General features: G+C 39.7%; 1 protein-coding gene across 1 annotated transcript; it reads right to left on the bottom strand.

Moving 5' to 3' along the window:
• Positions 1-5,113: 5,113 nt before the first annotated feature.
• Positions 5,114-55,363, bottom strand: ZMPSTE24 (zinc metallopeptidase STE24). The gene is made up of 10 exons (XM_059919778.1): positions 55,129-55,363; positions 52,992-53,138; positions 45,082-45,168; positions 33,877-33,993; positions 33,336-33,488; positions 31,840-31,981; positions 26,779-26,963; positions 12,490-12,594; positions 10,835-10,978; positions 5,114-8,070 (listed from the first exon to the last, which is right to left on the bottom strand). Exons 1-10 carry the CDS (start codon positions 55,249-55,251, stop codon positions 7,846-7,848), a joined length of 1,428 nt encoding a protein of 475 aa, XP_059775761.1. The 5' UTR covers positions 55,252-55,363; the 3' UTR covers positions 5,114-7,845.
• Between the last annotated feature and the right edge of the window lie 8,377 nt (positions 55,364-63,740).

Here is a 63,740-nt window from a genome sequence, read left to right as displayed (position 1 = left end):
CCAAGGCCATGTCACTTTACTTGTCCCGGTGCCTGAAACTTTGGGCTTAGAGAGCCAGTCTATTCCTTGAGCTTTCCTCATGCGCTGGCCCTGGCCTCTTTCCTTCTCCCTCTCTGACTTTCCCTGAGAGTAGTTCCACTGGAGGATTTGAATTACACGATTCACAGATCTTATGCAGAGTTACACCTCATTCCTTACGACTCAGGCATTTGAAGGAGCCAAAAGGGGGCTGATTCCTAGGAACTAGTGGCTGGTAGCCTTTCTGATACTTTCTGGAGGGTGATTCACTCAGGAAAAACACACGTCCTTACTTTGATCTTACAATTCTCCCAGAAGCCTCTCTGACCTCATGTCCACGCTTGGACCCTGGTACATTTCATTCCAGCCACTCCAGCCCCTATGCTGCTCCTCAAACATGCTGCGCCAACACACATGCTATTTATGCTCTCTACCTGGAATGTTCTTTTTCAAAGTGTCACGGTCAGCAACCTCACGTCAGGTCTTTACTCAAAAGTGACCTTCTCATCCCTACCCCAATATTGATACCCACCTTGGGTTTTACTATTTCTCCTTAGCACTTATCGCTATTCAACATACAACATATAACATACAACATATAAGCTCCATAACGGCAGAAACTTTGGTCTTGTTTGCCACTCCGTTCCCCAGCACGTAAAACAGTGCCTGGTAAAACATAAGTGACTCTGGTTGATAAGACTATATAACTGAAATTTGCTAAGAGGGTAGAACTTAAATGTTTCACCAGAGATATATACATACATACCTCTGTTCATATGAAAAAAATCATTTGAAAAGAGAAAAGTAAACAAAAGAAAGTTTCAAAAACAAAACCTCAAAACGGTGCCTGGCACATAGCAGGTGCTCAATAAAATAGTTGTTAAGTGAATGAATAATATGTTCAGGGTGCTCAAAGAAGACCCCACCAATCGTCAAACCAGGAAGGAAGGGATTTGGTCTCAGCGTGTGTGTGGCTGAGGCATTTTCCAAGATGACCCAGAGCATCCAGGTTATTCCCTCCACCGCCAGGAATGGGTATCATATGATGGCACCAGGTGGGCTTAGAAGCTGACAAACCCTCTGCCAGGTAAGCACTGGCAAGAGCAGTGAAGCAGCAGCAGACAGCCTAATCCAAAAGATCCTGGTGGGGGCAGACATTTCCCCAGGATAAATGGTGGGCTTGTATCTTACCTGTAAAGGAAGGCTTCCATTGGTGACAGGACCCATAGCCAGTTGTCCTGGTTAACAGACCTCTGTCATGCTGTTCATGAGGTTACAACCAACTAAAGTCAAGTGGATGAGAATGTGTCCTTTGCCCCTTTGCACACCCTCTCTGATAAGCACCTCAAACTCAGCTCATCCCAAACTGGTCACCCCCTGCCCCTAACCTGTTCCTTCAGGGTCCCTTATCTCAGTAACTAGTTCTACCATCTAGCCAGTACCCAGGCCTGAAACCTGCATCATCTTTAACTCCTTCTGCCTTCACCCCTTCTTGCTAATTCATCTCCAACCCTGTCAACCACCTTTTCACTCATTTGTTTAGCAAATATTCATTCATTCTGTGAGCGCTGTTGTCTCAAATAGAATGTAAACTCTGTGAAGCAGGGGATTTTGTCCTATTCCCTGCTGTACCCTCAGAGCCTACAACAATGTATGGTATTTAGCAGGGACTTAATACATATTAGCAAAATGCATGATTATATTATTCAGGATAATATCCATTTGCTTTATTATGGCACACGGGCCTTTACACCTGGCCCGTCTTCCTCTCTAGCCACATTTCTCACTCTGACTTCTCATAATCCCCCAAATGCCCCATGTTCTCATGGTTTTGTACCTCTGTCCCTGGAATACCACCCCCTTGTCCTTCCTTGTCTAGCCAATTCCTACTCCTCTTTCAAAACTTGATCATGTCTTCCAGTAATCCTCTCCTCACCCCAACTGCCAGCTGGGTTAGGCATTTCTGGTTTTGTGCTTATTTACATCATAGCAATTATGGTGAATTATTCATATCATTATTAACAATTATCATTATTAACCAGTTATTGAGCTCTTATTATTATCAGCTATTGTGCTAAACACCCTGCAAACATGATCTCATTCTACCCTTAAGACAGCCCTGCAAAGCAGGTATTATCCCCATTTGTCATGTTAAAAAATGAAATCTCTCTCAACCCCACTTCTCCCTATGGCTACCATCCCATACTTTTTGCTCCCTTTTATGGGAATAAAAGGTTGTATAATCTGGCTTCTAGCTAGACATCTAGTAGACATCTCAATTTTAACATGAGGGAAATGTTAAAATGCTCTGCCCCTCCAAAATTCCTCCCTTGTCCCCCTTTCCCCATCTCAGTTACTGGCAACACCATCCCTTCTGTTACTTAAGCTAAATATGCTGGAGGCATTCTCTACTCCACTTTCTTTCTTGCACCTCACCTCTGATCCATCAGCAAATCCTGTTGGCTCAACCTTCAAAATATTTCCAGAATCCAACCACTTCCCATCACTTCCCTGACTACCACCCCAGGTTCCATTTTTACTTCTTGCTGGAAGTATTTTTTTTTAATATTTATTTATTTATTTATTTGGTTGCATGGGGTCTTAGTTGCAGCAGACGGGCTCCTTAGTTGCAGCACGTGGGCTCCTTAGTTGTGGCACGTGAACTCTTAGTTGTGGGATGCACGTGGGATCTAGTTCCCTGACCAGGGATCGAACTTGGGCCTCCTGCCCTTGGGAGCGCAGAGTCTTATCCAGTGTGCCACCAGGGAAGTCCCTTGTGGAAGTATTGCAAGAGCCTCCCAACTAGTCCCCTGCTTGTACCCTTGCTCCTCAACATAGCAGCCAGTGATCCTGTTAAAACTTAGACCATGTCACTCCCTGGCCCAAAACCCTCCAATGACTTCCACTGTAGTCTAATAAAAGCCTGAGTCCCTCCAATGGCCTACAAGACCCTGTAAATCTGCTGCATCCCTACCCCTCAGACTTTATCTCCCACCATTTCTTCCTAGAACACCCCACCCCAGCCCCTCTGGCCTTCTGGTGTTTCTCAAACAGCAGGCCTGCTCCCACATCAAGACCTTTACACTTGCTGTTCGCTCTTCCTGGAATGCTCTTTCCCCAAACACCTGCAGAGATCACCCACTCACTTTCTCCAGGTCTTTGTTCAAACATTACCTTCAGTGACACCTTTTATCAACTTCCCTCCTCCCCCAACCCCACAAACACCTCAGGCCCTCCTTTTTCTCTAAGACATATATCACCATTTGATACCTGTTTTGTGTATTCTGACTATTTCCCACACTAGAATGTAAACTCCACGAGGTGGGGATTTTCTATCGTTTACTTACTAACGTGTTCCCCAGCACCTGGAGCAGAGCTTGGTACAGCATGTGGGCAGAGTATTTGCTGACTAAATGACAGATGGAGAAATAAAGGCTCAGTCAAGTTCCTTACCCGAGGTCTTCATAGTAAGTGGTGTGTTGCATTCTAGAGCCCTGCCCCGGATCTTAACCCTAAGTTATGCTTCCCTGTTTGTTAATCATCAGGCAGAGAGCCAGAGAGGGGCTCTGACCTGAAGGCACAGGTTATTTGTTAACTGAGATGCCAGCTTCATCCTGCTCGCTGGGTAAGAACAGTCCTGGTTTCACAGGTTTTTAGAACACATGGAGGTATCTTCCTATCTGTCTCTGGTCATATTGTTTGGGAAACCCTCCTCCCTGGAAACTACCCTGGATAATAAGAGAAGAGCCAGAGGTTTCCCTATCCATATTGTCTGAATAGGGCTATACCATCCCACTATGGATTATTCCTGCTTTTCCACCAAACTGTACATAGCCTGACACAAGAGTTACTTGCTCACATCATCATGATCTTGAATCAGGAGTTTCTGGAAAGAAGTTCTCTGTACTTTTCTTTGTATAGCATCTATGACAGAACTGAAGGCCCTCAAGGTAAGCTTTCTGCTAAGGTAAAGCTTTTCTGCAAATGACAATAGAAAACTCAAAACAGTCAAAGCTACATAAAGTATATATGTACAAACGAATCCAAAAGATTGATGACAAAGACCAAGTGGAAGAAGGAGTCCTCAGGGAGGGGAAACACCACATAAAGGATTAGGGGTGAGCATGAGAATATACAGGTAAAGGGCAAGCTGGAACCATCATTGATACTAAAGTCGTTGATTTAATCCCAGCTCCTATCCTAAACAAAGGTAGCATTTACTAGTAGCTCTCAGACTTCAGCAAAGAGCCAAGTCAGATAAAGGCAGTATGTACACACAACAAGGACTCCGCCTTAGATTCAGAGATAAACCCTGCTGAGGTCATGCCATTTTATCTGAGGCCTTGATCTACTTCATTCTGCCCCGTGCACATCCACCAAATATTAGGGTGCAGAGTGCCACCTCTTTCCCTCCTTGGCTGACCTCTTTACTCCTTCCCCTGATTGGTCAATACCTCAGGAACCTACCAGTATCCTCTGGCCATCCCTACGCCTCCCATAAACTGTAGGTGACCAGGTCAAAACAATCACATATTAAAAAGCTAGTTACTGGGACTTCCCTGGTGATCCAGTGGTTAAAACTCTGCGCTTCCACTGCAAGGGGCATGGGTTCGATTCCTGGTCAGGGAACTAAGATTCTGCATGGCACGGGGTATGGCACCCCCCCCCCAAAAAAAAAGCTAGTTACTGCTGCCACACGAAAGGAAGACCAAAGAGGCAGCTGGAGCAGACCAAACAGGCCCAAGACAATGAGAGGTTATGGGAATGGGGAAGGAATGATTCTGAATGACACTTCTGAGGAAACATCAGCAAGAACCAGTGACACTCTGGGGTGGAGCAGGAGAAAGGCACTGAAGAGGACTCCGAGTGAGGTGCAGTGATGGTCCTGCTGCCACTCGGCACTCAGGCCGTTCCTTCACACTACTCTTGACGTAGTGGGTTGGCCAAAAGGTTCATTCTGTTTTTTCCGTAAGATGGCTCTAGTAGCACTTAGTTGTCTTTAACTTCATTCAAAACAATTTTGTTAGATTGTATGTGACAGAGCTGCAGCCCTGTCATATCAGCGTGCATTTAAAAAAAGACTTATCAAAGTTGGTGAATTTTTATGTAGCCATTTTAATATTGAAGATGGAAGAAAAAAAGCAACATTTTCAGCATATTATGCTTTATTATTTCAAGAAAGGTAAAAACGCAACCGAAATGCAAAAAAAAAAGATTTGTGCAGTGTATGGAGAAGGTGCTGTGACTGATCGAACGTGTCAAAAGTGGTTTGCGAGGTTTCGTGCTGGAGATTTCTCGGTGGACGATGCTCCACAGCCGGGTAGACCAGTTGAAGTTGACAGCGATCAAATCAAGACATTAATTGAGAACAATCAACGTTATACCACGCGGGAGATAGCCGACATACTCAAAATACCCAAATCAAGCACTGAAAATCATTTGCTCCAGCTTGGTTATGTTAATCGCTTTGATATTTGGGCTCCAAGTAAGTTAAGCGAAATAAAACTTCTTGACCATATTTCCACATGCGATTCTCTACTTAAATGTAATGAAAAGTTCCATTTTTAAAACAAATTGTGACGGGCGATGAAAAGTGGATACTGTACAACAGTGTGGAATGGAAGAGATCGCGGGGCAAGCGAAATGAACCACCACCAACCACACCAAAGGCCGGTCTTCAGCCAAAGAAGGTGATGTTGTGTATATGGTGGGATTGGAAGGGAGTCCTCTATTATGAGCTCCTTTCAGAAAACCAAACGATTAATTCCAACAAGTACTGCTCCCAATTAGCCCAACTGAAAGCAGCACTCAATGAGAAAAGTGTCCAGAATTAGTCAACAGAAAACGCATCATCTTCCATCAGGATAATGCAAGGCCGCGTGTTTCCTTGATGACCAGGCAAAACTGTTATAGCTTGGATGGGAAGTTCTGATTCATCCACCGTATTCACCAGACATTGCACCTTCAGATTTCCATTTATTTTGGTCTTTACAAAATTCTCTTAATGGAAAAAATTTCAATTCCCTGGAAGACTGTAAAAGGCACCTGGAACAGTTCTTTGCTCAAAAAGATAAAACGTTTTGGGAAGACGGAATTATGAAGTTGCCTGAAAAATGGCAGAAGGTAGTGGAACAAAAGGGCGAATACAGTGTTCAATAAAGTTCTTGGTGAAAGTGAAAAATGTGTCTTTTATTTTTACTTAAAAACCAAAGGCACTTTTTGGCCAACCCAGTACTAGCACTTGGTTCCTCTAGGGTAATAAACATATATCTACTAGGTAACAAATGACAGACAAATTTTGTCAAATTAAAGACAAAGAACATCAATATGCATTGGCAATTTTTAATGTTTCACTTGTGCAGAGCTGAACTTTGTATTTAAAGGCACGGAAGGAAGGAAAGGCAGTTATCACAGCATGAGTTCACAGATGAAAGATGCTGGATCAAACCATAGCACTGTTCCTCTTTAGCCTTAGGAAAATAAATAATGCGTTACTAAACTAGATGTTTATTTTTATTGTATTTCCATGTAAAGACATCACCCAAATATCAGCTGAGCAAAAGACTTTCTGGCCAGATACCAAGCATGCACAGTTGATCCCACTTTGGAATAAATGCCCAGAAGATACACATCACCAGCGGGTGGGAGCTCTAGGCACAAAGTTGGGTCTCATTCAGAAAGTGGACAGAGATTTGAATCAGTCAAACATGCAGCTTCAAAAACTGGAAATCTTTCATGACATTTATTTTGAAAATAAAAATTGTCTGCATATCAAGAACTATAATTTTCTAAAATGGAATCAGGCCTGATTAAATAGCACTTATGACCTACTGATAAAAATTAGAAAAATAAAAACAGAAACTCTTCTGTCCTTGAAAGAGATAGAAAATTATATTTTTTCCTGTAACATCATAGAAGAATCATCAGTATTTCAATCTTATATCTCTTAAAATGTCATTTCTTCTTCTTTCCACATTCTCCCACTTTTAAAATAGCAAACCCTGTTCAACATGGCAATTTCTGCTAAGTAAAAGGATGCACTGTTTATTGAATACAAGAGTATGAATGAGAAAAAGCTGAATGTTTAGAAAAATACTCGTTTACCCCTAATGGGATCATACCCACCAGGTGGAAAGAAAGAGAAAGACTTTCTTAAAAACAAAACCAAAACCCAGTGATTTAAAACATTCTCCACATAATTTCTGATTTCAAAGCATTATTAGAAATTCCTGATCAGTGTATAGCAAGAGAGGGAACAGAGAAATTTGATAGAACAGGAGAGGGCATATTTCTAACTACTTTCATTTACAAAACATCAGCCTTACCAATTATTATCTTTCTTCCTTATTTAAAACACTGATTAGCCAGCTTAAATCATAACAGCATGAAAGTAAAAATAAGTCTCAACTTAGGTATGAGCACAGTGATTCAGGACCACTGTTTCTGTCTTACAGAGAGGATTCAGAGGTGGTGTTCCCTTTTAAACATATGCCCCCAAACCCCTTATATGCAGGTTCCATATAAGCATGTAAATAAAACAAGTTCTGTATTTTCTCAAGTAATTTTACAAGTTGATGGTAAACTAGATTTTAAAGATAAAACTATGCCTTTAAAAACATGAAGCCTCAAAATTTCATCCAGTGTTTTCTTTAAGAAATGGATTATTAAAATCATTTTTGAAATGAGATATTAAATGTATTTAAATCTTGGCTTTTCCATACTTAATAATTTTTCTTAAAAAAAAAACGTTTAAAAACATCAAGAGCCAGAACATGCTGCCAGGACAGAAATAATCAGAAATGTCTTCAGTTGCAGACCTTGGGCAACTCAGTCCTGTTTTGAATTTTTCAAAGCCTGAAGTCTCTCTAGTAGTGGAGGATGAGAATAATGCCACATAGAAAACAACCAGTCAGAAACAGGGAAACCCAAGTTATCTTTGTTTAGTTTGATTAAAGCAGAATATAAGTCTTTAGCCTTCCCAAGTTTCTTGGCAAATGCATCAGCTTGAAATTCAAATCTGCGGCTTAGGACTGTTAGGCAAAAAGAAAGTACCTGAAAAAGTAAATAAAAGTGTTTTAACCACTGCTCCCCTCTTTGTTGTCACTAAAGGTTTCATGAGCCAAAACTGTAGAGGAAGTTTGGCTCAGGATAAGAGAAACAGCAGGCCAAAAGAAAGATCACTCATATTTAGGGGACCCAGGGTGGGGGAATTATTAAAAATTGAGCCTTTTCCCCCCAAGCCAACAGACCAGAAACAGATATATATCCAAAGGAATGTCAGTCTTAACAAAGAAATACTAATATTTGAGAACCTGCCATGTGCTGGGCACTGAATTGACACTTTACATATTCTCCAACAATCCTACAAGGTAATTACTCTTACTCCTGTTTTACGGATGTGGAAGGTGTATCTCAGAGAGATGAGATAACTTGCTAGTAGTCACACTGCTAGAAGGTGGCAGTGCTGAAATTCTTGATGATTCCAAAGCCCATGGACACTACCTTCCTCAGATACAGGTTAAGATGTGGTGATTTATATTCAGACTCTTTTTTTTCTTTTTTAAAAAAATTCTTGCTCACTTATCCACCTTTAAATGATAACTGAGAACATTCTAATATATATATGTGTGTGTACACGCACACACACATATATATATACTATAGTCACTAATGACAATCTCAAAATAGAATTTTCTAAAGGTTCTGAGCTATGGTAGCTTCATCAGAATAAATGTTCAGTCCCTGAAGGTGACAACTATGAAGAGGACAAATTTCATCCGAAAATATAAATTTTGAGGGAAAAGTAATTTATTTGCATATTGAAGTATTACAGGTTGAATGACATGATGTCTATTTCTTACCTTAAAATATGTCAGCAATAAAAAAAAAAAAGTTTAAAAAGTCTCTCCTCTGTACCTCTTATTGCCCCTAGCAGATACAGAGTTTCAACATAAAGTCTGGGAGTTCCTGATACCTTCTTAGATATGTTCAAAGCTAATATCTGAATTCTACCTGAAATTTCTTTCCAAATCTTGAATGTACTTTTTGGGACAGAATCATTAACTAGTATCTATCTATCTATCTATCTATCTATCTATCTATCTATCTCCTAATTTCAAGTGTCCCAGGCTAACTGTTCCCTGAATCTCACTATAAGACATAAATAGAAACATAAGCAGATACTAACCTATACCTACCTAACCTATACATACCTAGGTTTCCAAGCTCTTCTTGATGGGGCAATTTCCCCATTTTCCAGGAAAATATGTCTTTCCTATCATGACCTCTTAAATGCTGACATTAAACGTAAGATTTTCTGTTTAAATATTTAGTCTTTTTGAAATGAATCTCCGGGGCTCACCAAGGTTTTTAAAACAGTTGCTAATATCTCACATTTCAAATTACTCTAATACCCCACATTTACTTAGATATTTTTGAAGTGAACTCAACTACTCAATATAAGGAGACAAAGACAAAAACTGAGAGGCCAAATTAGATGCCCAAAGGAGAACCACTAACGTTACTGGTGCCTTACTTATAAGAGGACGCTTATACTCAGTCAGAATCTAGTAACTTTTACTTAATGAGTTTGATTATCTGATTTCCCAGTCTATGATTGGTTGAAGAAGAAAATTATAAACAGATAATGACCATAACAGAAAGTTACACTGATATTAGCAGGGATTATCAGCCTGACAGTGAGTGAAGAGATAAGAAAATTAAACAAATAAATAAACAAACAAACAGCATAACTGCTTAAAGAGCAAAGCAGTCTGGGGCATTTCATACATATAGCTCAGTGTCCTTAAGGCATTCCTGAATTGTGACTGAAGACAGACATGACAATTACCACTATAAGGTGTTCTATAACCTCTTTAAGAAGTAACAGTCTGTATACAGCATTTTATAAATATTCTCAACAAAAGGTAAAATAAAAAATTAAAACATTTAGAATTTAAAGATAATAAATCTCAGTTCTCTGGAAAATGAATGTAGATTCTGTGGACAGGGCTATACAAACATGATCTATTCCTCTCCATTTTTCTTTGCTGGTGCCTTACACCCCAGCCCACCCCCACCTTTTACGGAGAAAGTTAAAACCTTAACTCTACAACCTGTCCCAAGAAAGAATTCTTCTGAATGGAGACATCTCAAGATCCCCAATACTATTTCTTGGCTTAATGTGGAAGCCTAATCAATTAGTATCAGGACATGTTGCCATCACTGGATTTATTCATATACAGTCTCATTAATCTATGTCTTATCACATATACGGAGTCCCGCTACTGAGTGGTTCTTAAACTACACTTATCATAAAACACCCAATTCTGATTCAGAGGGTCTGGGGTGGGATGCTAAGGCTATTATGAATCAGGTGGTCAGGGAATGCAATCAGAGGAACACTGTCATACAGCCTCCCTTATCCAGTCATACTTACACTCAATTATTATTTGCTTTGTCCCCTCACACACAGAAGATTTTCACCCAAGCACTGGTGAATATGTGGTCTAGGACATAGCATTCCAATAGTTAATCTCCATCTACCAAGTCTCTAGGTACCTGTTATATCAAGGTTTTCACCACTAAAGTCTAATTCTCCACTTTTTTTTTTCCCCTAACAGTATGCAAGCACTTATTATTTGGGATTGGGTTTTTCTGCTACTTTCTTATACTAGCTAGTATATCAAGGGACTAAAACTTTGTTTCATCTGCTTGTTAAAACTATAGTTTTGTTTTGTTTTTTCACTACCCTAAAGGTTCTAGATTTGAAATAGACAAGGGCATATGTGAGATAATTTTAAAGAGTATACATTACCTCATTATAAGGTGAAAAAATAAACTGGAAGATGATCAATAGTCCAATTAGAGTGGGTTGGCTGTCATAAAAACCAAATGCAACAAAAAGTTCCTTTCGACCAATTAATACAGCAAACAAGAAAAAACACAGGAAAGAATTCATCTAGAAAGAAGGATACAAAATTTCTAAGTTATTTCTAAGCTGATTTCACTGTGGGATCAGTAGAACAAGACATCATGATGTGACTTTAAGAATGATGTTAGTGTAACCACAGAAAAAGTTATTTAGGTAGTTTTATAGTTTTACTTTTATTCTAGAAGGAGAGAGGGCCTGAGTTGAGGATATATATACTAATTCATTGTTAGTGGACAAATAATGGTTTAGCTGGATGATTAGGGCCTTGGAGCAAACTAGTGGATGGCTAACAAGAAGATCTGGAAAGAGGTATGTGGTAAAACTTCCAAAATTAGCCCAGAGTATGATAATACTCGGATCTAACGTGAATGTTCACCAAAAGCGTTCCACGGTAGAGGAGGCCCTCTCAGTGATCAGGTGGAGAAGATACCTGCTCTGTGGATGTTAGCCAGCTTCTTTCCCTAGCCACTCTAGGACTTGGTCAAGGGCTCATGAACAGAGTGGCTATGGTGATAGGGATGGAGTCAATGCATTAATCAACAACACAGACATCCCCCCACTGGCTCTTGCTGAGTGTCCAATTTTTCAGAAGAGGCAATCAACCCCAGCCCTGATGAGGTACCTCAGGGACCAGCCCACCACCCTCATGGTAGGCTGATTCTATTGGACCCCTTCCTTCATGAAAGGAGCAGTGATTTTCCTTATTAAACTGAATAACTTACATTAAACTTGGATTTGGACTTATTTAATGTCTTACTCACTGCCATGTATCCGTACAACATAGCTTCCAGCCAAGGAATTCATTTTTATACCTATAGATGTAAGGCAACAGGAAGGTACGTACAGGAGTACACAAGTCTTCCCATATAATCCATCACCCAGAACCAGCTGGCCTTTTAGAAAGGTACAAGGACCCATTTAAGACTCAGTTGAGGCCATAGATGCTCAGAACCAGTCAACAAAACACAGTGCTACTTCACTTAGAGCCTTAAAACTGTGGTCACTCTGTTGGTTTAGTGGTATTAATACCCAGGAGTATTACAGAAATTATTATCTTCTTTATATTTACTACCTTTTCCAATTTTTTTTCGATGGGTATCTAATGACTTTTTTAAAAGAGAAAAAATGTTCTTTAAAAAGTATTTTAATGTCCAAGTTATCTGGGCTCACTCCTTTTGATCTTCACAGCTCCTTAGCTGAGCGACTCAGGAGGTGGCGATGATGATGATGATGATAGCAACAATAAATACTTATATAGTACTTACCATATTCCAGGTACTACTCCAAACTCTTTACATGTATTAACTCATTTAATTCTTACATCAGTCCTATGAGATATCATCACTCAATAAGGGAATGGAGGCAGAGAGAGGCTCAGGAACTTGCCTGAGGTCACACAGGTAGTAAGTCAGGGAGCCGTGATGTGAAGCCTGGCTACAGAGTCTGTCTTAACCTCTCTACCATATGAACTCTCATGCCTGCTATATTTATAATTTGACTATCCTGCCATAAAAAGAGAATTGTCACTCCAAACTTACCTGGCTAATAATGATATTTTTGACTGTGTGTCCCAACTTCCAGTGCCCCAGTTCATGGCCTAGCACAGCAAGCACTTCCTCATTTTTACATCCTTGTTTCTTATTCTGAATTGAAGAACAAATTGAAAATAAATTATCAACAAACGTCAAAAAGTTTATACCTTTTAACCCAGAAAGAGCCCTTCTTAGATTCTAACTTAAGAAAACAATCGGACTTTTGTGCAGAACTGTTCATTCACTTAACAAAACATTCCCTGAACCACTCCACATTAAACACCAGGTTAAGCTAGAACACAGAATCATGAACAAGACAGACATATTCTGACTTCATGAGTCTACTTTAGATTAGAAAAAGTATAAATCTTTATCAATAGGACAAGAGTTAAATAAATCATGACACAGTCATGTGACAGCCGTATTATAAACCCATTAGAAATTTTGCTTTCAAAGATTATGTTGCACTATGGGAAACTGCTCATGATAGTGCCAAATAACATTTATGTTATACATCCACTAGATGTATATACACTAGATGTTTTCAAAGATTACGTTCTGACATGGGAAAATGGTTCATTAGGTGAAGAAAGCAGGAAACAAAACCAAAAATATATAGTATGATTCCAATTATGAAAAAATGCAAATGTGTATGTAAAAATACACAAATATAGAAAACAGACTGAAAGTATATCAAAATGTCAACAATAGTTTTTCTATATGGTAGAATTACAGTGATGTTTATTTCATATTTTTCCTATTTTCCAAATTATCTACTAATAAGCACGTATCACTTATGACCTCCAAAAACACCAGGAAATGCTATTTAAAAAACTGAGACTTCCAAGCTAAGATGGCAGAGGGAACATTCACAACTAATTTTATTCCCTCTAAAAACTCCAGTAAAACTACAATCAAGAGTTGTTTTTTTTTAAGATATAAACCCACAAGGATAGGGAAAACAGGTGAGGTGGCAATAGCAACAACATTTTGGAAGCAGGAAAGCAGACAAATGATAATGGACTAGGCAGGCCAAAGAAAATTACATCATAAGCTAGCAGTGGAGAAAAGAGAACCAGCCTGATTTACACTGGCTGAGAACACTGATTAACACTGAGAGTCTTTAAAGGGCTCGAGAACAAACAGTACCAGGTAATTCTGGAACTGGGGAACAGGAGGTGGTGGCTGAAATAAGAATTGAGAGCTGTTTGAGAAATGGTTAAAGCTCCAGATTCCTTCTCCAACTCCACACCAAAAGGCAATTGCTCCTCCCTCGTTCTGGCAAAAGCCTGAAAGCTCATTCTCCCTGGATAGGGCAAAAGAAAAGGACACTTCAACTGGGAGTTCGACATAGTTGAGGGCCTGGGTACACTAGCAACAGGCCATGTATTTGCTTACCTAATGGTATGGTACACTGAACACTGAGAACTCCCTCTCCCAAACTAGTCCTCTCCCCATACCTGGCTCCCAGATAACTACCCACCAGGCAAAAGATTAGAAGAGTACTCCCTGGGAACTGACCATTCTACCAGGAAAGACCTGAAGATACTAACAGCAGGTATTCCTCAACTACAAGCACACCCAAGCCAAGCTACAGTGAAGCTCAAAGTTGATAAGCCTTATCTATAGGCTCAGAGATTCCAATCAGGTTTTCAGTTCCATTCCTTTACTAAGGAGTACAGGAACAAGGATTATCAGGTATACAAGGTAAGCTGTTAAGATGGAAGACCAGATACAGAAAAAATGCAGTATGGAAGAAACAGAAATTATAGAAGGAGAAAATTCAGAGATAAGATATTACATTCGTGGAAAAACAGAGGATACTGTAAAAATGGGAAATTCAGAGAAAAATAAATCTTGAAAATTAAAGCTTAATAGAATGATTGGAAGGACTTCCTTGGTGGCACAGTGGTTAAGAATCCGCCTGCCAATGCAGGGGACACGGATTCGAGCGCTAGTCTGGGAAGATCCCACATGCTGTGGAGCAACTAAGCCTGTGCACCACAACTAATGAGCCTGCACTCTAGAGCCCGCGAGCCACAACTACTGAAGCCCATGCGCCTAGAGCCTGTGCTCCGCAACAAGAGAAGCCACCACAATAAGAAGCCCGCACACAGCAAGGAAGACCCAATGCAACCAAAAATAAATAAATAAATTTATAAAAAAAAAAAAAAGATTGGGAGATGATGGAATCTCCCAGAAAATAGAAGAAATAAAGAAATGGAAAAGCAGGGGAGAAAAGCTAAGAAAGTTCAATATAAGGAAGCCAACATTCAAATAATAGGAACTCTGAAAAGAGAGAATAAAAAAATGGAGAGGAGAAAATCATCAACAAAACAATTCCAGAAAGTTTCCTAGAACCAAAGAACCTCAATTTCCAAATTAAAAGGGCCCAGTGCATACCCAGCACAATGGGAAAAAACAGACCCACTATGTTGTACATTTGAAACTAATATAATATTGCAAATCAACTATACTTCAATTTAAAAAAAAGGCTCACAACAAGGCATGTGAAATTTCAGAACACAGAGAAAGGATCCAACAATTTTCTAGAAGCGTAAAAATTAAGGTAACATACTAAGGATAAGTAAACTGAATGGTTTCAGACACCTCACCAGCAACATTGAAATCAAGAAGACAATGGAGAGAGTTCCCTGGTGGCCTAGTGGTTAGGATTCCGGGCTTTCATTGTTGCAGCCCAAGTTCAATCCCTGGTAGGGGAACTGAGATCCCACAAGCTGTGTGGCACGTCCAAAAAAATTAATTAATTAATTTTTAAAAATAAAAATAAAGCAATTAAAAAAAAAAGATGATGGAACAATGCCTTCACGATCTTGAAGAAAAAGTATTTCCAATCTAGAAATCTAAACCCCAGTCAAAGTGACAGAATAAAATGTGACAGAAAAGTGAAGGCATTTTGATGCAAGAACTCAAAAACTTTACTATGCAGTCTTTCTCAGGAAGGTACTGGATTGAGGATGTTCTTTACCAAAATGAAGGAGTAAATTAAGGAACAAAAAGTCATGGAGGGCTTCCCTGGTGGCACAGTGGTTGAGAATCTGCCTGCTAATGCAGGGGACACGGGTTCCAGCCCTGGTCTGGGAAGATCCCACATGCTGTGGAGCAGCTGGGCCCGTGAGCCACAACTACTGAGCCTGCGCGTCTGGAGCCTGTGCTCCGCAACAAGAGAGGCCACAACAGTGAGAGGCCCGCGCACCATGATGAAGAGTGGCCCCCGCTTGTCGCAACTAGAGAAAGCCCTCGCACAGAAATGAAGACCCAACATAGCAATCAATCAATCAATAAAATCTTTAAAAAAAAAAAAAAAAGGATACAAATTAAAAAAAAAAAAAAAGTCATGGAATACAGAACACAGGAGACCCAATGCAGGAGAGAAGTGAAGGAAATCTCTAATGGTAAAGGGCAACCTCAGAATGACATCTATACACCAGCTAGAGAGGGTAACCCATCCAGATTTGAACAGTGTGGCTCGAAAGAAAATCTGTTGAGGGCTGCCATGATCACACTCTCAGTCACCACACCATCTTTTTAACTTGAAGAAACTAGCAGAAGACGTACACTATCAAGAGAACACAGCAAATCAACATGGAATCAAGGATGAGCACAAGGGAAGTCCAGTATGAGAGCTGAAGAGCAGGGCTTCAGAGAAACCACCCCAAAGAAAGAAAACAGAGATCTCTCTCGGGGTGTGGCAGGGGTGAGGGGGACTAAAACTAATAAGGTAAATGACGCAATTAAACTTGAGGAAATTATACTGAAAGACAGCAGAAGTCATGAGAAGAATTAGCAAAAAGATAAAAGGAAAACTAAGCACACTTTAAAAAAAAAGCAATTATTAAGCAAGAGGGAAAAAAGGTAAGGCATGCTCAGCAGTGAGTAGGTACAATGCTGTTTTACAATAATGTTTACAAAAATGTTTTGCTTCTGATTAAACCAAGAACTGTAACAGGGACTATATTGCAAGAATTGAGGGAAAGGAGGAGCAGAGCGGATGTTAGGACAAGAGCTAAATCCTCATCTACCGTAAGTGAAAGTCAAGAGATACAGTGTCAGGGACTTCGCTGGCGGTCCAGTGGTTAAGACTCTGCACTTCCACTGCAGGGGGCGCAGGGTGGATCCCTGGTTGGGGAAACTAAGATGTCACATGCCGTGCGGTACAGAAAAAAAAAAAAAAAGAGAGAGATAGTGTCAATAAATAATAGTACACATACAATATAGAAAAATGATATGTGTAAATGTCAGAAGAAGCTAAAAGAGTTGCAGTCTGTGGGGAAAGGGACCTGGCAGGACGTGAGCAGCACAGAGAAGCGAGAAACATGAAACTGCTATATTTTATTATATGCTTTTTTTGTACTCTGAACTTTTAAACAATATGTTTGTGTTACTTTAATAAAGTAAAATTTAATGTTAAAATTTATTGGAGCTCTGCTTCCCTAACTTTATTATAGCCTCTCAAACCAACATTACAAATATATATGTAAATACATACATACACACACACACATACACACACAAATGCATACATATTTTTTCTTCCTTCAACACATATAAAGAATAGTCCAGGAAAGATTAAAAAAGTAACAACAAAGTTGCTAACATTTATTAAACAGTGACTATGTACCAGGTCCTCTGTGCTAAATACTGTATTATAACTCATTTATACATCATAATCACAATATGAGATAAGTACACTTATTACTGCCCTTTAAAGATGAGAAAATCTAGACAACTGATGGGAACATACTGTATAGCACAGGGAACTCTACCTAATGCACTGTGGTAACCTAAATGTTAGGTCCAAAAGGGAGGGGATATCTGTATGTGTATGGCTGATTCATTTTCTTATGCAGTGGTGGCTAACACAACATTGTAAAGCAATTAATTAATAAAAATTAATTTAAAAAATTAAAAAACTTAAAAAATAAAGAGAAAATCTAGGTACAGAGAAATTAACTAATTTTCCTATGGCCATACAGCCAATAAATAGAAAACCTGGGATGTGAAGCCAAGTAGTCTGATGCCAGAGACCTGTGCTTTCAACTTTCACACAACTATAGATATAAAAGTAAATTATTCAACATTTATCAAATAAACAATTTTTTAGTTAACAGATATGTAATCATTTGCATATTATTATAGTACTGCTTTAAAAATAACTAAACATAGGGAATTCCCTGGTGGTCCAGTGGTTAGGACTCCATGCTTCCACTGCAGGGGGCACAGGTTCGATCCCTGGTCTGGGAACTAAGATCCCGCATGCTGCATAAAAATAAATAAATTAAATAAATAAATAAAATAAAATAAATAACCTAAATGGTAGGTGGTCATATGAATGATAAAATATAATGTTTACAAAGCCAAATAAAATTCTCACTGTTTATAAACTTTCCAGATTCAATTTAAATAGTGCCAAGACACAATGAACAATTTAATCTTATACACACACTCTCACATGTGCATACCCACATTCACTCACCAACACACACATACTCTGAAAAACATCTAAAAATGCTTAATAAGGTAAAACAAATATCCTTTAAACATACAGTTTAGTTTATTTTAAAGTAAGAAAAAGCCAAAGGTGAGGAGTTGAAATTAACATCCCTTGCATAATCCCATGAAGGGGTATACTCTGAGTCAAAGAGTGAACCAGAAAAAAAAAAAAAAAAATGCTGGCAAAGTAACCCAACTGTGTCAAGTTCATCTAAAGTGGAAAAAAAAGAAAAGTCTCCATTAAAATTCAAAAACATTATCTGCATGGTCCAGAAAACCCCAAGATGAGATATTAAAGTGCTTCTGGCTTGGTAGCACTGGGGCCAACTGATAGAAGCAAATACAAATCCTCTGTTGAGGAATGTACCCTAAACCCAGGCCCTTCAAGATTCCCGAAGATTAAGATCATTGACCTATTATGAGCTCACAATAAAAATTACCAAATACTTCAGAAAACAAGCCACAATGAGTAAGAGTTAGCAGAAACAATATGGAGCTGCATTAGCTCCTTAAGACTTCAGATACTGGAATTATCAGATACAGAATAAAAAATAAGCATGTTTTATACAAACAAGGGAACTAAAAACATGAGGAAGGAATAAGAGACTACCAGAAACGACTGATTTGAAAAAGAACCAATTAGAACTTTAAAACACAATGGACTGGTTAAAGAACAGATTAAATATAGCTAAAGAAAGAATCCATGAACTGGAGTGTAGAGCTGAAAAATTACAGAATGCAGCTCCAAGAGACAAATATAGAAGAGTGGTTAGCACCCATGGGAGACAGAATGAGATGGTATAACATTCATCTAACTGGAACTCCAGAAAGATAGACTAGGGAGAACGGGAAACAAGGAAAACTTTAGATAATGGCAAAGAATTTTTAAAACTTCAGGAAAGATATGAGTCCTTAGATTTAGGAACCACAGTATATCCCAAGCAGGACTGGGATAAAGAAGTCCGTACTTTCACAACACGAAAATCAAAGAAAAATCTTAAGAATAACCAGAGAAAACTAAAAAAAAAAAAAAAAGACAATAAGCTCAGAGCAGACTTTTTTTTTCTTTTTGTTTGGCCATGTGGCAGGCAGGATCTTAGTTCCCCAACCAGGGATCGAACCCATGGCCCCTGCAGTGGAAGCGTGGAGTCCTAAGCACTGGACTGCCAGGGAATTCTCACAGAGCAGACTTTTTCAACAGGAACAAAGGAAATCAGAACAGAATAGGAAAAAATAAATAAACAAATATTAGGATGCTAGGATAAATAGCTGTCAATCTTGAATTGATATCTAGAATGAGAGTGATATACAAACAAAAACAGGGACTCACCTGGTGGCACAGTGGTTAAGAATCCGCCTGCCAATGCAGGGGACATAGGTTCAAGCCCTGGTCGGGGAAGATCCCACATGCCGCGGAGCAACTAAGCCAGTGTGTCACAACTACTGAGCCCGCGCTCTATGACCTGCGAGCCACAACTACTGAAGCCCGCGCACCTAGAGCCTGTGCTTCACAACAAGAGAAGCCACTGCAATGAGAAGGCCGCATACCACAACGAAGAGTAGCCCCCGCTTGCCGCAGCTAGAGAAAGCCCGCGCGTAGCAACAAAGACCTAATGCAGCCAATAAATAAATAAATAAATAAAACAAAAACAACTTTCCAAAGAAATTTCTAAAGCGTATACTCTGGAAGAAGCAAAGTAATTTCTAAAAGGAATATGGAATGGTAAGCAAAGACACAGGTAAGCACATAGGTAAACTTAAATAATGATTGTATAAAATAATAATAATGCTAATTTTAGGGGTAAAAAATAAACAAGATAAAACTAAAACATAATATGAAGGGGGTATAACTAGATCAAAGTGTTTATTTAAGTTTCCTGGATTGTTCAGGAAGCAGTGAAGATACTGTATATTTTAAGATTTTAGGTTATATGGGCATGATTTATTTTTAACAGCAACCATTAAAAGAATAGTCATATATGAACCTTCAAACCTTAATGACAACCCAAATATCATTTTTTAAAAACCTTCAATAAGTTCTAAAAATAAAGCAACAGGAGGATGTGTGTGTATATGTTTGGGGTGGAGGTGGGGAGGATATGAAAAGGATAGAGGGGAAAAAAGGCATAAAATAATATGGTAAAAATAATTCCAAATATATCAGTAATCACAATATACATGAATGAATAAAGCTTGTCAAAAAAAAAGACAGTGAGTGTTAGATTGGATTTAAAAGCAACCATAACAACAAAGTCTATGTATGAGACATCTAAAATATAAAAACAGTAAGGTTAAAAGTAAAAGGATGAATGTGATATGGTGATGGTTGCACATTATATACTAAAAACCACTGAACTGTACACTTAACCAAAACATAAAACAGAAGCAATATTGTAACAAATTCAATAAAGACTTTAAAAAAATGGCCCACATCAGGAACTTCCCTGGTAGTGCAGTGGATAAGACTCCAGGCTCCCAATGCAGGGGGCCTGGGTTCAATCCTTGGTCAGGGAACTAGATGCCACACGCATGCCACAACTAAGAGTTTGCCTGCCGCAACTAAGAAGCCCGCATGACGCAACTAAGACCTGGCGCAGCCAAAATAAAAAAAATTTATTAAAAAGTAAATATTTTTCGGGACTTCCCTGGTGGCTCAGTGGTTAAGAATCTGCCTGCCAATGCAGGGGACATGGGTTCGAGCCCTGGTCCGGGAAGATCCCACATGCCGCAGAGCAACTAAGCCCGTGCGCCACGACTGCTGAGCCTATGCCCTAGAGCCCGCGAGCCACAACTACTGAAGCCCATGCACCTAGAGCCCGTGCTCTGCAACAAGAGAAGCCACCGCAATGAGAAGCCCGCACACTGCAACAAAGAGTAGCCACTGCTGACTGCAACTAGAGAAAGCCCGTGCGCAGCAACTAAGACCCAACGCAGCCAAAAATTAATTAGTTAATTACTTTAAAAAATAAAGTACGTTGCTATTTAAAAATAAATATTTAGGGCTTCCCTGGTGGCGCAATGGTTGAGAATCTGCCTGCCAATGCAGGGGACACGGGTTCGAGCCCTGGTCTGGGAAAATCCCACATGCCGCGGAGCAACTAAGCCCGTGAGCCACAACTACTGAGCCTGCACGTCTGGAGCCTGTGCTCCGCAACAAGAGAGGCCGCGATAGTGAGAGGCCCGCGCACCGCGATGAAGAGTGGCGCCCGCTTGCCGCAACTAGAGAAAGCCCTCGCACAGAAACGAAGACCCAACACAGCCAAAAATAAATAAATAAATTAATTAATTAAAATAAATAAATAAATAAAAAATAAATAAATATTTAAAAAATATTCTTGTTTTAAAAAAAATAAACAAAATAATAAAAAAGCTTCATCTATGGGACACATATCTATCCCGCAACAATTACACAATATATACCCTAGAAAGTGAAGGCTAACAGTTTTGAAATAAACTCCAGCTACTTAAAAGAGTGAAGTACAAAAAAAAAAAGAGACAAAAAGGGAATTTATCTTGTTTTATACACCTTAGAAAAATGCAACCTAATGGAAACACAGGCAGCAAGATACTGGAATCTAGATATTCTACCACTTTTCCACTCCTTCACCAATTCCTCATTTTTAAGGAAAATGACCACTTAAAAATGAGGCTGGGTAGATGCATGAAAAAGAGGGATAGATTAAAATGACTGGCAAGATAGCATTTACATTTATTATCTCTTTTCCTTTTAAACATCAGTATTTAGGTCAGAATACATTTGGTAGAGAAAGTAAAGAATGAGATAACTAGCCTAGTTTCTTAAATGGCTAAGAGACACGTGTACCTGTACCTTCAGGGAATGGCCATCAAGACGGAATAACGAACAAAGCACCAATTAATAGACATGTATTCTAAGGGGGAAATTAAGAGGTGCAGCTGAAGATTTATATACAAAAATATTCATTGCAAGAATATTTTTAACAGCAAAACACTGGAAACAACCCATATACCCAATAAGAGGAGAATGATTTTATTTTATTAATTAATTAATTAATTTATTCATTTATTTATTTATTTTTGGCTGCTTTGGGTCTTCGTTGCTGTGTGTGGGCTTTCTCTAGTTGCGGTGAGCGGGGGCTACTCTTCATTGCAGTGTGCGGGTTTCTCATTGCGGTGGTTTCTCTTGTTGCGGAGCACAGGCTCTAGGTGCGCAGGCTTCAGTAGTTGTGGTACGTGGGCTCTAGAGCACAGGCTCGGTAGTTGTGGCACATGGGCTTAGTTGCTCCGCAGCATATGGGACTTTCCCGGACCAGGGCTCAAACCCGTGTCCCCTGCATTGGTAGGCGGATTCTAACCACTGCACCATCAGGGAAGTCCCGAGGAGAATGATTTTAAAAAATGATGGTTTATAAAGACTAGAAATATATATAGTAAGATGTTTATGGTTAGTTGGATTTTTCATGTTTTCTAATTTGTCTACTAGTTTAATAATAACCAAAATAGGCTGCTTTGTTTAATAATAATGATAACAGTTCCCACTCATTAAATGGTCTATGTACTAGACACTGTATTATTAGATATTTTACATACAGTTTGTTAATCTCCACTACTAGAAGGCAGCTATCATTAGCCTCATTTTATATAAAGTAACACAGTCTTTAGGCTTCTATTTTCACTAGTTACCTGCTTCCCAGTATGAGCTATGAATTAATTCTTTTATAAAACAAGCAGGTCTCTATTAGATAACATAGGCTCTTGTCTCTTGGTTTGATGTCTGGGTTTAGGAAGTTATTCAGAACTGCATGGAGTCACATTCAAAGATATGGAATGAAAAGAGCTTAAATAAGGGTCACTTTCTGCAGAAAGGAGACTTGTTTATTGGTGGTAGATTCTTAGACAAAACTGGATTTTCTTTTCTTCCCTTGCAAATTTCACATACAAGAACAAAAATAAGTACCACATATCTTTCACTTTTCTATAGCACTTTCCTTTTCATAAAATTCATATGCTGATTCATTTGATCCTCACAACACCAAGCTGCACAAGATGGGAAGTAATATCTTCATTTTAGAGATAAAGGACACCGAGAAGTTAAAATGTCTTAAGATCATCTTGCTAATAAGTAGTGGGTAAAAGCCAAACCCACATCTCAGGATCTTGTCCTCTATTATACTTATCAGCTGGGAAGACTTTCACATGACCCTAGCACTTGCTGGGGAAATACTTGTTTTCTTCTATAAAAGGACAGCTTTTATATACAGCTTTTATATATTAAAATTTTTGCTTTTACTTAAACTGCTTTTGAGACAGGTTGTTCCAATGATCGAATTTATCTTCTGAAGGATAAAACTGCAGAGAGTAAGTTTCCTAGACATCTTTTAAAATGTGAATAGCCAGTACGGAGATATTCATCAAAATGTTAATAGTAGTTATCTCTAAGAGGAGGGATTTCAGATAACTTTAGTTTTCTTCTTTAAACGTCTGTTCAAAATGAAACACTTCATCCTTTCTACGTGATCCAGACTTAAAACCATTTTTGTATCCCCCACTGTGTTGTACATAGTAGGCGTTCAGTAGCAGGTGCTGAATAAACCACTATTTCCTAAACTACTGCCACACTTGTGTATTCTCTGTGTGATTATTTAATATCTTAAAAAAAATCAATTCACTTTTTAAAACTTAGCCTTATCCTAAATGACAATTTTCATGAAATCATAAGCCAGTTTTATCTTTTTCCTAATATACATTAATACACATATAGCCATTCAAATTTTAAATATTGATATACTACCTAAAATTACCTTACCTGTGGTACATGCACTGGCATTCTACATCAGTCTTTGACTTTCTCCTTTACTCCCCATAAGAGCAATCACCCAAGTACTTTAAATCCATCTTTTATTATGACTCCACACTTATTCTCACCTCTCACTCTAGTGTAGGCCCTTATTTCATGCTTATCTTGCTTATCTTGATGCAATAGGCCCCTAGAAGTCCCCCTTGCCTCTAATCTTTGCTCTATCATATATGTTGCCACCAAATTTTAAACTTCCTAAAACAAGCTTTGGCCTCTACCCAAATCAATCTAAACTTTCCAGGCCACTGAAAACAAGCACTCAATGTTTTCAGGAAGAAGTACTTTACAAACTGGTCCTGGCCTACCTTTCTATCCCCTTCTACAAGAATCCATTTATTCATTAGTCTCAGAATAGCCATTGTGTAGTTGTCTTTATAGCTTTATTCATTCCATATCTTCAACCTGAAAAGCTCCATCCCCAAGTCAAAATTTTGCCTAGTTCAAATATCCTCTCTTTTAAGAAACTGTCTGACCATTAGCATCTGCATTAATTTCTTAATTTCTAAAAGCCACACTATTTCAGCCACTCATTTACCACCCTCTGCCTTAAACTATGGGCTATTTGTATACATATCTACTCTCCTCTACTACAGGTTCTCTAGGGTAGGACTATGTAACTTATACATAGATGCTAAAATATTTGCAGCTACTCTTCAAGAAGCCAACAAAATAACCCAAACTCCATTCAACAGGGTTCAAAAGACTAATCTTTTCTAAGATTTAAGCCAAAGAATACTGTTCTCACAAATACTAAAGGTCAGTTATTTCATTACTGAAATCAGCAGACCACTATCTAACACCCAGGTTTGGCTATAAAGTAATCCACCCTGTATGTGGATACCTCTTCAGCAGGTTGACTTGCTGAACTTGCATGATTCCCCACTGTTGTCACCTGGTTACTCTTTTTGGACTTCAGTTTTCCTGTCTATAAGATGACCTTAAGAGCTCTTCCTAGCTTAAAGTCCTATGACTCTTGGTCAGACCAAAACGACTTTTATTCCAATATCCGGACAGGATAAACCCACTTGTTTCCCCCCCCCCTTTTTTTTTTGGCCCCGCCACGTGGCATGTGAGGTCTTAGCTCCCCAGCCAGGGATCGAACCCGTGCCCTCTGCATTTGGAGCACAGAGTCTTAACCACTGGACTGCTAGGGAAATCTGATAAACCCACTTAAAAATAAATATAATTGGGGCTTCCCTGGTGGTGCAGTGGTTGAGAATCTGCCTGCCAATGCAGGGGACACGGGTTCGAGCCCTGGTCTGGGAAGATCCCACATGCCGTGGAGCAACTAGGCCCGTGAGCCACAATTACTGAGCCTGCGCGTCTGGAGCCTGTGCTCCGCAACAAGAGAGGCCGCAATAGTGAGAGGCCCGCGCACCGCGATGAAGAGTGGCACCCGCTTGCCGCAATTGGAGAAAGCCCTCGCACAGAAACGAAGACCCAACACAGCCAAAAATAAATAAATAAAATAAAGAATTATAAAAAAAAATAAAATAAAAAAAATATATAATCAAAGGAGTTAACCTTCACCCAATGCTGTTTAACCCCTTCACAGAATTTTGTTCCATCTACATATTTAAAACAGGCTAGGCACTCTATTAGACCATCTCTTTAGAGTCAAAACAGATGCTCAGTGATAATAGTTATTTTCTGGTACTTAAAGTACATAGAGTACAAGGTTATTCACATATATTATTTAATTTAATCTTAACAACCCTAAAAGGTAGGCATCTTTATCCCAGTGTTTTTCAACTAGGAGTGATCTTGCCCCCTCCCTCCAGCACCCCCCAACCCCAGGGACATCTGGCAATGTCTAGTGACATTTTTCATTGTCACAATTGTTGGGAAAGGAGGGACTGATACTGGCATCTAAAGGGAGAGGCCAGAGATGCTGCTAAACATCTTATGATGCACAAGATAGACTCCCATGATGAAAAATTGTCCAGTCCAAGATGTCAATAGTGCCAAGATGAGAAACCCTGATGGCACTGTCTTTCAGTTAAGAAATCAAAGATTTAGAGAGCTTAAGTTACTTGCCCAGAGTTACACAGATCCCAAATCATCTCTGAATGACACCAAAGCCAATGGCACATTCCGTCACACACACAACTACTGGAGACTGTTTCTGATGAAATATGTACTGTTTTCTTATCAGTGTTTCCCCTCCCCATTTAGTCTTGGTATACTTTAGATTTTGCTAATCAGCATTAGCTGACCTCATCCAGGAGAAGATTCAGAAAAAGCTTTCTCAGACTAAAAGGTCAGATTTAACAAACGTCTTATCTTGTGCTCTCACTGCATCCAGTATTTATAGCTTCACTGCAGCAATTACCATATTGTACTGTGCTTGTATGACTTTCTCCCCTTTAGACTATAAACTCCTTAAGAGCAAGGTTTGCCTCTTTATTTTTGTATTCCTAGTGCCAAGGAAAGTATCTCAGCACAGAGTTTACATTTCATAAATATTTGTTAAACAAACAAAAGAAAACTGACCAAGTTACATAGTATACCCAAGAATGCACAGCTACTAAATGACAGAACCAGGATTCAAATTCAAGTCTCTCCACTGCCAAAGCCTATAGTTACTATATCTCAATTAAGCTAAAAATGAGATGTTTATCGTCTTTTTATCTTGCCTGTGGGAATTCTTCAATCATAAACATGTCAGGAATTATATATAAAGTCCCTGTTTTAAAGACAGCTTATAATCATAAGAATTTTCCTACCTTATACTTGTGTACATTCTGTGAAAGCTTGCAAGGTAGTTAGCGTGTAACGATAGTGATAATCTCTCCCAAATACCACAGTTATAAAGGTGCCACTGTGTTTTTATTTGATAGTCTCCCTGAATCAACACTCACTACATAGAAATTAATGTTATTGAGTTGTCACAGGAACTGTTCATAAAAACTAAGCCAGGGTCTCTTAGGAAGAGAAGAACTCACTTTAACTTTAGCTTTTATTTCTTCACTGTCCCCTTCTCCATCATTGCGGGGTTCCATGCCAGACTCCTCCTGGTTGTCTTTGTTTAGTACAGAATACTCTTCTAGTAGAGTGTCAAACAAAACTATTCGCTTGTTCTTGAAGAAGCCATAAAAATAAGCATTGCTGTGGGAAGAGCGTTTAGATCCTAAGGAAAAGACAGTTCAAAGCATGGAAAATAATTAAAAAGTATGGGGTTTTTTGGAGAGACGCCTAGAAACTGAATTACTGGAAAGGACATTAACATTTTCAAATTGTTTAACACCTGAAGAGTATTATATCAACATAAATCACCACCAGCAGTGGAAAGTGTCTGTTTCTTTGCAGTCTTGACAACAAATATTTATGCTCATTGCAGCTTTATAGCAATAAGTAAATAAATAAAGCCTAAATATCCAACAGTCATGGAATGATTAAATTATGGTAAAGCTATGAAATGGAATTTTAAGCAGCCAGAAAAAAAGTATACTTTTGAAATATTTTAACAAGATAGGAAAAAGCTCACCAACATAACTGAAAAGGATGTAAAATTTCATGTATATAAAATTCCATTATTATCATGAAAAAATGTACATGTAAATAGAAAAGCAGAAACACAAGCCTATTAAGAAATATATTAAAATATTGAAGTGTTTATCACTGGCTTCTAGAAATATGGATTTTTGCTCCCTCCCTTATACTTTTCTCTGTTCCAAGGCTTTTAAAGTCAGTATACTTATTTAATCAGAAAAAATTAAAACTATCTTAAAAAGACTGAAAAAAAAAAACCCTAAATTTTTAACAGTGGCTAACAGTAGCTGAACTATGGTTGATTTTTATCTTCTTCTTTATATTTTTCCTTATTTTCTATACTTTATTTTCTTTATATTTTATGTTCTAGTATGTGCAGTGAATTTAGTGGTTAAGAATGACTTTAGGTTCAAATCTTGGCTCTGCCATGTATTAGTTGTGTAAATATAAGAAACTTTCTTAATTTCTTTAAGTTTTATTTTCCCGTTTATGATATGAGGCCAGGACTTTTTGGTTTGGTTGCCTGGAAGTTAAGAGCCAAACATGTGGTCCAATTTTATCAATAATATAGGACCTTAGGATCTGGAAAGCTGGGTATCTGGATCTTATACTTCTATCTCATTTCTATCTTCTCTGATTCTAATTTTTAAATTAATTTAAAAATATTTCTTAGAAGCTACCTGAAGTTATCTATGGAAGTAGGCAGATAAATAAAACAAAATGAATGTCTTAGTATCTCCCACTGGTCTAAGTATCTCAAAGTGTGGCCCAAAGAATGCCTACACCAAAATCACCTACGGGTACTTGTTAGACATAAATACTAGAAACACCCAATATCTGGGAATGGAGCCGAGGAATCTTTTAACAAACTCTCAGGGAATTCTTATACTCACTAAAGTTTTAAGAGTCCCTGCACTAGACCATAAGCTTTTTGTATCACTATGCCTTGCATGTAGTATTTATTCAATAATGCTTGTTTACTGAATGGATTTATCGTACCACTTGAGGTATGAAGTAATGTATTTGGGAACTCTGAAAACCAAAACGTTCTATGAAATTGTAAGGCATGGCCAGCTGTCTCTTCATCTTTCATTTATGATGTCTTAATCAGCTTCTTGGCAGCATTTGATACCGTTAACCACTCCCTCCTTGAAACACTTTCTTCTCCTATCTCAAGAGAAACACCATCTTCTCCTGGTTTTCTTCCTACCTCAATGGTCTCTCCTCTTCAGCCTCCTTTGCTGGCTCTTCCTCCTCTGCTGACTCTGACTTGAGCCCCCTTCTCTTCTCTAAGTGCCCTCATCCAAGGAGGTATCTACATGCCAGATACAGATACTTCCATATCACTATTTCTAGCCCTGACCTCTCCCTAGGACTCGGGATTTATATATCCAGCTGCTTATTTGACAGGCCTACATCTCCACATGGATGGCTAAAGTGCCTATCTGTTGTTTATATTCTCAAGTATAGTTTTTTCCCTGACCAGTATTAGAATTCCCTTGCAGAGTTTAGGGAATTTCACATCATGCAAGTCTTGTGAGAGACTGCTTCTCATTTGAGCAATCTAAAAAGCTAGGTATCTGCTTCCCCAAGCACTCCTGGCAGCTAGCCCAATGCCCTCGCTCAGTCAATCAGATGCACCCACTGGGGACTCTGAAACAGTTAGCTAATTACACAAAGAAGCAGGGCAGTGAGGAATGAATTCTGCAGGTGCTAGTGGAAGGGATGTTAGGGATACACACTGCTGACTCCAACATCAGGAGCCACTAGCAGTGTCCTCCCCAGACTGGTTCTGCAGGATGATTCTGAGTTCCTAGTCTCCCAATGGAGAGCCCACTTCCCAAGTTTGGTAAACTTAACTTTCTGGTGACTTTGTGAGTTATCAAATATTGTTTCAATAAGGAATTTCTCTGGTTAAATCAGCCATAGTTGGTTTCTATGGCTGGCGTGCAACTAACTACTGCTTGTAGAACTCTAGTACAATGTTCAAAAGGTACGTAACACACCCGTCAGAATTTAAACCCTCACAGACTTGCTCTTCTCCCAGTTTTTTCCCATCTCAGTAACCTACCATTTATCCAACTGCTTAGTCCAAAAATCTAGGTGGTTATCTTTGATGTCTTTCCCTCTTATTCCTTTACATGTCATCTACTGGCAAGTTCCATCAACTCTACCTCTACAACACATCCCCAGTATATCCACTTCTCTCCATCAATTACTACTATTCTAGTCTAAGCCACATTATCTCCTCCTGAACAGCACTGGCCTCCTAACTGCTCTCCCTGCTTCTACTCTTGCCTCCCCTACCGTCTATTCTCTATAAAGCAACCTAAAATAGGTAAAAAGTACAAACTAGGCCATGTCACTTTCCTGCCTAAAACCTTCAATAGCTTTAACCCTAGACTTAAAATAAAATCCAAGCTCCTTACTCTGATTTACAAAGGCCTATGTGGTCTGACTCTCGCCTATGTCTCAGATTTCATGTCATAACACTTTCCTGCCATGCGGTAGCCACACTGGACTTTTTTCTGTTTCTTGAAGATACAAAGCTCTGGAGGGTCTCTCCATTGATCTTGGCATGGATGGCTCCTTCCTTCAGATCTCAGCTTAAATTCATTTGCTCAGAGATGTCTTGTCTGATGACCTAATCGAAAGTATCTACTCAGCCATTCTTTATCACTTCACATCAGTTTAATTCTCTGTGCAGTACTTGCTATCTGACATTTTCTGAGAGCAAGACTCTTGATTTTTCACTCAGTTTTTCCTTTCAATTTACAAATCCATCATGTGTGTTGTTATTGTTATTAACAACATTCATTCACTCAAAATATTTTTGACAACATTATTAACAACAACAGAAGCATGCATTACAGATGAGTAACTTCTGTTTAGCAGAGGTAAGTTGCCCAAAGTCACACGGGGAATCTGTGCTAGAACTAGAATTTAAACGCAAGCCTATTGGCTTCACAGCCTGACCTCTGAAATGCTACCCTCCACCTACTCAAATCTTGATTTTCCACAAAGCCCCAGCTCATGTTATAACCCTCCATAAAGCCTTCCCTGACTATTTCAGCTAAAATCATATAGCACTGATGGTATATATCACATATCTTCTCAACTACCTCTATTGTCATAGCATTAGCATTCATGTTATCTGATTATAAGTGATAGGCAACTTAGGTTGCCCCTTCAGGAAAAGCGCCTCAGAGATTGTTCTACTGCCCTGATCATTGTGCTACGAGTTTAATATTATTAAAAGACTAGTAATCTCAGAGGCCAAAGCAGTAGTATGAATTGGCTTCTTTTTCTACCATTTCCCCATAGACATGTTCTAATTGTGCCTTTAGTTGGCCACCAAATGCCTGAGATTTCTATACTCTTCTCGTTGCTGTTAATTCATTCTTTCCAGTTGTGACCATCTCTGTCCTCCCGGACCCTGCAATTACTTCTCAGTTTCTACTCCTTCATCCGCCATAGCTACTTCTCAATGGTGATTTTTACTTTAGAGGAGGAAAGGGCAAACTATGGCTTGCAGGTCAAATCAAACCTGCCGCTTATTTTTATAAATAAAGTTTTATTAGAAAACAGCCATGCTTGTTTCTTTATGTATTATTACTATGGCTGCTTTTGTACTATCATGGCAGAGTTGAATAGTTGCAACAGAGACCATGTGACCTGCAAAGCCTAAAATAATTACTGTCTAGCCCTTTACAGAAAGCATTTGCCAGACCATAGTTCAGAGGAAGCAAAACTGAAACCCAGAGATGCAAAGTGACTTGTCCAAGATCCCACAGCTGGTAAGTGGCAGAGGCAGAACTACACTCACTCATTTACATGGATTTTAATTTACAGATTCTGAAAGTCATGGTACCACACAGTTTTTCTTTGCATCTTTGTGGGTTTCCTTGAGACTTTAGTAGTCTTACACAAGCTAACAGATAGATAGCTTAATTTTCAAAAGCAATCATCAGAAAAGCAGAGTATAACTAATCTAAAGTACCAAGTGGTACCAATCATGGGTAATCTGCAGGTGAAATCAGAGTCCTGCAGAACACTGGAAGTTTTCTTGGTGGAGACAAAGCCAATAACATTGGTTTTGTTTTTGAGCCCCCAAACCAAGTGCCAAATGGAATCTAACTAAGCAAGAGTCCAACTCAATTACATATAGGAGCCAGGCAGGTAATAGAAGTGAATAAATCAGTCTAATATCATGACATAGCAGGGAGTGATAAAGGCCATGGTGCAGAATTAAAAACAATAAAGCCAACCAAACATAGCTGCAGGCAAGAGCAGGACTTGGCATCAGGCCACCAGTTTCTATCCCTGGACTATGTCATCAATTCTTATAAATCTTCAAAAGCCAAAATGTAAATCCTAATCTTTAAATAACAAAAACAAACAAACAAAAATACCCCCAAACCAACTGATTTGTTCTTTTATTAAAGTTTTAAGAATAAACTAATCAAATAAAACAAATCACTCAAATAAAATCTTCTTACCCCAGGGAGCCTTACCTTCAACAACATACACCTTAGTCAAAGGGAAGTCAATACTCTTTGCCATGACTTCAATTTCTTGTTTAAGCTTTCCCTCAGGAAGAGGTGTGAATTTGTCAAATAAAGGGGCAATGTAATCAGCATAGATGGTGACAAGCACCTGAAACGTAAATATGAGAACAACCTATGAATATGTCCTTAAAGAGAAACTACTCACTATACAGATTCAATATTAAAACTTTGTGATCCCAGCCCTGAGAACAGGGACCTTATCTTATTTGCTCTGGTATTCCCGAAACAGTACCAGTACAGCATTCGATATCTGTTTGATGAATTAAATCAAAATGAATAGTCTCTATATGGTAATAACTGAAAAGCCAAATGGTCCATTCAAAACTATCTTGGGGATTTCTGACACTTCATAAGCCCATCATAACTTGGAATTCTGTCTTTCAAGGTAATCATAATAGACTTGAAGTGTTTGCTAAAAAAAGAACTACTAGAGCTTGACTGTGTGCTATTATTTGGTTTGCCTGCTAACATTACTGACCTGCAGTTCATAACTATACACACTGATTGAAACAGCACTTCCTTAAGCATTTTGGGAGCATTTCCTCTGCTCTCTCTCCTGTCACTTCAATTTGCCATACGACATATATTTGTAAGTCCAACTAGCACCCATTTTCCAGTCATGATCCCACCAGCAGGAGGCGAAGCAATGAGCATCATGGTAATTCAGACTAAAAGAAACCTCATCATCAGTGCAGCTGAAGAGCTGATAGGACGTATTTTCTGGGGGTTGTTAACAGACCATTTTGATCGTGTTGTAGTGTTTGTGCTGTGAAGCAGTTTGGAATACGGGAAAGAGAAGAGGAAAAGAAGACGTGAAGAAGGGACAATGGGGAAGCGGAGAGAGGAAAAAGGAGGGAGAAGGAAGAGAGGGAAGAAGGGGGGCGCTGTGGCGGGAAAAGGGAAGAGGCAGGGCGAGGGGGAGGAGGAGGGGACAAGGGACAGAGAAGAAGGGGTAGAGGGCAAAGGGGAGAGGAGGAAGGGGGAGGAAGGGAAAGGTAGGGGAAGGAGGGCAGGAGAAAGCAGGTAAGTTTATGCTTTCTTTTTCTTATCCCGCTTACATCTATTCTCTCTCCAAAATATCCATGGTTTTTAGACACTGGAGCTCAGTCAAGAGTCATCAAATTGTCAAACTTAGTCATCATTCTGGTGGCAACTCACAAATGCACAGCCCCAAACTGCTTGACAACTGGATCATTAAAGGTAACTAACAACTAGCTTCTAGAATCTATAAGAGCCAGTATAAGGAGAAGAAAATCTATGGTCAGAGTCAACTCTCCTATTTCTATAGCTAAAAGCAGAAAACAGAAGGGAAATTTATATGAGCACCTATTTATATTTCTTCTGCTTCTTAAGAACCATTTAGATGCTAATGAAGATTAAATGATAGTTATCTCACCAAGGAACATTTTGTAAAAGAAAATCGAAACAAAGATTTCACTTACCAGAGACACAACTAGTGTGAACAGCCAGGCATAAATAAAAAAATAGTCTCCCCCAATTTTAATAATGTAAAGTAGAAGTGAAGACACAGGTAATAAAATGCACTGAGTCACAATAAATTTCTTGATTGCATCTTTCATGAAGAACCCCAAAGTCTGAAAAAATAAAAGGTCATCATGAGAAACTAAGAAACTGCTTTTAAAATAACAAATAAGTGAATAGAAAGGATACATTATTAAAGCAATTTTAAAAATTAAAAGGCAGTGAGCCTATATGACAACAGGTAGCCTAAGACAATAAGTCAATGTCTTGCATTTTATAGTTTAAAATAAACTCATTTAAATGTTATTAGCTGAAAAACACTAGACATTAGTGCATTAGACATTAGAGGAGTTTATGGCAAGACTTTAAACTATGATCTTTACCATATCTGCAGTTCCTTTTTCCTCGATTAATTCATGCTCTAAAATAGCAAATTATGTTTTAATTATTCCCAGCAGAGGACAAAAGCACAAAAGAGAACATTTGCATTCTCTATTTTACCTGCTGATTGAAACCATGTTTTTCTTCTATCACAAAAGTATTATAAAGACTCCACGGCAAACCAGTCAATGCACTGAAAAGTGTAGCCAACAGCAGAAACACCAAGGACTGAGTGATCTAAACACAAGAAAAAAAGAGGCAGTTTTTTAATATTAATTCGTTCTTCAAATGAATTATTAGGGAACAAATCAACGAGTATTTGCTGAGTACTTGCTATAACTCAAGCAATGTGCTTGATTCTACGGGTCATACAAGGCCTGAAATATCACCACTACCCTCAGAGTTTATTTGCAAGATAGGGAGGCAATAAAACACTTCCTCTTTTATTACATGGGCACCATATGAAAGTTAACTGAAGTCATAGAGACAAAATGGTTAAAAGAACTTAAATTGAGCCACATATGCTGGTGAATTCAAGAAAGGCTTACAACGCTGATGAGAAATGGAATGCTACTCTGAAGAAAGAGATAAATTAGAGAGATAGAAGAGGCAAGGAGGAATTCCACACAATTTGCAAAAGCAAGGAGAGAGAAAAGAGCACCTTAAAAGTGAAAGATGACAAGATGATGGGCCTAGTTGGGACCAGGCAGAGAAACATAATGGAGCATCAGGAAAGCTGGGCCAGGGCAGGTGGGGCAGAGTGTGCTAAAGTTTTACCAGAGCCAAAATTCAAGAGAGAAAATAACCCTCTAGAACTCCTTTAATTGCCTTAACAACAGGTCCTTAGGAGATCAAAAGCCAAGAACTGCCTCATTTTTCTTTACAAATATCTTTTCCTATGACAGTGGAGGATGAGGGCTAATTGGTATGAAGGAACTTGTGGGGAGGGGAAGGCAATGAAGCAAATAAAACCCTCGCTCTCCCTCCCACCACGCCATCACTCTCCCTCTTACTCCCCAGCGTAAAACTGAATTCTTTTAAGTGTGAGTACACCACCAAAGCATATTTGACTTGGTAGTAAAGATGCAGCCACTATGTTTCTAAACATAGGAAGAGGGAGAAGGGAAGAGGAAGAAAGGAGATTTGTCTGGCTACAACATGCAGGGTGGTTTATGCCAGCATTTGTCCCCAAATGGGAAATGAGAAATTTTTTAAAAGTAGATTCCAGGGGCTTCCCTGGTGGCGCAGTGGTTGAGACTCTGCCTGCTAATGCAGGGGACGGGTTCGAGCCCTGGTCTAGGAGGATCCCACATGCCGCGGAGCAACTAGGCCCGTGAGCCACAACTACTGAGCCTGCGCGTCTGGAGCCTGTGCTCCGCAACAGGAGAGGCCGCAATAGTGAGAGGCCCGCGCACCGCGATGAAGAGTGGCCCCCGCTTGCCACAACTAGAGAAAGCCCTCGCACAGAAACGAAGACCCAACACAGCCAAAAAAATAAATAAATAAAATATATAATAAAATAAAATAAAAAAAAGTAACATAGGCAAGGAGAGAGCCCGTGAGAAGGGCTAAAAGCCTCCTTAAAAAAAAAAAAAAAAAAAGTAGATTCCAGGACCTTCCTCAAAACTACTGAATCGGAATCCCATCTTCAAAAAATACAACCATATTGTATAGATTGTTTGAATACCTGCTTTACTCATTTAACATATCACGAACATCTTTCTATATCAATAAATATAGATCTACTTCTTCATTGCTAATGGCTCCATTACACATATTTCCATTATAGCATTCATTCCAATGCTACAATGAACCCCTTTCATTCATTCCCCATAAATTCGTAAAAGTGAAATGTCTGGTGTCAAACTTTTAAAAGATTTTTGATACATACTGCCAAGGTGTCCTCTAGAAAAACTATACTAGTTTTCAGTCTGACAGCAGCATGAGACTAGTTCCCTATCCCTCAACAATTCTGTCCTATGATTCTTTTAACTGTTTTTTCCCCAATATGATATGATAGGCCAAAACAAAGAAAGAAGCACAACTCCTAGATTCTTCATTGTTGTATTAAAACACATTTCTTTGATTGTCAGTATGGATTTATATTTTTCATGTATTTTATAATCATACGAATTTCTGCCTTTGCCCATTTTTCTGTTGAGGTACTCAATTTTTTCTAAAGTGTTCTTTCGGGACTTCCCTGGTGGCATAATGGTTAAGAATCCACCTGCCAATGCAGGGGACACGGGGTCGAGCCCTGGTCCGGGAAGATCCCACATGCCACGGAGCAGCTAAGCCCGTGCGCCACAACTACTGAGCCTGCGCTCTAAAGCCCGCGAGCCACAACTACTGAAGCCTGCGTGCCTAGAGCCTGTGCTCCACAGCAAAAGAAGCCGCCACAATGAGAAGCCCGTGCACTGCAATGAAGAGTAGCCCCCGCTCACCGCAACTAGAGAAAGCCCGTGTGCAGTAACGAAGACCCAACGCAGCCTAATTAATTAATTAATTAATTAATTTAAAACTCTAGATCATATTAAAATTTATAGTTTCTTCAGACTCACAGATTTAGAGAACGAACTTATGGTTACCAGGGGGAATGAAGGGGGGAAGGAATAGTCAGGGAGTTTGGGATTGACATGTACACACTGCTATATTTAAAATGGATAACCAGGACCTACTGTACAGCACAGGGAACTCTGCTCAATGTTATGTGGCAGCCTGGATGGGAGTGGAATTTAGGGGAGAATGGATACATGCATATGTATGGCTGAGTCCCTTTTCTGTGCACCTGAAACTATCCCAACATTGTTAATTGGCTATACTCCAATATCAAATAAAAAGTTAAAAAAAAATTTATAGTTTTTTTTTTGTTTAAGTATTGTCAATGTATCTTTGTTTATATTTAAATACTCAATTCATCTAAGTCTTTTTCTTGGAGGATATAAAATTGGAATTTATTTTTTTCTCAGTTGTCCTAAGAAAATTTATAACCTATATATTCCTCACCAATCTGAAATGCCACCTTTATCATATACCAAGATTACATATACTTAGTTAGGCCTGTTTCTGGTACCAATACACTATTTAAGATTTATGATACATTTTAATATCTAAAAGTTACCACTCATTATTTTACTTACTCAGAATCTTTCTGGCTATTCCTCTGTCTTTAGTCATTCAGATTAACTATAAAATGTTTTATCATGTGCCCTTCACAAGCTGCTCTGGGATTACAACTGGGCTCTATTCTTTTTTTTTTTTTTTTTTTTTTTGGCTGCATCGGGTCTTAGTTGTGGCACGCAGGCTCTTCGTTGCAGCATGCGGGCTTCTTTCTAGTTGCGGTGTGCAGGCTTCTCTGTAGTTGTGGTGTGTGGGTTTTCTCTCTCTAGTTATGGCACAGGCTCCAGAGCACGTGGGCTCTGTAGTTTACGGCACACAGGCTCTCTAGATGAGGTGCGGGGGCTCAGAAGTTGTGGTGCCGGGCTTAGTTGCCCTGCAGGATGTGGGATCTTAGTTCCCTGACCAGGGATTGAACCTGCGTCGCCTGCATTGGAAGGTGGATTCTTTACCACTGGACCACCAGGGAAGTCCCTCTACTCTTTTTTTAAAAGTTCGTAAATCTCTTCCTTAATAATTCACTGAAGAATTGTGATAAGGCACTGATCATCAAGTTTAGCATTCTGCACAGAATCTACCATTTTCTCCTTTTGAAAATCTAGATTTTGCTCACCTGTAGTCTTCTGAAACATTCTCCATTCTCCCTAGTTTATCAACATATGCCATAAATTCAATTTCCTTCTGCATGCTAACATATAAATCATCTACGTCTGGAGCCTTGAATTAATTTAAGACAACTTGATTCCTTCTTAATCTCACTTACCTTATGCATAAATACCATTTTTAAATGAATAATTCTATCAATAAACCATTTTTCTTCTTAAAGAAGATGAACAGTAAGTCTAATTCCCCAATCAGTAGGCTTATTCCCTCCTTAAAACACTAAGATTCCAAGAGTGTTGTAAATTATTTTGCCTTAAACAGTAAAACAGCCTCTTAAATGGTCCCCCTGCCTAATATCAATCCCTCCCCTTTCGATCCATCCTACATACACACCAGATGAATCTAAAACTCCACTTCTCTACTTTAAAAGCTCGTAATGGCTCTATAACAGGGGCCCCCAACCCCCGGGCCATAGACCGGTACTTGTCTGTGGTCTGTTAGGAACCAGGCCGCAGAGCGAGAGGTGAGCAGTGGGGGAGCGAGCGAAGCTTCATCTGTATTTACAGCTGCTCCCCATTGCTTGCATTACCACCTGAGCTCCGCCTCCTGTTCAGATCAGCTGCGGCACTAGATTCTCATAGGAGCGTGAACCCTACTGTGAACTGTGCATGTGAGGGCTCTAGGTTGTGCACTCCTTATGAGACTCTAATGCCTGATAATCTGAGGTGGAGCTGAGGCAGTGATGCTAGTGGTGGGGAACGACTGCAAATATAGATTATCATTAGCAGAGAGGTTTGACTGCACAGAGACCATAATAAATCAATTGCTTGCAGACTCATATCAAAACCCTATCAGTGAGTGGCAAGCGACAATTAAGCATCAGGTGGCAGGCTTTATTGTGGCAAGTGAGTTGATGTACTTCAATTGTACAGCTGCATCTGGTGGCAGGCTTTAAGTCAGAATCCGACACATTTTAGTCTGCGCGTGGCCCGCCCATTATTTTATCCACTTCCATCCACGCCTCTTTCCCACACTGTGCACTTGTCTCAGCCACAGTTTTGGTAAGCCCACAAGCTAACCCTAGCCAGGATGAGTAAAAAAACAAACATCACTGGAGAGCTTCTTTGAAAAGGGAGAAAGACCCAGTGATGAGACAGCAGAAGACTCTAAGACTGCCAACAAAAAGAAAGCTACATTTAAAAGAAAATACCAAGAGTCCTACTTAAATTATGTGTTCATTGCAACAGGTGATTCACATTCTCCAAGCCCGCTTTGTATAATATGTGGCCACCGGCTATCCAACAAAGCCATGAAACCTTCAAAACTGCTTCGCCACATGGAGACCAAGCACCTGCATTGAAAGACAAGCCTTTGGAGTTTTTCAAAGGGAAAAAACCATGAGCACGAAGAACGGAAGCAATTATTGAAGGCCACCACGTCATCAAATGTGTCTGCACTGAGAGCATCATTCTTAGTGGCTAACCGCATGGCTAAAGCTAAGAAGCCCTTTACTACCGGTGAAGAGTTGATCCTGCCTGCTGCTGAGGACATTTGTCATGAACTTTTAGGAGAGGCTGCAGTTCAAACGGTGGCACGTGTTCCTCTTTCAGCTAGCACCATAACTAGACGAATTGATGAAATAGCAGAGGATATTGAGGCACAATTGTTAGAGAGGATTAATGAGTCACCATGGTACGCAATCCAGGTTGATGAGTCTACTGATGTTGACAAGGCAGCAATGTTTCTCTTGCGATATATTTCTGTGCGATATATTTTTCAGGAGGATGTGCATGAGGATGTTATGTGCACTTTTGTTGCCAACCAGCACCACAGCTGTGGAACTATTCAAGTCTTTGAACGATTACATATCAGGAAAACTGAATTGGTCATTTTGTGTCGGTATATGCATGGACAGAGCGGCTGCCACGGCTGGATGGCTTTCTGGTTTCACTACTCGGGTCAAAGAGGTCGCTTCTGAATGTGAATCTACGCACTGTGTCATCCATAGAGAACTGCTGGCTAGCCGAAAAATGTCACCTGAGCTTAACAACGTTTTGCAGGATGTGATTAAAATTATCAACCACATTAAAGTACATGCCCTTAACTCACGTCTGTTCGTGCAGCTCTGTGAGGAGATGGACGCAGAGCACACACATCTTCTATTTTTTTTTTAAAAAAGTATTTTTTTTCTTTATTTATTTGGCTGAGTCAGGTCTTAGTCGCGGTGCGCGGGCTTCTCTCTAGTTGTGGCACACGGGATCCACAGCGCAAGGGCTCAGTTGCCCCGCGGCATGTGGGATCTTAGTTCCCCGACCAGGGAGCAAACCCACGTCCCCTGCATTGGAAGGTGGATTCTTAACCACTAGCCTACCAGGGAAGTCCCGCGCCTTCCCTCATACACAGAAGTGAGATGGCTTTCTAAAGGTAGATCACTGGCCAGAGTTTTTGAGTTAATGAGAGCCGCTCCAGAGATTTCTTTTAGAAAAACAGTCACCACTGGCCGCACATTTCAGTGACACACAATGGGTCACAAAACTTGCTTACTTGTGTGACATATTCAACCTGCTCAACGAACTCGATCTGTCACTTCAGGGGAGAACGACAACTGTGTTCAAGTCGGCAGATAAAGTGGCTGCATTCAGAGCCAAACTGGAATTATGGGGTCGACAAGTGAACACTGGGATTTTTGACGTGTTTCAAACATTAGCAGAGATTTTGAAAGAGACTGAGCGAGGGGCTTCTTTCTCCCAGCTGGTGCATGATCACATATCTCAGCTTTCAAAAGAGTCTGAGCATTACTTCCCAACCACAAAAGACCCCCGAACTGGGAAGGAATGGATCTGTGACCCATTTGTGAATAAGCCAGGTGAACTAACTTTGTCTGTGCTAGAAGAGGATTAACTGCTTGAGATCGTAAATGACGGTGGCCTTAAAAGTATGTTTAAGACAACTTCAAATCTCCATACGTTCTGGATGAAAGTCAAGGTGGAATATCCTGAGATTGCCACAAAAGCACTGAAAAGCCTGCTTCCATTTCCAACATCCTGTCTTTGTGAAGCAGGGTTTTCTGCGGTGACAGCAACCAAAACGAGATTACGGAGTAGATGGACATAAGCAACACACTTCGGGTGCCACTGTCTCCCGTCACCCCCAGATGGGACCATCTAGTTGCAGGAAAACATGCTCAGGGCTCCCACTGTTTCTGCATTATGGTGACTTGTATAATTATTTCATTATATTTTACAATGTAATAACAATAGAAATAAAGTGCACAATAAACGTAATGCGCCTCAGGGGTTAAGAATCCGCCTGCCAATGCAGGGGACACGGGTTCGAGCCCTGGTCCAGGAAGATCCCACATGCCAAGGAGCAACTAAGCCCGTGCGCCATAACTACTGAGCCTGCTCTCTAGGGCCCGCAAGCCACAACTACTGAGCCCACGTGCCTAGAGCCTGTGCTCCGCAACAAGAGAAGCCACCGCAATGAGAAGCCCGCGCACTGAAACGAAGAGTAGCCCCCGCTCGCCGGAACTAGAGGAAGCCCACGTGCAGCAACTAAGACCCAACATAGTCTAAATAAATGAATAAATAAATTTATTTTTTTTTAAAAATGTAATGCTCCTGAATCATCCTGAAACCATTCCCCACTGTACCCCCACCCCATCCATGGAAAAATTGTCTTCCACGAAACCAGTCCCTGGTGCCAAAAAGGTTGGGGACCACTGCTCTATAAGACTGCAAACTCATTATGTTTTTAAAGATTTTCATAATCCAACCCCAAAATGCTACTTTTCACTACTCTTCTCTAAGACCCTTCTACTCCTAACACACAACTGTGAGCTGGAGTTTAGACAGGTGACTGCGTTAAGGAAGATACTCTAGCTGGAAAAAGGAGTTGTGACAGTCACACTGGGGAAGTTGGAGAATACACAAACTTCCGGGAGTTTTTCTCAGAAGATCTCTAATTCTAATTCAGGAAGGAGAAAATATCCTAGGAATAAGATCTACTGGGTAGTGAGGGGAAGGGGTTTTGACGCATAGCTTCTCAAAGGCAACAAGATCTGGGCTCTAGCCCTATCAGTGAACACTTGAAGACTCCAGGACACAGAACATTATAAAGTGCTGCGCCATGAGGGCAGAGTGATCCAGACCAAAACATCCTGATGGCACAGTTCACCTCTTGTCTGAGATGAACCTACTCATTCCATCTTATATGCATAATGTGGCAACAGAACTCTGGAGCATCCTGAGTCATTACGTCGATTACCTGCTGAAAAAGGATGGGCCAAATATCACTGTCAAAACATAAGGACACTGATTATGAGACCACTTGTTGGTAGTTTGGAAAGCAGAAAGTCCTGCCAAAAGACACACTGCCTATGCCTAAGGACAAGCTGAGGTCCACTTAGTTTTCTTCTTTTTTTAGTGAAGAAATTGGTTTTAATTATATGAGAAGTAGATGCTCATTGCTGAATTTTCTTAAGAGATAAGCAAAAATAAGGAAATAAAAATTGCCAAAATTCTCTCCCGAGAAAACCACTTTTGGAATTTTGGTATATACTATTTCAGACTTCTTATAGATGTGGAATATGTGCACAACGACATGTGTACAAGGATGGGCACGAGTGTAGGCAATTAAGAAAAATTGAACCGTACTTCCCTGGTGGCGCAGTGGTTAAGAGTCCTCCTGTCAATGCAGGGGACACGGGTTCGATCCCTGGTCCAGGAAGGTCCCACATGCTGCGGAGCAACTAGGCCTGTGTGCTACAACTACTGAGCCCGTGTGCCACAACTACTGAAGCCCAAGCACCTAGAGCCTGTGCTCCACAACAAGAGAAGCCACTGCAATGAGAAGCCCATGCACTGCAACGAAGAGTAGCCCCCGCTCGCCACAACTAGAGAAAGCCCACGCACAGCAACGAAGACCCAACACAGGAAGGAAGGGAGCTGGGGGAGGCGGGGGGAGGAAGGAAGGAAGGAAGGAAGGCAGAGAGGGAAGGAGGGAGGTAGGAAGGAAGATTGAACCAATCTAAATGTTCATCACCAGGACACTAGTTATATTAAAAATCTGTATGGATATTCACACACTTTTACTTACTTATGTTGCTTCATAAGTGACTTTTCCATTCAATAAGTTGTATGAAATAACAGCACAATAACATTTTTTCCCTGACTGGCAAAAGTTAAAAATCATGTATATAAGTACCGGTGAGGATCCAGGGAAAGGGTATTTTAGTGCTTCATACATTATGAAAAAACAAAAACCAAATAAGCTGTTTCAGGTGGGAATTTGGTCAGCTGTTTCCTCTGTACCATGTACATCAGATTTGAATTTCTTTTTCTTTTTTTTGGCCGTGCCACACAGCATGCAGGATCTTAGTACATCAGCTAGGGATTGAACTCATGCTCCCTGAGTGGAAGCGTGGAGTCTTAACCACTGGACTGCCAGGGAAGTTCCTAGATTTGAATTTCAAGTCCAGTGTTATCATCTTCCATTTCTTTGCTACACTTTCATCTTTGTTGGCCAATTCCCTCTTTCAATGATCCATCTTTGTAAAATGTCATGTGGATTTATAGCTGGGAGACCAGGAGGCAAGACGACTGCACGCTCTGATTCACTGAATAGCAGATGTGCAGTGACCAGTCACCAGCAGAATTTGAAAAGAGTGACATGATTGGTCACTGCATGAGCATCTGTTATTTGCACAGTGATTTGTGGACTGAAGAGCTAGCAGGGAACTTGTACTTTACGCAGTTATGCATGTAACATACTGTGGTAACTGAAATTTGAACCTGCTGAGGGACTGGTGTTATTAACTAAACCATGGTAAGTGAAATGTGTGTATATCAGAACTGTGCAGAGTGAGGACTGCCAGTACCATGCAGCCATTAAAGAAAACAAAGATCTATATAAACAGACAGGAAGAGATCTCTAAAGCATTGTTAAATACAAAAATAATGTATCAGAACATTATATAAAATGTCTCATTAACGTAAGGAATATTTTTATATGTATGTATATAAATTGGGTTTATTCGTTCAACAAATACTTATGGAGTACCTACACCGTGACTGGCATTGTTCTAGGCACAAGTCACAGCAGTGAAGAAAATATGTAAGGTCTCTGTCCCCTTGGAGCTTAAAAGTCTTGTCAGGGTGACAGATAAAAAGTAAACGAATAAACAATAAGATAAATGCAAATAGTGGTAAGTGCCTCTATAAAGAAAATAAAATAAGGTGATATGCTTCACTAAAGAGTGACAGGGGGGAATTCCCCAGCAGTCCAGTGGTTAGGACTCCACGCTATCACTGCCAAGGGTCTGGGTTCAATCCCTGGTTGAGGAACTAAGATCCCACAAGCCAGGTGGCTCGGCCAGGGGAAAAAAAAAAAAAAAAAGAGTGACAGAGGGATGCTATTTTAGATGAGAGTGGTCAGAGAAGGCCTCTCTGAGAAAGTGACATTGAAGATGGGAACTAAAATAGGAGCCAGTCATGTTTATACAAAACCACCTTAAATTGTTTATGAAACAATACAGAGGACATGCAATTAAACTATAACAGCGCATATAGCAGGTCAGGACAGAGTCTGTGAAGATACAGAGATATCACAGGAAGAAGAGGTCTTAAAGAGTTTGGCTCCTTTAGAAAACGGTACACAGAAAAGGGATACAGGATGAGCTGAATTAAAGCCCAAGGTACCTACACGTATAGATAAGACCCATCATTTCAAATAAACAATCAGGAAGGAGAGAACAGACTTGGCAATTTCCAAGAAAAAGTCAAAAGCAGTGTCCCAGCATCCATTATAGGCAGAAAGTCTCAGGTCGAAGGCTTTGATTCCAATAACTGGTATTCCTGGAAGAGTGGGCAGTCAACTCAAGCAGCTCAGTGGAGATTCTAAGAGGTATACTCTCTGTCTCTGTTGAAAGTATCTGCTAAGCATGTGTGGCACAGGGTATCTGCTTAGCGTGAGTTCAACATAGTTCATGCTTCCCCTTTCATAGAGTTGTTCCCAAGAAGCAGCTGCCTACCAGAGACTACATTACCCAGCGCCCTTGCATCTGAGACTAAATGACTGGCTCACCAATGAAATGTGAATGCAAAGGACAGGTATCACTTCGGAGCCAAGGGAGTTAAGAAGAGGATGTACTTTCAACACACTCTTATTCCATCTGCCTGTTGGATGCAGAGAACTTAGGGCACTTAGGGAATGGCAGAGCCATATAAGAAGAGACTGGCAGAGAAAGAAAAAAAAACAAAAAAAAAACAAAAAAAAAACATGGGACTCATAAACAGAGAAAGAAAAAAAAACAAAAAAAAAAAAACAAGAAGAGACTGGGTCTCTGACTTACCACATAAAAGGATGTCACCTGCTGACACCCAAAATACTCACACTGGGCTATTATGTGATTAAGAAATTAACTATTGTAATAAGCCATTGAAATTCTGGGGTTTGCTACAGTAACTTGCATTATGCTAACACAGGTCAACAAGGACTGCAGAGACAGAGAAGCCTAATAACGGTAGGAGCCAAAAAATTAACTTTAGTAGAAAGCTGGCCAAGGAAAAAGAAAGACTGACAAATATATGCTAATGAATGACATACCTCATATTCTGGTCCAAAGCCAGCATGGCCACAGAACCGCCCAGAGAGTCTCCAGAGATAAGGGATTCCTCCAAAGAGAAGAATAAGCTATAAAACAAAGCACATGTTGGTCACATTGAAGCAGTACTAGAAACTATCATATGAAAGTATGTTAAAAAAAAAAGAGAGATCTTATTTAGGATAAAATACGCATTTAGACAGATACAAACCAATTGAGATACTAAGTTTAGACTGTTAAAAGGTTTTTGCCTGTACACTTTATATGGATGAACTGTAAGATTTGCTAATTTACCTCAATAAAGCTGTTTAGAGAAAAAAAAAAAAAAACTTTTGCCAAAAGACCACAAAAGACCTTAAGAATCAGGAACTAAGCTTAGAAAGGCTAAGCAACGTGTCAAAAATCCCACAGCTAACAAGTGAAAGAAATGGAATTTGAGCCAGGCTTTACGGCTCCATAGCTGGCTTTTCCTTGAAAGGAAATAGCCTCTTGGTTAGGACCAAGTGTTAGTATCGGTATAAGTAGAGAGTCATGTCCACCTACCATGTTGGGGGACAGAATGGGCTATCAGAGCCTTCTCTGGGTCAGGAAAAAGTGAATCCTGAGGTAGGAGTCAGGGTATCATAGGAGTAAGGCCCTTTCTCAGCACCACCCTTCGTCTTGGGCAGATAAAGCGAACACAGATATTCACCAAACCAACAAGACATATGAATGAGGGAGCAGCCCTTAAAATGTGAAAAGAATACATGCTTACAAAACACGACTTCTCACAACAGATACCAAGTTCGTGGAATCATTTTGCCCAGAGGAGTCAACGTACTGCTTCTTCACCTGTGGAGCCCCGGGAACACAATGATCACACTCCTTGGTTAGAAGCACAATATTTCCATCCGTTCAGACATGGTTCCTTGTGGCTTTGAGGGTTTTGGGCACTATCATATATTTCTTAGGTGTCCTTCCAATCTACTTTCCATTTTTATATATGTATCCATAAATAATAAAGTGGTTTACATATGCTTTTTAAGAATATATAAATATATATAAATATATATATATATATATATATATATATATATATATATATACACACACACACACACACATAGGGACTTCCCTGGTGGCGCAGTGGTTAAGAATCAGCCTGCTAATGCAGGGGACGAGGGTTTGAGCCCTGGTCCGGGAAGATACCACATGCCGTGGAGCAACTAAGCCCGTGTGCCACAACTACTGAGCCTGCGCTCTCAGCCCACGAGCCACAACTACTGAGCCTGCGTGCCACAACTACTGAAGCCCGAGCACCTAGAGCCCGTGCTCCGTAACAAGAGAAGCCACTGCAATGAGAAGCCTGCGCACCACAATGAAGAGTAGCCCCTGCTCGCTGCAACCAGAGAAAGCCCACACGCAGCAATCAAGACCCAACGCAGCCAAAAATAAATAAATAAATTTATTTATTTAAAAAAATTTTTTTAATGAATATATATATATATACACATATAAATGACATCATATTGTATTTATCACTCTACAACTTACTTTTTACACTTTACATCTTTTTAGACCAATATATGGTGAGTTTTAACTTTATTTGGCATTATCAGCTTGTTCTTTAAAGTGTTTACATCAATTTACACTCCCACTAGCCATACTTGAGCATTCCTATTTCCCCACAATCGCACTCATACTTGATGCTATCCATCTCTTAGACTTTTACCAGTATGCAGGGGATTGATGCAATACCATGGGTCTCAAATATGGTCTCTGGACAGCAGCAGCAGCATCGCTGGGAATATGTCAGAAATGCAAAGTCTCAGCCTCCACCCCAGAACTACTGAATCAGAAACTGGAAGTGGGGCCCAAGAGTCAGTCTCCAGTTAAATGTGATGTACACCAAAGTTTGAAAATCACTGTTTTAATAGACTGCCTTTTTAAAGGCCCCTTAACTCTACATCCGGCTATTTCCACTTTACTTTAACTAACTCAATCTTGGATATAAACTGTTTTCCCAGAAGACATGCTTTGGCACCACTGTATGTGGTATATGCTCCACTTGTTGAACTAATGGACTTGGGATGGCATTTCCTTCATCCTATTCTCAATACTAATAAATAATGCAGAATTAAGGATTTATAATGCTTTGGGGGAAAGGCTGGAACACCTACTATTAAAAGTCCAGCTCTTTTTTTTTTTTAATTTATTTTTGGCTGCATTGGGTCTTCTTTGCTGCCCGTTGGCTTTCTCTATTGCAGCGAGTCGGGGCTACTCTTCGTTGTGGTGCGCGGACTTCTCATTGCGGTGGCTTCTCTTGCTGCGGAGCATGGGCTCTAGGCACTCGGGCTTCAGTAGTTGTGGCTCGCGGGCTCTAGAGTGCAGGCTCAGTAGTTGTAATGCACGGGCTTAGCTGCTCTGCGGCATGTGGGATCTTCCTGGACCAGGGCTTGAACCCATGTCCCCTGCACTGGCAGGTGGATTCTTAACCACTGCGCCACCAGGAAAGTCCCAAAAGTCCAGCTTTTAAGTATCAAGGGTACCTTTAATATGAACTTTGAATGCATTTATGAATGCATTTGGAAACTGCTATTGCAAACTTGCTTAGCATGCTTTGGGGAATGAAAAACAAAACACGGTGAACAGTAAAGTTTCTCTGTATTTATAGGATGTCCTGTAAAAAGAACTAATGATGCCTACAAAAACAAGTCCTGTGCTTCCACATATATTATTTCACTAAAGTCTTGAGAAGCAGGCAGGGCAGGGAGCATAGTCATCTTGATTTTACAGATAAGGCAACTGAAACTCAGAAATGTTAAAGTAACTTGCCCAGAGAAACCCAGTGACTAAGTAATTGCTATGTGTTGAGTACTATACTAATTGCTTCATTTCATTATCTTACTCAGTCCCTGCCACAAAACATATGAAATATGGTTTAATATCTATCTTCTTCTCATCTTAAAGAGGAGAAAAAATGAGACTCAAAGAGGCTAAACTGCTGACTCCGAAACAAGCAGAAATTGGAGAAGTTACAATTTGAACTTTTCTACTCTGCCCTACTCTACTCCCCAGCCATTCCATTTCTTGAGAGGGCTCTTTATTGACACCTATGAGATATGAGGAAAGTTTGTCTCAGAAAGGGGGGACATTTTATCTCTACGTGCTCTGTCACATTTGTGTGAACAGTGGCATCTGTAATTGGTCACAAGGGTCTCTTATGTTCCCTCAGGTAGAAAGAACCATGGCAAAAAAAAAGTCTAAATTAATCTTTGCACTTGTTCTTTGTGACCAAAGCTTACAAACCAATTAATTTTAATCAACACAAAACAGGAATTAATGAACTTGTTTTCAAACAGAACAGGATTTCAAAGTAACACAAAATACTTCCTATCTAATGGCAAATGTAGTTTACTAATTCCCCAAGGATAAATTTAGCACATTCATGTTGCAGTCCTTAGAGTTTCAAGAATGGTTTCTTCTGTGTAATTTTAAAGACTCAGAAGAGCAGAGTTTGAAATTCAGTTCTCCTATTTAGCAGTGAGTGTCACCTGGCCATTATATGGGCAAGCCATTTAATTTCTCTGAGTCTTTGCTTTAACCACACTAGTCTTAGTATTCAATATTTGTCAATGCAAATTTTGTGACTAACTAGACAATTTTGTAATCATTTAACAAAGCTACAAACAGCCAGTTACTTCTCTTTAAGTGAGGAAACAATTATGGTAGCCAATCTCGATTATTTTTACGTCTGTATCTTCGCCATAAGCTTCTTTGCCTTAAATACCTTGCTGCAAACATTTTCACTGCATAACCAAATGGCTGTAAGGAAATTCTGCTGTGAAAGATAAAATAACTGGTTGACAGTTTTGGGGTTGACAGTTTGGTTTCAACTGGTTAGCACATCCTCCAGTTAGCGATGTTATTGATGGCTTTGTTGAGTGACAGATGATTTGCCCCAAGAGTTGGTTTCTTACTTTGAAACACACTACTTTGGAGGAGAAAGAGGTCTCGAAGGTGCAGAGGTGAACCCACATTTCCCATAGAGCTTCGGAACATCTATCAATGGACATATGACTACATACCAAGAATGAACTATGGTATAGAGGCTTTCACAACGCAATACAGAGCTCAGTTACAAATATGCCTCCTAGTATTTGAAAACTGATACTTCTCTTAACAAAGGAAGAAGTTTTAGCAAAAAAGAAAAAGTGCAATGCTGAACGATGAGACAAACCAACAAGAAAAAAATTGTATAAAATACTATGAACAGAAGACTTGGAAGACAAGTGCTTAGGTACAATTCACAAAATAAAATCAGTTATTTGCGCAGTATTGTCATGAATCCACACACATTTTAAATGTATTCAAATGTTTTGTATTTTGCAATAAAGTCTTTTTAATTTTGTTATTCATTTTACGTGTTTATGTCCTTTTTAATGTCCCTCTTTTATTTGTCATTATTTTATCGTTTACTGCAAAATTGCCTTACAGTCAATTGGTTATGTGGTGAAAATGCTTGCAGCAAAGCTGTCTACAGCAAAGATGCTTACGGTGAAAGTACCTACAACCTTATTTTCAATTTAGGAATCTTTCTCTTAGTGGTACTGAGGGACCTAAAAGAGTTCTGGAGGAATTATGACAGAGCATTTTTTCAAAAAGAATATAAAATCAAGCCATGCAAAGACATGGGAGACTCTTAAGTGCATATTACTAAGTGAAAGAAGCCAATTTGAAAAGGCTATAAACTATATGATTCCAACTATATAACATTTTGGAAAAGGCAAAACTATGGGAATGATAAAAAGATGAGTTGTTGCCGAGGATTAGTGGGAGGCAGGGATGAATAGGCAGAGCACAGAGGATTTTTAGGACAGTGAAGCTATTCTGTACGGCACTGTAATGATGAATACAAGTCATTATATTTTTGTCCAGACCTATAGAATGGAAAACACCAAAGGCGATGATAATGTAAACTATGGATTTTGAGTTATAATGATGTGTCAGTGTAGGTTCATCCATTCTAACAAATGTACCACTGTGACTCGGGACATTGACAATGGGAGAGTTCTGCGCATATGTGGGGGCATGGGGTGTATGGGAACGCTCTGTACTTTCTGCTCAAATTTGCTGTCAACCTAAAACTGCTCTAAAAAATAGTTTATTTTTTAAAAAGAATATATACCCATTTTTCATTAATATAAACTTCTGGATTCTATTCATGTTTATATCACTTTATATTGCACTATTTTGTAGCCCTTAAAAATTTCAACAAGGGATTTCCCTGGTGGCACAGTGGTTGGGAGTCCACCTGCCAATGCAGGGGACACGGGTTCGAGCCCTGGTCCAGGAAGATCCCACATGCCAAGGAGCAACTAAACCCGTGCACCACAACTACTGAAGCCTGCGCGCCTAGAGCCTGTGCTCCGCAGCAAGAGGAGCCACTGCAATGAGAGGCCCGAGCACCTCAACGAAGAGTAGCTCCCGTTCGCCCCAACTAGAGAAAGCCTGCGCAGCAACGAAGACCCAATGCAGCCAAAAATAAATAAATAAATAAATAAATTTTTAAAAAAATTCAACAAAATATAACAACTTATTTTTTTGCCTAATGAAATAAGTAGAGTATGGTGGTTTGGCTCAGTTAAATATATGATAGATATGTAGAATTAGTTACATTTCAGAATGACAGAATGGTGCTGAATTTTAAACTGTTTTATAAATGAATGAAGAGTATTAGATCTGTCTTTAAATGTTTATTACATGTTCCAGTTATTTATTGCTGTTAGTAAACCACCCCAAAACTTAAAGTAAATAAATAAGTAAAAGAGTTCTGGAGGAATAGTGATGATAATCATGCTTATGATGATAAAAAACACAAAAGCCAATGCTTCTGGAGCACTTACAGCAGATCCAGCACTATTCTAAGCATCCTACATATATTAACTAATTTTCAATCCTCTCACCAACACTATGAATGAGGAACTATTATTAACATACGATATTTTTTTTTTAATATAAAAGCCTCAGTCATTTTTTTTTTTTTTAATTTATTTATGGCTGTGTTGGGTCTTTGTTTCTGTGCGAGGGCTTTCTCTAGTTGTGGCAAGCGGGGACCACTCTTCATCGCGGTGCGCAGGCCTCTAACTATCGCAGCCTCTCTTGTTGCGGAGCACAGGCTCCAGACGCGCAGGCTCAGTAATTGTGGCTCACGGGCCCAGTTGCTCCGTGGCATGTGGGATCTTCCCAGACCAGGGCTCGAACCCGTGTCCCCTGCATTGGCAGGCAGATCCTCAACCACTGCGCCACCAGGGAAGCCCACCATACGATTTTAACAGAAAACCGAGGCACAGAAATGTTGAGTGACTTGCTTGAGGTCTCATAGGTGGTATGGTACAGCTGAGACTCAAACTCAAGCCACCTGAGTTCAGAGTCAGCTCTCAACCTCAATGCCATGCACTTTCAATTGTTCTTAGGGGTAGAAAACCAAGAACTGGTGTGCGGTGGCAGGGGGAATCTTACTCATTTTATGTGTAAAGCACATATGTATATGTGTATATATATATATATATATATATATATATATACATACAGTACAGAAACAGACATACAGTATATTTCTGGTATTAAAATTTCATGGAGGGGCAACTAGGAAAATTGGCTAAAAAGGTACCAGGGTCAGGGGCCAGGGGAGATCATGAAAAGAAGACTGAGAAACATGGCTCTGTACTTTACAGCCTCTCTTCTTTTAGCATGGGAGAAGACTGGCCCTGTTTTACTAAGTAAAAATTATCTGTCACTCATTATTTCATTCAACATATATGAATTATGTGCTTATTGTATGTCAGGTACTAGGTATAAAATGATGAACAAGACTTTAAAGTACCCTATCTTTAGGGAACTACCAGTCTGTCAGCTAAACAGGCAAATTCAATACAATATGCTAAGTACTCTGATAGGAATAATGATGGGATGCTACTTTATCCAGACTTGAGGGATGGGGAAGTTTCAAACGGTTTCTTAGAAGAGATGATGTCTCAGCTGGATCCTAATGGAACAGTAGGGATTTATCAGGCCCCAGTGAGAGAGTGGAGACGAAGGGGGAGAGGAAGGGCACCCCAGACAGAGATACCAGCATGTGAAAAGACTCAAGGTCATAAGAAACCAAGCTGGGTATGAGATGGACAATAAAGACGCGGAAAGAATTAGGGGGAAGGAATAAAAAGATGAAGCTCAAGTAAGCAACTGCCAGGTCAAAAGGACCTCATAAAGCATGCCAAGAAATTTGGACTTTACCCTGAAGGAAACAGCGGGCCAGCAAAAGGTTTTATGTAGGAGAATAACATGATCAGAATCGTGTTTCAGGATTCCTTGGGCTACAATGTAGAGGATAGGTTACAGAGTTGAGAGGCAGAAAGAGGAGCTGGGATTGCTACAAGAATAACTTACAACAAAAGGTTCTTTTTTGAGACTTCCCTGGTGGTCCCATGTGTAAGACTCTGCACTCCCAATGCAGGGAGCCCAGGTACAATCCCTGGTCAGGGAACTAGATCCCACATGCCTCAACTAAGAGTTTGCATACTGCAACGGAAAGATCTCGCACGTTGCAAGGAAGATCCGGCATGCAGCAATGAAGATCCCACGTGCCCCAACGCAGCCAAATAAATATTAAAAAAAAAAAAAAAGGTTCTTTTTCATACCTTGCCTCAGGGTGACAGTTACCATATTCTACAGTTTTCAACTGCCTAAACAGTTATGTTTCTGCCTCTTTTGCTCCACACTCATTACCATCAATAACAAAGGTTAAGAAAGCATTCTGGGATTTGTAGGTGTGGTAGCCTCTTTTGTGTCACAAAAATACAAAAATGAAAATAAACATTCCAAAGTATTAAATAAGTTGACAGACTGTCTCCCCAAGAAGTAAATTACTCACGGTGCCTTCAATCTCCGAATAGAGTCCTGACCAGAAGCTGAAAGTACTTTTATCCAGCTGATACAGTCGAGATTTCTCAAATGTTTCTGAATCCATGATCTGTCCTAACTCCAGTGGTACATGAGTTGTTGTTTTATATATCCGTCTCTGAAATATTTTGAAGAAAACACCTTAAGGAAACAGTCAAGCCAACTCATTACTTATTACAATAGTCATTTACGATCAAACTTTGAATGGTTTATAACATTAACTTGTCACTTAAGCCTGTTGAATTTGCTTTATACATACACAAATACTGCGTTTGATGAAGTACACTGACCACTAAAACAACTCGTGCAGGAAAGTAAAAGCACGAGAAAACCTGCAACTAGTTGACTAGGTGAAATTAAAATCAAAGCTGTCACACACTTTGGTATGCACAGGTAAACCAAAATTGTAACATTACAAAGAGTACTACTCATTCCAGGTATAGCATACATCCTATAATATAGAAAACAAATTCATGGACAGAAGGAAGTAAATATGCTAATCATGAGTTTTAACAGTTAATGTGGCTAGTCATTAAATTTGATTCTAGAAGCCAAATTAAGGGAAATTTGAGGAATGACAGAAACAGATCAGGTCTTCAAGAAAGACAAACTTTCTCATTACACCAAATTCTAGAAAGTAATTTCAGCCCATGGTACATAATACAGAGAACAGATACCAAACAATATAATGGACAGCATTTTCTACAATGGTTTTACAATAAATCTCTATTCTCTATTTATTATTGGATATCTTACCAAACCCTTGATAAAGGGCATTACATTAAAGCATAACTGAAGAAAGAAGACATTATTGAAAAGTAGTTTCTGTAACTAGGCTTATTATTAAGGTAAGACAAGTAGGTAGATGTTCAATACCCCATCTCCAATTTAGACAGTACATACTGTGTGCTTACTTTCTGCAAAGGATCTTCTCTAGGCCTACAGCATTCTGTACCAACGAAGCTATCTTAAGAGCTAATCAGAGAACCTAGTGTCATACAGCTTAACATCTCTTTGAATATCCTGGACTAAAGAAAGAAATCTAGATATAACCCAGACAATGACAGATATAGAAAATTTTTTAATTTTCAATTTAAAGATTCATACAGAATGTAATCTGAGAGGAGAAATTTGCAGAGGAAAAAGATTGTAGTACTCAAGGAAAGGTTCCAGCAGTTAAAAAAAGAAAGGTTTTCCTAACCATTCCAGTTGACTTGATTCAGTGCCAACACAGAAGAAAACCATTAGTGAAAGACTGCCATAAAGTGGTCAATTAAACTTCAAATCTATCTCATTTAAAAGTTCAGATCTCAGAAATTCCCTGGTGGTTCAGTGTTTAGGACTCCTGCGCTTCTACTGCCCGCCAGGGTGGGAGAACTAAGATCCCGCAGGCCACATGGTGCGGCCAAAAAATAAATAAATAAATAAATAAAGTTCGTATCTCTAATCCATCAAACTGTTAATTGTGATTATCTCCAGGGAACTGTTATTAAGTAACTTTCACTTTCTACTTTACTGTTTAATTGTTTGAATAAAAACAATAACGAAGCTTTTAAGAAAATGTTCTTTGGGCAAAAACAACATATACACTTTTTTTTTCTTTCTTTTTTATTTTTTAAAGGGAAAAGAGTTTAGGTCTTTGGAAGGACTGAGAAATCTTCATTTTCAGAAAATGGCTTCCCAGTGCTGTGGTTGAGCATGACACAAATATCATGTGGAAGTTGTGATTCTAAAATTTTAGCACCTTCTTTCTGAAGGTTTATGAGTTGCTGCCAAAAATAAAGGAAGTAAGTCTGTGCCCGAGAATCCTTAGGAAGCTGTGCGGCAGGTACAAGAGCTCAGGCCTGAAAAGGCGGCAGCCCTGCCTTCCCTTTCACCAGACCCTAAATGGCCTGGGGCCCATGATCACGTTGCGGAAAACGTCCTGAGACACCAGATCCCCTCAAGGCCTACCCCATCATCGGGCCAAGTTAGGAGGCTCAGTAGGGACCCATAAGGTCGAGGCCGGTGCTGGGGCCGCAGCAATCATCCAGGGACTTGGAGTCGAGACCGAGGCTGGCCTAGAGCTGGCCGGGTGTCGGGGTCAGGTGGGCCCTGTCTAGGCTCACCTGCCGCCGTGATAGGAAGGTCTCCCAAAGATACACTGTCCAGGAGAAGAGCAACACGGCCCCGAAGATACGCTTCTCGGCCGACATGTCCCACATCGCGTCCACCGACGCCCACATCCCCATGACCACCCCGTTCCGCCGGCTCCTTCAGCGTGCGCTGGTGCCACACCGACACCCGTCCCCTCAGAGCATCCCTGCAGTGTCACAGCAATATCCGTCCCTCCCGAGAGCCCTTATACCGACACCCGTCCCATCCCACTCCCTCGGCTCAGCCCGCAGTGTTACACAAACACTCTTCCCCCGGCTGACGCTCCCTAGGGCCGCCTAGTGTCTGTAGGAACAGGATAAGCTCCGCCTTCCTCACTTCCGGCCCACAGTCCGAGTCCCGACCTCCGCCAGCCCCTGCTTCCCTGAGCTGCGTTGCACCGACATTGTTTCCCCTCCCCTCCACGGCGTGTTCCTGCCGAGGGTCCGGCTTCCCTCCTGGGCCTGACAGAGCCGCGGACTCTCCGCTTTCTAGCCTCCCGAGTGGCAGTTTCTTCTCTTCGTTCCGGGGCTTGCCCTGGCTGGGCTGCAGCCTGCGCCGGTCTTTCCGCGGTCAGGACCACTGGTCTTCGGGCTAAGCGGGAACGGACAGAGTGGGCCGCCGCTCCGGCCCTGAGGTAGCTGGGAGGAACAGCAGAGGAGCCGGCTTCCCAGGCTCTAGAAATCATTCCTCTGAACTGGTGCTACTCAGACTGTGGTGTGTTCATCCCTGGGATACCTTAAGACTAAAGTTAAGAGCGGGACTAGGCATTATAAGTGTGTTTTGGCCTATATTGGGCTGTTCTGAATTCAGGCATATTAGAGAGTGGGTAATGAGTTTTGGTTTTGTTTTGAACCCCTCGTGCAGCTTGCAGGTCTTAGTTCCCCCACCAGGGATTGAACCCGGGGCCACGGTAGTGAAAGCCCAGAGTCCTAACCACTGGACCGCCAGGGAAGTCCCATGGGCAACATTTTTTGTTTACTGAAATGGCAGGCAGCATTTTTTTTTTTGTCCACAAAACCAAAGAATTGATTAATATTCTAACAAAGCTACCAGTATTATCATACATTAATGTGAGTAATATTTCTCGGCACCGTATCTACTAAAACAAAAAAGAAATGAAAGTGAACCCTGCTTATCTAACAGTAAGAAATAGTCATTCAGATACATGAATTAATAGGTGGAGAAGCCCCATCTATCTCACTGAGAGATGCATTTCCAGTAGAATTTTACCTTTTACGTTTATGTATTATCAAATTTGTAATCGTGTCAAAAGAGCAGCTACATGTTAAAGGTAATTGCAAAATTACTCAGTTAAGAAGAATTCTTTCTAATATGTAGAGCCATACAATTACAGGAAAAAATTTTACTTTAATACATACATATTTTTATTGCAAAGATGTAATCAATAAAATGTTTTTCAAACATAAAAATTGTTACATTTGGATAACATTTTATGGGGAAGTGGAACATAAATATAAAGGAACAGTGTAGAATTATCGAATGTTAAAGAGCTCATTCATGTACTTTTAAATGGGTGATGGTTATTCAATCGTTATGTAGATTCTGTTGGACACACTATGAAGAATGATTTAACAGTTTTATCTTAAATTGTCATTATTTACAATTTGCCAGAATTTACATCCATTGCAACTATTTCAATTTATGATGAAAACTTTTAGATAGCAACTTAAAAATATGAGGGGATAAACATTTTTTCAGAATGCTCACTTGGACTATCACTGCTATGTCCTCTTCAGTCTTGTCTTCTCCTGTCTGGGTCCATCCAGCCTGCTGCAGTTAGTCCAAATCCTCACAAAGCCCCTGCCACCCAAACTGTGTAGCTAAGGGCACAGGTTTAGAGTCATTGTTTACGTTCTAGTCACAGCTGCACCACATATTAACAGCTTAACCCCTCTGTGCATCACTTCCTCATCAGTAAAATGAGAATAATAGTATTTACCCCCTCACACTGTGAGGATCAAATGAGAAAAATCACATAAAACTCTTAGTCATGTGTCTGGCTCTGAATAAGTGCCCAATAAAGATTAGCTACTAGCTCACCATAAGTGGGAGAATTGCACCATAGTTGATCTGTCACCATGTGTCTGAGGAGATAAGGGATCAGGAAGCTGGTATGAGTTTTCTAAAAGTCAAAACTGGAATTCACTCATTTATTCAACAAATACTGTGTGTCTGTTAAGTACCAGACAGGGTACTTCACTGTGACAGGGTGCTGTCACTGCTGGGGATATAGCAGTGAACCAAAGCCCCTTCCTCTCCTGAAACTTAATATTCTTAGTGGGCTGGGAGTGGATGAGGAGTTGACAGATAAGAAGCATATATGTAACAGTAAAAGCAGAGGAGGTGATAAGTGCTGTGAAGAAAAAGCAGGGAAAGAGGGATGCAGTGTGTTGGCAGGGGCACTGTAAGATGGTCGAGGAAGACCTCTCAGGTTGTTACTCAAAGACTGGGTCACCTCTTGGTTGGTATCGAGCCAAAAAACACAACCAATGAGAATTCCCTGGCGGTCCAGTGGTTAGGACTCCGTGCTTTCACTGCCGAGGGCCTGGGTTCAGTCCCTAGTCAGGGAACTAAGATATTGCAAGCCGCGTGGCACAGCCAAAAACAAAAACAAAAACAAAACAAAAGACACAACCTAGCCAAAGAGTGGGAGGAGGAAGGATTTACTACTTGCAGCAAGTAAGGAGAACACCAAGGATCTTTCCCAAAGCAGTGTCTCCCCGAACAGCAAAATTGGGGAAGTTTAAGCATATTCATGAAGGAGCTTGAGCAGAGGAGAATTCAGCATAGAATTGGGGCAAAGGTTGCCAGAGCCCAAACTCTAGTTGACTGAAGTCATGAGGGTCAGGAAAGGTCAACATCATCATTCTTTAGGTTCCACCCAGTTTGGGATCTTTGCATGTAGTTACCATCCTTCACCTGGGTGGGGACTTGAGTTCCTGAAGAACAGCTCAAAGATATGTACCAGATTGCTACAGGACTCTGTTTTAGCGCTGAACTATTGTTTCTTTTCTTTCTTTCTTTCTTTTTTTTTACTGGTGTATAGTTGTTTTATAATGTTGTGTTAGTTTCTACTGGACAGCGAAGTGGAGTTCCCTGTGCTATACAGCAGGTTCTCATTAATTATCTGTTTTATACATATTAGTGTATATATGTCAATCCCAGTCTCCCAATTCATCCCACCTCTCTTTTCCCCCCTTGGTGTCCATTCGTTTGTTCTCTATGTCTGTGTCTCTATTTCTGCCTTGCAAACCAGTTCAACTGTACCATTTTTCTAGATTCCACAAATATGCGTTAATATACGATATTTTGGACTATTGTTTCTTGACTGCTTTTCCTTTGTTCCTGCCTTCTTTTGTTCCCTTAAGCTCATTAATTACTGAGACCTGTTCAAGGGCAAGCATTGTGGCCAGGCTTAGATCACAAAATGGCTTAGGCCTAAAATGGCTTCTCTTATATCAAGAAAGCCATGCCTGGTTCTTTTTCTCTGAGGACCCCTACCCTATCTGCTTACAAGATTAGCTGACATTTGAGTACAGACCCAAAGAAAGTAAGAGAAGAAGCCAAGGCGTGTGGGTCTGGGAAAAGTGTGCTATGCACAGTGAACAGCAAGAGCAAAGGCCCTGAGGTGTGACAATGCTTAGCATATTTGAGGAGTAGTAAGAGAGTGGGGAAAGAGTGGAAAAAATAAGAAGGAGGGGTATGCAGATCATGCCGTAATGCATAGTCTTTTAGTTAAGAACTTGACCTTTACTCAGAGGGAAATAATAAGCCATTGAAAGGTTTTGAACAGAGAAGTAATATGATCTTTTCAGCTACTCTGTAGAGAATAAATTGAAAGGGGACACAGATGGAAGCAGGGAGTCCAGTTAGGAGGCCAATTCATAAATCCAGGTGAGACATGCTGGTGGCTTGGATTAGGGTGGTAGGGGTGGAGGGAGAAGGGAATCATGGAAAGTGAGTAATAACTTGTTCCCCTTTGCAGAAAGAGAGTGTTAATAGATGGGCTGGTCCATGTGGAGACTGACATGGGAGCCTCAAAACAGGCTATTGTCAGGGTTTTGCCAAAGAAGAGGATAAGGATGCTCCTCCCTAGAGTGGTGGCCACTGGTGTAAGGTAGTTCATCTACCCCATCTAACCTGAATGATAAAATGGCTCTCAAACCCTTTCCCTATTTTGCCTTGATTCTCTGTTTGCCAAGCATCCAAGATCTCTTAATTGATGCCTTGGACGTAAGTGATCTGATCTCAAGAAAAGAATGACCCCCCACTAGGAATGAATACTTGGTATCAATCTCTTATGATTGTGGTGAGAATCACATATATTTTCTGGGGAATTGAGGGCCAGGAACAAGGTGACCCCAAAACCTTGTAACTCAGATTGGGACTTGAACCCACGGTCTTTTTTTTTTTTTTTAATTTCTGAGATACACATTTTAAAGTAATAACTAGAATTATGACTTATAACATTATACCAGAACATATAAGATTTTTAGAAATTTCATGTAATGTCTGAAACATTTATATTAACATATTTCCATACAAATAACCCAAAGAAAGTTTAGTATTAGTTGTTTTTTTGTTTGTTTGTTTGTACTGCAGGTTCTTATCAGTCATCAATTTTATACACATCAGTGTATACATGTCAATCCCAATCGCCCAATTCAGCACACCACCATCCCCACCCCACCGCGGTTTTCCCTTTTGGTGTCCATACGTTTGTTCTCTACATCTGTGTTTCAACTTCTGCCCTGCAAACCGGTTCATCTGTACCATTTTTCTAGGTTGCACATACATGCGTTAATATACGATATTTGTTTTTCTCTTTCTGACTTACTTCACTCTGTATGACAGTCTCTAGATCCATCCATGTCTCAACAAATGACTCAATTTCGTTCCTTTTTATGGCTAAGTAATATTCCATTTTATATATGTACCACATCTTCTTTATCCATTCGTCTGTCGATGGGCATTTAGGTTGCTTCCATGACCTGGCTATTGTAAATAGTGCTGCAATGAACATTGGGGTGCATGTGTCTTTTTGAATTACGGTTTTCTCTGGGTATATGCCCAGTAGTGGGCTTGCTGGATCATATGGTAATTCTATTTTTAGTTTTTTAAGGAACCTCCTTATTGTTCTCCATAGTGGCTGTATCAATTTACATTCCCACCAACAGTGCAAGAGGGTTCCCTTTTCTCCACACCCTCTCCAGCATTTGTTGTTTGTAGATTTTCTGATGATGCCCATTCTAACCGGTGTGAGGTGATACCTCATTGTAGTTTTGATTTGCATTTCTCTAATAATTAGTGATGTTGAGCAGCTTTTCATGTGCTTCTTGGCCATCTGTATGTCTTCTTTGGAGAAATGTGTATTTAGGTCTTCTGCCCATTTTTGGATTGGGTTGTTTGTTTCTTTAATATTGAGTGGAATGAGCTGTTTATATATTTTGGAGATTAATTCTTTGTCCGTTGATTCATTTGCAAATATTTTCTCCTATCTGAGGGTTGTCTTTTCATCTTGTTTATGGTTTCCTTTGTTCTGCAAAAGCTTTGAAGTTTCATTAGGCCCCATTTGTTTATTTTTGTTTTTATTTTCATTACTCAAGGAGGTGGATCAAAAAAGATCTTGCTGTGATTTATGTCAAAGAGTGTTCTTCCTATGTTTTCCTATAAGAGTTTTATAGTGTCTGATCTTACATTTAGGTCTCTAATCCATTTTGAGTTTATTTTTGTGTGTGGTATTAGGGAATGTTCTAATTTCATTCGTTTACATGTAGCTGTCCAGTTTTCCCAGCACCACTTATTGAAGAGACTGTCTTTTCTCCATTGTATATCCTTGCCTCCTTTGTCATACATTAGTTGACCATAGGTGTGTGGGTTTATCTCTGGGCTTTCTATCTTGTTCCATTGATTTGTGTTTCTGTTTTTGTGCCAGTACCATATTGTCTTGATTACTGTGGCTTTGTAGTATAGTCTGAAGTCAGGGAGTCTGATTCCTCCAGCTCCATTTTTTTCCGTCAAGACTGCTTTGGCTATTTGGGGTCTTTTTTGTCTCCATACAAATTTTAAGATTTTTTGTTCTAGTTCTGTAAAAAATTCCATTGGTAATTTGATAGGGATTGCATTGAATCTGTAGATTGTTTTGGGTAGTATAGTCATTTTCACAAAATTGATTCTTCCAATCCAAGAACATGGTATATCTCTCCATATGTTGGTATCATCTTTAATTTCTTTCATCAGTGTCTTATAGTTTTCTGCATACAGGTCTTTTGTCTCCCTAGGTAGGTTTATTCCTAGGTATTTTATTCTTTTTGTTGCAATGGTAAATGGGAGTGTTTCCATAATTTCTCTTTCAGATTTTTCATCATTAGTGTATAGGAATGCAAGAGATTTCTGTGCATTAGTTTTGTATCCTGCAACTTTACCAAATTCATTGATTAGCTCTAGTAGTTTTCTGGTGGCATTTTTAGGATTCTCTATGTATAGCATCATGTCATCTGCAAACAGTGACAGTTTTACTTCTTTTCCAATTTGTATGCCTTTTATTTCTTTTTCTTCTCTGATTGCCATGGCTAGGACTTCCAAAACTATGTTGAATAATAGTGGTGAGAGTGGACATCCTTGTCTCGTTCCTGATCTTAGAGGAAATGCTTTCAGTCTCTCACCGTTGAGAATGATGTTTGCTGTGGGTTTGTCATATATGGCCTTTATTATGTTGAGGTAGGTTCCCTCTATGCCCACTTTCTGGAGAGTTTTTATCATAAATGGGTGTTGAATTTTGTCAAAAGCTTTTTCTGCATCTCTTGAGATGATCATATGGTTTTTATTCTTCAATTTGTTAATATGGTGTATCACAGTGATTGATTTGCATATATTGAAGAATCCTTGCATCCCTGGGATAAATCCCACTTGATCATGGTGTATGATCCTTTTAATGTGTTGTTGGATTCTGTTTGCTAGTGTTTTGTTGAGGATTTTTGCATCTATATTCATCCGTGATATTGGTGTGTAATTTTCTTTTTTTGTAGTATCTTTGTCTGGTTTTGGTATCAGGGTGATGGTGGCCTCATAGAATGAGTTTGGGAGTGTTCCTTCCTCTGCAATTTTTTGGAAGAGTTTGAGAAGGATGGGTGTTAGCTCTTCTCTAAATGTTTGATATAATTCACCTGTGAAGCCATCTGGTCCTGGACTTTTGTTTGTTGGAAGATTTTTAATCACAGTTTCAATTTCATTACTTGTGATTGGTCTGTTCATATTTTCTGTCTCTTTCTGGTTCAGTCTTGGAAGGTTATACCTTTCTAAGAATTTGTCCATTTCTTCCAGCTTGTCCATTTTTTTGGCATAGAGTTGCTTGTAGTAGCCTCTTAGGATGCTTTGTATTTCTGCGGTGTCTGTTGTAACTTCTCCTTTTTCATTTCTAATTTTATTGATTTGAGTCCTCTCCCTCTTTTTCTTGATGAGTCTGGCTAATGGCTTATCAATTTTGTTTATCTTCTCAAAGAACCAGCTTTTAGTTTTATTGATCTTTGCTATTGTTTTCTTTGTTTCTATTTCATTTATTTCTGCTCTGATTTTTATGATTTCTTTCCTTCTGCTAACTTTGGGTTTTATTTGTTCTTCTTTCTCTAGTTCCTTTAGGTGTAAGGTTAGATTGTTTACTTGAGATTTTTCTTGTTTCTTGAGGTAGGCTTGTATAGCTATAAACTTCCCTCTTAGAACTGCTTTTGCTGCATCCCATAGGTTTTGGATCGTCGTGTTTTCATTGTCATTTGTCTCTAGGTATTTTTTTATTTCCTCTTTGATTTCTTCAGTGATCTCTTGGTTATTTAGTAACGTATTGTTTAGCCTCCATGTGTTTGTGTTTTTTCCATTTTTTTCCCTGTAATTGATTTCTAATCTCATAGCGTTGTGGTCAGAAAAGATGCTTGATATGATTTCAATTTTCTTAAATTTACCGAGGCTTGATTTGTGACCCAAGATGTGATCTATCCTGGAGAATGTTCCGAGCGCACTTAAGAAGAAAGTGTAATCTGCTGTTTTTGGATGGAATGTCCTATAAATATCAATTAAATCTATCTGGTCTATTGTGTCATTTAAAGCTTCTGTTTCCTTATTTATTTTCTGTCTGGATGATCTGTCCATTGGTGTAAGTGAGGTGTTGAAGTCCCCCACTATTATTGTGTTACTGTTGATTTCCTCTTTTATAGCTGTTAGCAGTTGCCTTATGTATTGAGGTGCTCCTATGTTGGGTGCATATATATTTATAATTGTTATATCTTCTTGGATTGATCCCTTGATCATTATGTAGTGTCCTTCCTTGTCTCTTGTAACATTCTTTATTTTAAAGTCTATTTTATCTGATATGAGTATAGCTACTCCAGCTTTCTTTTGATTTCCATTTGCATGGAATATCTTTTTCCATCCCCTCACTTTCAGTCTGTATGTGTCCCTAGGTCTGAAGTGGGTCTCTTGTAGACAGCATATGTATGGGTCTTGTTTTTGTATCTATTCAGCAAGCCTGTGTCTTTTCGATGGAGCATTTAATCCATTCATGTTTAAGGTA

This window comes from Balaenoptera ricei, chromosome 1, assembly GCF_028023285.1.
Source record: "Balaenoptera ricei isolate mBalRic1 chromosome 1, mBalRic1.hap2, whole genome shotgun sequence".
Taxonomy (NCBI): Eukaryota; Metazoa; Chordata; class Mammalia; order Artiodactyla; family Balaenopteridae; genus Balaenoptera; species Balaenoptera ricei.
The sequence above is the reverse complement of the archived record's forward strand: the minus strand, read 5'-3'. Positions and strand labels throughout refer to the sequence as shown.

What these genes read in the sequence shown, in the direction of transcription:
- ZMPSTE24 (XM_059919778.1), bottom strand. Translation starts at nt 55,251, where the DNA reads ATGGGGATGTGGGCGTCGGTGGACGCGATGTGGGACATGTCGGCCGAG. An exon ending in CCTTCCTATCACGGCGGCAG is followed by an intron (nt 53,139 to 55,128) that starts GTGAGCCTAGAC and finishes AAAATATTTCAG; the next exon opens with AGACGGATATATAAAACAAC. An exon ending in GCTTTGGACCAGAATATGAG is followed by an intron (nt 33,994 to 45,081) that starts GTATGTCATTCA and finishes TCTTGTGTTTAG; the next exon opens with ATCACTCAGTCCTTGGTGTT.